General features: G+C 42.9%; 1 protein-coding gene across 5 annotated transcripts; it reads left to right on the forward strand.

The window, feature by feature from the left end:
* The first annotated feature begins 20,487 nt into the window (after nt 1–20,487).
* mbd1a (methyl-CpG binding domain protein 1a) lies at nt 20,488–60,393 on the forward strand. 5 transcript variants are annotated; one of them, XM_046344790.1, is made up of 22 exons: nt 20,544–20,608; nt 20,826–20,927; nt 22,683–23,066; nt 23,548–23,768; nt 25,240–25,426; nt 27,543–27,635; nt 28,063–28,780; nt 34,717–34,754; nt 37,560–37,650; nt 38,668–38,729; nt 39,589–39,714; nt 39,834–39,878; nt 40,121–40,174; nt 44,086–44,157; nt 44,271–44,423; nt 48,361–48,765; nt 50,036–50,116; nt 53,278–53,382; nt 53,777–54,079; nt 55,995–56,213; nt 58,381–58,551; nt 59,374–60,393. In XM_046344790.1, the coding sequence occupies exons 3-22, from the start codon at nt 22,893–22,895 to the stop codon at nt 59,614–59,616; spliced, it is 3,561 nt and encodes a 1,186-aa protein (XP_046200746.1). In that variant the 5' UTR covers nt 20,544–20,608; nt 20,826–20,927; nt 22,683–22,892; the 3' UTR covers nt 59,617–60,393. The 5 variants fall into 5 exon arrangements, with proteins under 5 accessions (XP_046200747.1, XP_046200746.1, XP_046200750.1 ...); XM_046344794.1 differs by having other exon boundaries at nt 40,121–40,123; XM_046344793.1 differs by having other exon boundaries at nt 39,837–39,878.
* The last annotated feature ends 4,832 nt before the right edge of the window (nt 60,394–65,225 follow it).

The following is a 65,225-nucleotide window of genomic DNA, read 5'->3' on the forward strand; positions in this document are numbered from 1 at the left end:
TGGACGAGGACTTGAGTCGGAGGCGAAAGACATATTGATTATCCTGGACCAGGCCCAAATCCTCGACACCCGTAGAAAGAAAAAAGGGCACTGTAAAGGCCGGCGTGGGGATCCTGATGAGACTACAGCGGCGAATGAATAAATCGCCTCTACCCTCTGTTCTATTGGTGAATGGAGAATAAACTGGACGAGCTCCATTCGAGAATATCCTACACTCTTATAAAAAAAGGGTTCTTTGGGTGTCCCCATAGGAGAACCCTTTTAAGACCCCCTTTTAGGTTCCAGGTATAACCATTTTTGGTTCCAGGTAGAACGCCCTGTGGAAAGGGTTCTACCTGGAACAAAAAAAGGGGTTCTTGAAAGGGTTCTCCTATGGGGACACCCAAAGAACCCTTTAAGGTTCTAGATGGCACGTTTTTTTTTCTACGAGTGTATCACTGGAGCATTGAGAACTGCAATACACTTCTCAGAGTCATGGTTGAACAAGGTTAATACATCTAGCTGGTTTTTCTATCGGCGGGACAGAATAGGAGAGTCCGGTTAGATCAGGGGTGGCGGTTTGTTAACAACAGCTGGTGCACCATCTCTAATATTAAGGAAGTGTCGAGGTTCTGCTCGCCTGAGGTAGAATACCTCATGATAAGCTGTAGACCACACGATTTACCAAGAGAGTTTTCATCCATATATTTCCTAGCTGTCTATTTACCACCACAAATCGATGCTGTCACTAAGACGGCACTCAACTGAGTCGAATAAGGACTTAAGCAAACAAGAAAATGTTTATCCAGAAGCGGTCTTGATTTTAAATCTGTTATATCTAATTTCTACCAGCATGTCACCTGTGCAACTAGATGTGAAAAAAACTCTAGGTCACCTTTACTTCACACACAGAAATGTGTACAGAGCTCTCCCTCTCCCTCCATTTGGTAAATCTGACCATAACTCTATCCTCCTGATTTCTGCTTACAAGCAAAAAGTAAAACTGGAAGAACTCGTGACTCGCTCAATACAGAAGTTAAGAAGCCGATGCTAAATTACAGGACTGTTTCGCTAGCACAGACTGTAATATGTTCCGGGATTCCTCCGATGGCATTGAGGAGTATACCATATATCATTGGCTTCATCAATAAGTGCATCGACGACGTACGTCATATCGCAACCAGAAGGTACGTACATATCCCAACAAGAAACCCTGGATTACAGGCAACATCCTGTAATCCATGAGATTACTCTCTCCCTTACTATGTAAGCGTATTGAGCATCCTGAAAATTGCTATATCAATCAATCAATCAACATCAAAGTGATTTAAAAACATGCACATTTTTGATACCATTCTAAAGTGTTGTTTATAATATTGTTTCATCTCTGAGGCAGAAAGGGGTACTTGAAGGTTGGTGCACCTTTTGTGAGTGCGAGACAGAGCAGCAAACTTTGGTCCGTTTTGGACTATGGTCAGCTTCACCACAACGACCGCAGACAGCCGACTCACTCTGCCTGACGAGACTCTTGTCAGCCCTCCAACTAGAGTGCGGGGTCTGGCCACGCCCATTCAAGAGGCCTTTTGCCCGTATCAGGTATGTCAGAAATATGGAACGTACAACGTAGTGATATTTGTAGTTTTGCTTTGAGAGAGCATCTCAAAAGCATTAGCAGCGTGGTGTTCATAGTCAAACATACTATCATACTCATGTCATTTTTGTATATGTTTTTAGCTCAGTGATCTTTATGGCATTTTGATAGAAGGATGTTTTGAAGAAATCAAACACTGTCAGTTCCAGCAACACTATTTGGCACCTGGACTATCAGATGGAACCAAACGTCCCAGTTGGCCCAAAGGTTTCATTTATTACCATATGTATTATTTAGAATGATAGATATCATAGTTAAACAATTTCAGATCGTTTTGCATATGCCCTTTTTTGGACTTCCCCAAAAGAAGTCATCCAGTTTCCAGGCTCCCCAACATGGGGAGAGTTTCCAGGCTCCCCAACATGGGGAGAGTTTCCAGGCTCCCCAACATGGGGAGAGTTTCCAGACTTCCCCAACATGGGGAGAGTTTCCAGACTTCCCCAACATGGGGAGAGTTTCCAGGCTCCCCAACATGGGGAGAGTTTCCAGGCTCCCCAACATGGGGAGAGTTTCCAGGCTCCCTAACATGGGGAGAGTTTCCAGACTTCCCCAACATGGGGAGAGTTTCCAGACTCCCCAACATGGGGAGAGTTTCCAGGCTCCCCAACATGGGGAGAGTTTCCAGGCTCCCCAACATGGGGAGAGTTTCCAGGCTCCCCAACATGGGGAGAGTTTCCAGGCTCCCCAACATGGGGAGAGTTTCCAGGCTCACCAACATGGGGAGAGTTTCCAGACTCCCCAACATGGGGAGAGTTTCCAGGCTCCCCAACATGGGGAGAGTTTCCAGGCTCCCCAACATGGGGAGAGTTTCCAGGCTCCCCAACATGGGGAGAGTTTCCAGGCTCCCCAACATGGGGAGAGTTTCCAGGCTCCCCAACATGGGGAGAGCTTCCAGGCTCCCCAACATGGGGAGAGTTTCCAGACTCCCCAACATGGGAAGAGTTTCGACTCCCCAACATGGGAAGAGTTTCCAGGCTCACCAACATGGGGAGAGTTTCCAGGCTCCCCAACATGGGGAGAGTTCCAGACTCCCCAACATGGGGAGAGTTTCCAGACTCCCCAACATGGGAAGAGTTTCGACTCCCCAACATGGGAAGAGTTTCCAGGCTCACCAACATGGGGAGAGACAATTTCATTCAAATAGGAAAGAAGATTCCTGAAGAGGAGTTACCAAAATATAAGTATTATAACTTTAAATAAGTTTGTTTTTTGCTCAACATTTTCAACCACTGCAGAAAAATCCTCATGTCTTTGTCTGTACCGGTCTTAACAAAAGCTTATGTTGCTCCCTAGGGACATTCTGGATTTCAAACTGGAAGTGCTCTTCGTTTTGGATTGACAGGCAGGCATGAGACTCCAGCAAGGAAAAGGCTTAATGAAACAGGTTTTTGGGGGGATTGACAGGAAACCAGAGAGCAGTAACGGTGCATGTGTAAAATCAACTACACATTCGTTTGTTTCATCACAAAACCAGAGAGCAAACATCCGTCCGGGGAAGTCCACAAAGCAATTACTGCATGTAAACAAAGCGTTATATCACCTGCAACACGGTCAAGCAAGTTCATGTTTTCAACAGTTTACTAAACAACTAGTGATTTAGAACCACTGAGTTACAGCCAAGTCAACGCAAACACAGAAACACTGCCTCCGCTAATTCCTCAACCCTTTCAGCTTAACCTCCTGGAGTCGATTTCCTCGCCCCCTGAGGAAATCTACTTAACATAATAATACAAATCCCCCAGAAAGACATGTCAGTTTAAGCTACAGATGTCTGTTTGTTTGCATTTGATGAGTCTCAATCCAGCACATCTGCCTCTGTCACACTTCCGCATCTGCTGTGCAAGGTGACAGAGCTAGAGCGGTGTTTATCAGACCAGGAGACATCTCATCTGCTGTGCAAGGTGACAGAGCTAGAGCGGTGTTTATCAGACCAGGAGACATCTCATCTGCTGTGCAAGGTGACAGAGCTGGAGCGGTGTTTATCAGACCAGGAGACATCTCATCTGCTGTGCAAGGTGACAGAGCTAGAGCGGTGTTTATCAGACCAGGAGACATCCCATCTGAGGTGAAAGGTGACAGAGCTAGAGCGGTGTTTATCAGACCAGGAGACATCTCATCTGAGGTGAAAGGTGACAGAGCTGGAGCGGTGTTTATCAGACCAGGAGACATCCCATCTGCTGTGCAAGGTGACAGAGCTAGAGCGGTGTTTATCAGACCAGGAGACATCCCATCTGAGGTGAAAGGTGACAGAGCTGGAGCGGTGTTTATCAGACCAGGAGACATCCCATCTGAGGTGAAAGGTGACAGAGCTAGAGAGGTGTTTGGATGAGTCTCAATCCACCACATCTGCCTTTGTAGCCCCTTCTCATCTAGGGTGCAAGGTGACAGAGCTAGAGAGGTGTTTGGATGAGTCTCAATCCACTACATCTGCCTTTGTAGCCCCTTCTCATCTAGGGTGCAAGGTGACAGAGCTAGAGAGGTGTTTGGATGAGTCTCAATCCACTACATCTGCCTTTGTAGCCCCTTCTCATCTAGGGTGCAAGGTGACAGAGCTAGAGAGGTGTTTGGATGAGTCTCAATCCACCACATCTGCCTTTGTAGCCCCTTCTCATCTAGGGTGCAAGGTGACAGAGCTAGAGAGGTGTTTGGATGAGTCTCAATCCACTACATCTGCCTTTGTAGCCCCTTCTCATCTAGGGTGCAAGGTGACAGAGCTAGAGAGGTGTTTATCAGACCAGGAGACATCTCAAAAATCAGACTTCTCACTAAATTGTCTGCAGCGTCCCGAACGGCTTGGCCTACACACTAATATGTACATGTCAGTTGTTTTGTTCTAGGGCGCCCACAGGCCTCAGAAGACTGGTCCGAAGGACCCCCAGGTACCAGAGGGAGAAAATGAATGCAAGTTTATATGGAGACTATTTATATGGGGTAAAATACATGTAAAAACAATAACAAATGTTTCCTGATCTTTGTTCTGTCTCTCAGATACAGGAAAGACACTTCAGAACAAACCTCCTTTTGATTTGTTATTCCATGTAGTGAATCTGTTAGAATATAGAGGGTGTCTCCTGGGGGGGAATTGTCATGCCCTCTTCACAACTGTCTTGGTGTGTTTGGACCGTGATAGTTTGTTGTTGATGTGGACACCAAGGAACTTGAACCTGCTCAACTGCAGCCCTGTCGATGAGAACGGGCGCGTGCTCGGCCCTCCTTTTTCCTGAAGTCCACGATAATTTAGGCTGGGTGTGCCAAATACAGGTGTGCCAAGCTTTTAGAGTCATACCCATTGTGCTGACACAGCTCAATCATTTGAACTTTTTGCTATTTTTATAAAAGGACATAAAATTAAAACTGAAGTTTCAACTGAAGGGGCTAATCCCATTTTTTTCCCTCTGGTGGAGCTGGGCCCACCTGGACCTCTCCACCTACAAGGACAGACAGACAGACAGACAGACAGACAGACAGACAGACAGACAGACAGACAGACAGACAGACAGACAGACAGACAGACAGACAGACAGACAGACAGACAGACAGACAGACAGACAGACAGACAGACAGACAGACAGACAGACAGACAGACAGACAGACAGACAGACAGACAGACAGACAGACAGACAGACAGACAGACATCCCAGGTCTACATTAGAGTATGTTAGTTGTATTTGTAAGTGTTTTATAAGGATTTGTACAGTTAAATAACTTGCCTAGTTAAAAAAAAACTTCATCAATGACTGTTGTAGGAGTGGCGCCACCTGTATGAGGACAGCGGTACTGCATTACAGTGTTGCGTTGTGCTCTGTTTTATCTGAATGTTCTCTCTCTCTGAGACCTAGTTATCTGTTCTCTCTCTCTGAGACCTAGTTATCTGTTCTCTCTCTCTGAGACCTAGTTATCTGTTCTCTCTCTCTGAGACCTAGTTATCTGTTCTCTCTCTCTCTGAGACCTAGTTATCTGTTCTCTCTCTCTGAGACCTAGTTATCTGTTCTCTCTCTCTGAGACCTAGTTATCTGTTCTCTCTCTCTGAGACCTAGTTATCTGTTCTCTCTCTCTGAGACCTAGTTATCTGTTCTCTCTCTCTGAGACCTAGTTATCTGTTCTCTCTCTCTGAGACCTAGTTATCTGTTCTCTCTCTCTGAGACCTAGTTATCTGTTCTCTCTCTCTGAGACCTAGTTATCTGTTCTCTCTCTCTGAGACCTAGTTATCTGTTCTCTCTCTCTGAGACCTAGTTATCTGTTCTCTCTCTCTGAGAACTAGTTATCTGTTCTCTCTCTGAGAACTGAGACCTAGTTATCTGTTCTCTCTCTCTGAGACCTAGTTATCTGTTCTCTATCTCTGAGACCTAGTTATCTGTTCTCTCTCTCTGAGACCTAGTTATCTGTTCTCTCTCTGAGACCTAGTTATCTGTTCTCTCTCTCTGAGACCTTGTTATCTGTTCTCTCTCTCTGAGACCTAGTTATCTGTTCTCTCTCTCTCTGAGAACTAGTTATCTGTTCTCTATCTCTGAGACCTAGTTATCTGTTCTCTCTCTCTGAGACCTTGTTATCTGTTCTCTCTCTCTGAGACCTAGTTATCTGTTCTCTCTCTCTCTGAGACCTAGTTATCTGTTCTCTCTCTCTCAGAGACCTAGTTATCTGTTCTCTATCTCTCTGAGAACTAGTTATCTGTTCTCTATCTCTGAGACCTTGTTATCTGTTCTCTCTCTCTGAGACCTAGTTATCTGTTCTCTATCTCTCTGAGAACTAGTTATCTGTTCTCTATCTCTGAGACCTAGTTATCTGTTCTCTATCTCTCTGAGACCTAGTTATCTGTTCTCTCTCTGAGACCTTGTTATCTGTTCTCTCTCTCTGAGACCTAGTTATCTGTTCTCTCTCTCTGAGACCTAGTTATCTGTTCTCTCTCTCTGAGACCTAGTTATCTGTTCTCTCTCTCTCTGAGAACTAGTTATCTGTTCTCTCTCTCTCTGAGACCTAGTTATCTGTTCTCTCTCTCTCTGAGACCTAGTTATCTGTTCTCTCTCTGAGACCTAGTTATCTGTTCTCTCTCTCTCTGAGACCTAGTTATCTGTTCTCTCTCTCTGAGACCTAGTTATCTGTTCTCTCTCTCTCTGAGACCTAGTTATCTGTTCTCTCTCTCTGAGACCTAGTTATCTGTTCTCTCTCTCTGAGAACTAGTTATCTGTTCTCTCTCTCTGAGACCTAGTTATCTGTTCTCTATCTCTCTGAGACCTAGTTATCTGTTCTCTCTCTCTCTGAGAACTAGTTATCTGTTCTCTCTCTGAGAACTAGTTATCTGTTCTCTCTCTCTGAGACCTAGTTATCTGTTCTCTCTCTCTGAGAACTAGTTATCTGTTCTCTCTCTGAGAACTAGTTATCTGTTCTCTATCTCTCTGAGACCTAGTTATCTGTTCTCTCTCTCTCTGAGACCTAGTTATCTGTTCTCTCTCTCTGAGAACTAGTTATCTGTTCTCTCTCTCTGAGACCTAGTTATCTGTTCTCTCTCTCTGAGAACTAGTTATCTGTTCTCTCTCTGAGAACTAGTTATCTGTTCTCTATCTCTCTGAGACCTAGTTATCTGTTCTCTCTCTCTCTGAGAACTAGTTATCTGTTCTCTCTCTCTCTGAGAACTAGTTATCTGTTCTCTCTCTCTGAGACCTAGTTATCTGTTCTCTCTCTCTCTGAGACCTAGTTATCTGTTCTCTCTCTGAGAACTAGTTATCTGTTCTCTCTCTCTCTGAGACCTAGTTATCTGTTCTCTCTCTGAGAACTAGTTATCTGTTCTCTATCTCTCTGAGACCTAGTTATCTGTTCTCTCTCTCTGAGACCTAGTTATCTGTTCTCTCTCTGAGAACTAGTTATCTGTTCTCTCTCTCTCTGAGACCTAGTTATCTGTTCTCTCTCTCTGAGACCTAGTTATCTGTTCTCTCTCTCTCTGAGACCTAGTTATCTGTTCTCTCTCTGAGAACTAGTTATCTGTTCTCTCTCTCTCTGAGACCTAGTTATCTGTTCTCTCTCTGAGAACTAGTTATCTGTTCTCTATCTCTCTGAGACCTAGTTATCTGTTCTCTCTCTCTCTGAGAACTAGTTATCTGTTCTCTCTCTGAGAACTAGTTATCTGTTCTCTCTCTGAGAACTAGTTATCTGTTCTCTCTCTCTCTGAGACCTAGTTATCTGTTCTCTCTCTCTGAGACCTAGTTATCTGTTCTCTCTCTCTCTGAGAACTAGTTATCTGTTCTCTCTCTCTGAGACCTAGTTATCTGTTCTCTCTCTCTGAGACCTAGTTATCTGTTCTCTATCTCTGAGAACTAGTTATCTGTTCTCTCTCTCTCTGAGACCTAGTTATCTGTTCTCTCTCTCTGAGACCTAGTTATCTGTTCTCTCTCTCTCTGAGACCTAGTTATCTGTTCTCTCTCTCTGAGACCTAGTTATCTGTTCTCTCTCTGAGACCTAGTTATCTGTTCTCTCTCTCAGAGACCTAGTTATCTGTTCTCTCTCTCTGAGAACTAGTTATCTGTTCTCTCTCTCTCTGAGACCTAGTTATCTGTTCTCTCTCTGAGAACTAGTTATCTGTTCTCTATCTCTCTGAGAACTAGTTATCTGTTCTCTCTCTCTCTCTGAGAACTAGTTATCTGTTCTCTCTCTCTCTCTGAGACCTAGTTATCTGTTCTCTCTCTCTGAGACCTAGTTATCTGTTCTCTCTCTCTGAGAACTAGTTATCTGTTCTCTCTCTCTGAGACCTAGTTATCTGTTCTCTATCTCTCTGAGACCTAGTTATCTGTTCTCTCTCTCTCTGAGAACTAGTTATCTGTTCTCTCTCTGAGAACTAGTTATCTGTTCTCTCTCTCTGAGACCTAGTTATCTGTTCTCTCTCTCTGAGAACTAGTTATCTGTTCTCTCTCTGAGAACTAGTTATCTGTTCTCTATCTCTCTGAGACCTAGTTATCTGTTCTCTCTCTCTCTGAGACCTAGTTATCTGTTCTCTCTCTCTGAGAACTAGTTATCTGTTCTCTCTCTCTGAGACCTAGTTATCTGTTCTCTCTCTCTGAGAACTAGTTATCTGTTCTCTCTCTGAGAACTAGTTATCTGTTCTCTATCTCTCTGAGACCTAGTTATCTGTTCTCTCTCTCTCTGAGAACTAGTTATCTGTTCTCTCTCTCTCTGAGAACTAGTTATCTGTTCTCTCTCTCTGAGACCTAGTTATCTGTTCTCTCTCTCTCTGAGACCTAGTTATCTGTTCTCTCTCTGAGAACTAGTTATCTGTTCTCTCTCTCTCTGAGACCTAGTTATCTGTTCTCTCTCTGAGAACTAGTTATCTGTTCTCTATCTCTCTGAGACCTAGTTATCTGTTCTCTCTCTCTGAGACCTAGTTATCTGTTCTCTCTCTGAGAACTAGTTATCTGTTCTCTCTCTCTCTGAGACCTAGTTATCTGTTCTCTCTCTCTGAGACCTAGTTATCTGTTCTCTCTCTCTCTGAGACCTAGTTATCTGTTCTCTCTCTGAGAACTAGTTATCTGTTCTCTCTCTCTCTGAGACCTAGTTATCTGTTCTCTCTCTGAGAACTAGTTATCTGTTCTCTATCTCTCTGAGACCTAGTTATCTGTTCTCTATCTCTCTGAGAACTAGTTATCTGTTCTCTCTCTGAGAACTAGTTATCTGTTCTCTCTCTGAGAACTAGTTATCTGTTCTCTCTCTCTCTGAGACCTAGTTATCTGTTCTCTCTCTCTGAGACCTAGTTATCTGTTCTCTCTCTCTCTGAGAACTAGTTATCTGTTCTCTCTCTCTGAGACCTAGTTATCTGTTCTCTCTCTCTGAGACCTAGTTATCTGTTCTCTATCTCTGAGAACTAGTTATCTGTTCTCTCTCTCTCTGAGACCTAGTTATCTGTTCTCTCTCTCTGAGACCTAGTTATCTGTTCTCTCTCTCTCTGAGACCTAGTTATCTGTTCTCTCTCTCTGAGACCTAGTTATCTGTTCTCTCTCTGAGACCTAGTTATCTGTTCTCTCTCTCAGAGACCTAGTTATCTGTTCTCTCTCTCTGAGAACTAGTTATCTGTTCTCTCTCTCTCTGAGACCTAGTTATCTGTTCTCTCTCTGAGAACTAGTTATCTGTTCTCTATCTCTCTGAGAACTAGTTATCTGTTCTCTCTCTCTCTCTGAGAACTAGTTATCTGTTCTCTCTCTCTCTGAGAACTAGTTATCTGTTCTCTCTCTCTGAGAACTAGTTATCTGTTCTCTCTCTCTCTGAGACCTAGTTATCTGTTCTCTCTCTCTGAGACCTAGTTATCTGTTCTCTCTCTCTCTGAGACCTAGTTATCTGTTCTCTCTCTCTCTGAGAACTAGTTATCTGTTCTCTATCTCTGAGACCTTGTTATCTGTTCTCTATCTCTGAGACCTTGTTATCTGTTCTCTATCTCTGAGACCTTGTTATCTGTTCTCTATCTCTGAGACCTTGTTATCTGTTCTCTCTCTCTGAGACCTAGTTATCTGTTCTCTCTCTCTGAGACCTAGTTATCTGTTCTCTCTCTGAGAACTAGTTATCTGTTCTCTCTCTCTGAGACCTAGTTATCTGTTCTCTCTCTCTGAGACCTAGTTATCTGTTCTCTATCTCTGAGACCTTGTTATCTGTTCTCTCTCTCTGAGACCTAGTTATCTGTTCTCTCTCTCTCTGAGAACTAGTTATCTGTTCTCTATCTCTGAGACCTTGTTATCTGTTCTCTATCTCTGAGACCTTGTTATCTGTTCTCTCTCTCTGAGACCTAGTTATCTGTTCTCTCTCTCTCTGAGAACTAGTTATCTGTTCTCTCTCTCTGAGACCTAGTTATCTGTTCTCTCTCTCTGAGAACTAGTTATCTGTTCTCTCTCTCTCTGAGACCTAGTTATCTGTTCTCTCTCTGAGAACTAGTTATCTGTTCTCTCTCTCTCTGAGACCTAGTTATCTGTTCTCTCTCTGAGAACTAGTTATCTGTTCTCTATCTCTCTGAGACCTAGTTATCTGTTCTCTCTCTCTGAGACCTAGTTATCTGTTCTCTCTCTGAGCACTAGTTATCTGTTCTCTCTCTCTCTGAGACCTAGTTATCTGTTCTCTCTCTCTGAGACCTAGTTATCTGTTCTCTCTCTCTCTGAGACCTAGTTATCTGTTCTCTCTCTGAGAACTAGTTATCTGTTCTCTCTCTCTCTGAGACCTAGTTATCTGTTCTCTCTCTGAGAACTAGTTATCTGTTCTCTATCTCTCTGAGACCTAGTTATCTGTTCTCTCTCTCTCTGAGAACTAGTTATCTGTTCTCTCTCTGAGAACTAGTTATCTGTTCTCTCTCTGAGAACTAGTTATCTGTTCTCTCTCTCTCTGAGACCTAGTTATCTGTTCTCTCTCTCTGAGACCTAGTTATCTGTTCTCTCTCTCTGAGACCTAGTTATCTGTTCTCTATCTCTGAGAACTAGTTATCTGTTCTCTCTCTCTCTGAGACCTAGTTATCTGTTCTCTCTCTCTGAGACCTAGTTATCTGTTCTCTCTCTCTCTGAGACCTAGTTATCTGTTCTCTCTCTCTGAGACCTAGTTATCTGTTCTCTCTCTGAGACCTAGTTATCTGTTCTCTCTCTCAGAGACCTAGTTATCTGTTCTCTCTCTCTGAGAACTAGTTATCTGTTCTCTCTCTCTCTGAGACCTAGTTATCTGTTCTCTCTCTGAGAACTAGTTATCTGTTCTCTATCTCTCTGAGAACTAGTTATCTGTTCTCTCTCTCTCTGAGAACTAGTTATCTGTTCTCTCTCTCTCTGAGAACTAGTTATCTGTTCTCTCTCTCTCTGAGACCTAGTTATCTGTTCTCTCTCTCTGAGACCTAGTTATCTGTTCTCTCTCTCTCTGAGACCTAGTTATCTGTTCTCTCTCTCTGAGAACTAGTTATCTGTTCTCTATCTCTGAGACCTTGTTATCTGTTCTCTATCTCTGAGACCTTGTTATCTGTTCTCTATCTCTGAGACCTTGTTATCTGTTCTCTATCTCTGAGACCTTGTTATCTGTTCTCTCTCTCTGAGACCTAGTTATCTGTTCTCTCTCTCTGAGACCTAGTTATCTGTTCTCTCTCTGAGAACTAGTTATCTGTTCTCTCTCTCTGAGACCTAGTTATCTGTTCTCTCTCTCTGAGACCTAGTTATCTGTTCTCTATCTCTGAGACCTTGTTATCTGTTCTCTCTCTCTGAGACCTAGTTATCTGTTCTCTCTCTGAGAACTAGTTATCTGTTCTCTCTCTGAGAACTAGTTATCTGTTCTCTCTCTCTCTGAGACCTAGTTATCTGTTCTCTCTCTCTGAGACCTAGTTATCTGTTCTCTCTCTCTGAGACCTAGTTATCTGTTCTCTATCTCTGAGAACTAGTTATCTGTTCTCTCTCTCTCTGAGACCTAGTTATCTGTTCTCTCTCTCTGAGACCTAGTTATCTGTTCTCTCTCTCTCTGAGACCTAGTTATCTGTTCTCTCTCTCTGAGACCTAGTTATCTGTTCTCTCTCTGAGACCTAGTTATCTGTTCTCTCTCTCTGAGACCTAGTTATCTGTTCTCTCTCTCTGAGAACTAGTTATCTGTTCTCTCTCTCTCTGAGACCTAGTTATCTGTTCTCTCTCTGAGAACTAGTTATCTGTTCTCTATCTCTCTGAGAACTAGTTATCTGTTCTCTCTCTCTCTGAGAACTAGTTATCTGTTCTCTCTCTCTCTGAGAACTAGTTATCTGTTCTCTCTCTCTCTGAGACCTAGTTATCTGTTCTCTCTCTCTGAGACCTAGTTATCTGTTCTCTCTCTCTCTGAGACCTAGTTATCTGTTCTCTCTCTCTCTGAGAACTAGTTATCTGTTCTCTATCTCTGAGACCTTGTTATCTGTTCTCTATCTCTGAGACCTTGTTATCTGTTCTCTATCTCTGAGACCTTGTTATCTGTTCTCTATCTCTGAGACCTTGTTATCTGTTCTCTCTCTCTCTGAGACCTAGTTATCTGTTCTCTCTCTCTGAGACCTAGTTATCTGTTCTCTCTCTGAGAACTAGTTATCTGTTCTCTCTCTCTGAGACCTAGTTATCTGTTCTCTCTCTCTGAGACCTAGTTATCTGTTCTCTATCTCTGAGACCTTGTTATCTGTTCTCTCTCTCTGAGACCTAGTTATCTGTTCTCTCTCTCTCTGAGAACTAGTTATCTGTTCTCTATCTCTGAGACCTTGTTATCTGTTCTCTATCTCTGAGACCTTGTTATCTGTTCTCTCTCTCTGAGACCTAGTTATCTGTTCTCTCTCTCTGAGAACTAGTTATCTGTTCTCTCTCTCTGAGAACTAGTTATCTGTTCTCTCTCTCTGAGACCTAGTTATCTGTTCTCTCTCTCTGAGACCTAGTTATCTGTTCTCTCTCTCTCTGAGAACTAGTTATCTGTTCTCTCTCTCTGAGAACTAGTTATCTGTTCTCTCTCTCTGAGAACTAGTTATCTGTTCTCTCTCTCTGAGAACTAGTTATCTGTTCTCTCTCTCTGAGACCTAGTTATCTGTTCTCTCTCTGAGAACTAGTTATCTGTTCTCTCTCTGAGACCTAGTTATCTGTTCTCTCTCTGAGAACTAGTTATCTGTTCTCTCTCTCTGAGACCTAGTTATCTGTTCTCTCTCTCTCTGAGAACTAGTTATCTGTTCTCTATCTCTGAGACCTTGTTATCTGTTCTCTCTCTCTGAGACCTTGTTATCTGTTCTCTCTCTCTCTGAGACCTAGTTATCTGTTCTCTCTCTCTGAGACCTTGTTATCTGTTCTCTCTCTCTGAGACCTTGTTATCTGTTCTCTCTCTCTCTGAGACCTAGTTATCTGTTCTCTCTCTCTGAGACCTAGTTATCTGTTCTCTCTCTCTGAGACCTTGTTATCTGTTCTCTCTCTCTCTGAGACCTAGTTATCTGTTCTCTCTCTGAGACCTAGTTATCTGTTCTCTCTCTCTGAGACCTAGTTATCTGTTCTCTCTCTCTCTGAGAACTAGTTATCTGTTCTCTCTCTGAGACCTAGTTATCTGTTCTCTCTCTCTGAGACCTAGTTATCTGTTCTCTCTCTCTCTGAGAACTAGTTATCTGTTCTCTATCTCTGAGACCTTGTTATCTGTTCTCTCTCTCTGAGACCTAGTTATCTGTTCTCTCTCTCTGAGACCTTGTTATCTGTTCTCTCTCTCTGAGAACTAGTTATCTGTTCTCTCTCTCTCTGAGACCTAGTTATCTGTTCTCTCTCTCTGAGACCTAGTTATCTGTTCTCTCTCTCTCTGAGACCTAGTTATCTGTTCTCTCTCTCTCAGAGACCTAGTTATCTGTTCTCTCTCTCTGAGACCTAGTTATCTGTTCTCTCTCTCTGAGAACTAGTTATCTGTTCTCTCTCTCTGAGACCTAGTTATCTGTTCTCTCTCTCTCTGAGACCTAGTTATCTGTTCTCTCTCTCTGAGAACTAGTTATCTGTTCTCTCTCTCTGAGAACTAGTTATCTGTTCTCTCTCTCTGAGAACTAGTTATCTGTTCTCTCTCTCTCTGAGACCTAGTTATCTGTTCTCTCTCTCTGAGACCTAGTTATCTGTTCTCTCTCTCTGAGACCTTGTTATCTGTTCTCTCTCTCTGAGAACTAGTTATCTGTTCTCTCTCTCTCTGAGACCTAGTTATCTGTTCTCTCTCTCTCTGAGACCTAGTTATCTGTTCTCTCTCTCTCTGAGACCTAGTTATCTGTTCTCTCTCTCTGAGAACCTAGTTATCTGTTCTCTCTCTCTGAGACCTAGTTATCTGTTCTCTCTCTCTGAGACCTAGTTATCTGTTCTCTCTCTCTCTGAGACCTAGTTATCTGTTCTCTCTCTCTGAGACCTAGTTATCTGTTCTCTCTCTCTGAGAACTAGTTATCTGTTCTCTCTCTCTGAGAACTAGTTATCTGTTCTCTCTCTCTGAGACCTAGTTATCTGTTCTCTCTCTCTCTGAGACCTAGTTATCTGTTCTCTCTCTCTGAGAACTAGTTATCTGTTCTCTCTCTCTGAGAACTAGTTATCTGTTCTCTCTCTCTGAGATCTGTTCTCTCTCTCTGAGAACTAGTTATCTGTTCTCTCTCTGAGAACTAGTTATCTGTTCTCTCTCTGAGACCTAGTTATCTGTTCTCTCTCTGAGAACTAGTTATCTGTTCTCTCTCTCTGAGACCTAGTTATCTGTTCTCTCTCTGAGAACTAGTTATCTGTTCTCTCTCTCTGAGAACTAGTTATCTGTTCTCTCTCTCTGAGAACTAGTTATCTGTTCTCTCTCTCTGAGACCTAGTTATCTGTTCTCTCTCTGAGAACTAGTTATCTGTTCTCTATCTCTGAGACCTAGTTATCTGTTCTCTCTCTCTGAGACCTAGTTATCTGTTCTCTCTCTGAGAACTAGTTATCTGTTCTCTCTCTCTGAGACCTAGTTATCTGTTCTCTCTCTCTGAGACCTAGTTATCTGTTCTCTCTCTCTGAGACCTAGTTATCTGTTCTCTCTCTCTCTGAGACCTAGTTATCTGTTCTCTCTCTCTCTGAGACCTAGTTATCTGTTCTCTCTCTCTCTGAGACCTAGTTATCTGTTCTCTCTCTCTCTGAGACCTAGTTATCTGTTCTCTCTCTCTCTGAGACCTAGTTATCTGTTCTCTCTCTCTGAGACCTAGTTATCTGTTCTCTCTCTCTCTGAGACCTAGTTATCTGTTCTCTCTCTCTGAGACCTAGTTATCTGTTCTCTCTCTCTGAGAACTAGTTATCTGTTCTCTCTCTCTGAGAACTAGTTATCTGTTCTCTCTCTCTGAGACCTAGTTATCTGTTCTCTCTCTCTGAGACCTAGTTATCTGTTCTCTCTCTGAGACCTAGTTATCTGTTCTCTCTCTCTGAGACCTAGTTATCTGTTCTCTCTCTCTCTGAGAACTAGTTATCTGTTCTCTATCTCTGAGACCTTGTTATCTGTTCTCTATCTCTGAGACCTTGTTATCTGTTCTCTCTCTCTGAGACCTAGTTATCTGTTCTCTCTCTCTCTGAGAACTAGTTATCTGTTCTCTCTCTCTGAGAACTAGTTATCTGTTCTCTCTCTCTGAGACCTAGTTATCTGTTCTCTCTCTCTGAGACCTAGTTATCTGTTCTCTCTCTCTCTGAGAACTAGTTATCTGTTCTCTCTCTCTGAGAACTAGTTATCTGTTCTCTCTCTCTGAGAACTAGTTATCTGTTCTCTCTCTCTGAGAACTAGTTATCTGTTCTCTCTCTCTGAGACCTAGTTATCTGTTCTCTCTCTGAGAACTAGTTATCTGTTCTCTCTCTGAGACCTAGTTATCTGTTCTCTCTCTGAGAACTAGTTATCTGTTCTCTCTCTCTGAGACCTAGTTATCTGTTCTCTCTCTCTCTGAGAACTAGTTATCTGTTCTCTATCTCTGAGACCTTGTTATCTGTTCTCTCTCTCTGAGACCTTGTTATCTGTTCTCTCTCTCTCTGAGACCTAGTTATCTGTTCTCTCTCTCTGAGACCTAGTTATCTGTTCTCTCTCTGAGACCTAGTTATCTGTTCTCTCTCTCTGAGACCTAGTTATCTGTTCTCTCTCTCTGAGACCTAGTTATCTGTTCTCTCTCTCTGAGACCTAGTTATCTGTTCTCTCTCTCTGAGACCTAGTTATCTGTTCTCTCTCTGAGACCTAGTTATCTGTTCTCTCTCTCTGAGACCTAGTTATCTGTTCTCTCTCTCTCTGAGAACTAGTTATCTGTTCTCTCTCTCTGAGACCTAGTTATCTGTTCTCTCTCTCTGAGACCTAGTTATCTGTTCTCTCTCTCTCTGAGAACTAGTTATCTGTTCTCTCTCTCTGAGACCTTGTTATCTGTTCTCTCTCTCTGAGACCTAGTTATCTGTTCTCTCTCTCTGAGACCTAGTTATCTGTTCTCTCTCTCTGAGAACTAGTTATCTGTTCTCTCTCTCTGAGACCTAGTTATCTGTTCTCTCTCTCTGAGACCTAGTTATCTGTTCTCTCTCTCTGAGACCTAGTTATCTGTTCTCTCTCTCTGAGACCTAGTTATCTGTTCTCTCTCTCTGAGACCTAGTTATCTGTTCTCTCTCTCTGAGAACTAGTTATCTGTTCTCTCTCTCTGAGAACTAGTTATCTGTTCTCTCTCTCTGAGACCTAGTTATCTGTTCTCTCTCTGAGAACTAGTTATCTGTTCTCTCTCTCTGAGAACTAGTTATCTGTTCTCTCTCTCTGAGAACTAGTTATCTGTTCTCTCTCTCTGAGACCTAGTTATCTGTTCTCTCTCTCTGAGACCTAGTTATCTGTTCTCTATCTCTGAGACCTAGTTATCTGTTCTCTCTCTCTGAGACCTAGTTATCTGTTCTCTCTCTCTGAGACCTAGTTATCTGTTCTCTCTCTCTGAGACCTAGTTATCTGTTCTCTCTCTCTGAGACCTAGTTATCTGTTCTCTCTCTCTGAGACCTAGTTATCTGTTCTCTCTCTCTGAGACCTAGTTATCTGTTCTCTCTCTGAGAACTAGTTATCTGTTCTCTCTCTCTGAGACCTAGTTATCTGTTCTCTCTCTCTGAGACCTAGTTATCTGTTCTCTCTCTCTGAGACCTAGTTATCTGTTCTCTCTCTCTGAGAACTAGTTATCTGTTCTCTCTCTCTGAGACCTAGTTATCTGTTCTCTCTCTCTGAGACCTAGTTATCTGTTCTCTCTCTCTGAGACCTAGTTATCTGTTCTCTCTCTCTGAGACCTAGTTATCTGTTCTCTCTCTCTGAGACCTAGTTATCTGTTCTCTCTCTCTGAGACCTAGTTATCTGTTCTCTCTCTCTCTGAGACCTAGTTATCTGTTCTCTCTCTCTCTGAGACCTAGTTATCTGTTCTCTCTCTCTGAGACCTAGTTATCTGTTCTCTCTCTCTGAGACCTAGTTATCTGTTCTCTCTCTCTCTGAGACCTAGTTATCTGTTCTCTCTCTCTGAGACCTAGTTATCTGTTCTCTCTCTCTCTGAGACCTTGTTATCTGTTCTCTCTCTCTCTGAGACCTAGTTATCTGTTCTCTCTCTCTGAGACCTAGTTATCTGTTCTCTCTCTCTCTGAGACCTAGTTATCTGTTCTCTCTCTGAGACCTAGTTATCTGTTCTCTCTCTCTGAGACCTAGTTATCTGTTCTCTCTCTCTCTGAGACCTAGTTATCTGTTCTCTCTCTGAGACCTAGTTATCTGTTCTCTCTCTCTGAGACCTAGTTATCTGTTCTCTCTCTCTCTGAGACCTAGTTATCTGTTCTCTCTCCCTCTGAGACCTTGTTATCTGTTCTCTCTCTCTGAGACCTAGTTATCTGTTCTCTCTCTGAGACCTAGTTATCTGTTCTCTCTCTCTGAGACCTAGTTATCTGTTCTCTCTCTCTGAGACCTAGTTATCTGTTCTCTCTCTCTGAGAACTAGTTATCTGTTCTCTCTCTGAGAACTAGTTACAGTGCCTTGAGAAAGTATTCGGCCCCCTTGAACTTTGCGACCTTTTGCCACATTCACGTTTACAGACGGATTATTTCACTTATATCCAGTGGGTCAGAAGTTTACATACAATAAGTTGAAAATTCCAGAAAATTATGTCATGGCTTTAGAAGCTTCTGATAGGCTAATTGACATCATTTGAGTCAATTGGAGGTGTACCTGTGGATGTATTTCAAGGATTATCCTTCAAACTCAGTGCCTCTTTGCTTGACATCATGGGAAAATCAAAAGAAATCAGCCAAGACCTCAGAAAATAGATTGTAGACCACAAGTCTGGTTCATTTTCCAAATGCCTGAAGGTACCACGTTTATCTTTACAAACAATAATATGCAAGTATGAACACCATGGGACCACACAGCAGTCATACCGATCAGGAAGGAGACGCTTTCTGTCTCCTAGAGATTAATGTACTTTGTTGCGAAAAGTGCAAATCAATCCCAGAACAACAGCAAAGGACCTTGTGAAGATGCTGGAGGAAACAGGTATATAAGTATCTATATCCACAGTAAAACAAGTCCTATATCGACATAACCTGAAAGGCCGCTCAGCAAGGAAGAAGCCACTGCTCCAAAACTGTCATAAAAAAAGCCAGACTACGGTTTGCAACTGCACATGGGGACAAAGGTCGTACTTTTGGGAGAAGTGTCCTCTGGTCTGATGAAACCAAAATAGAACTGTTTGGCCATAATGACCATCATTATGTTTGGAAGAAAAAGGGGGAGGCTTGCAAGCCGAAGAACCCCATCCCAACTGTGAAGCACAGGGGTGGCAGCATCATGTTGTGGAGGTGCTTTGCTGCTGGAGGGACTGGTGCGCTTCACAAAATAGATGGCTTCACGAGGGAGGGAAATTATGTGGATATGTTGAAGCAACATCTCAAGACATCAGTCAGGAAGTTAAAGCTTGGTCGCAAATGGTCTTCCAATTGGACAATGACCCCAAGCATACTTCCAAAGTTGTGGAAAAATGGCTGAAGGACAACAAAGTCAAGGTATTGGAGTGGCCATCACAAAGCCCTGACCTCAATCCTATAGAACATTTGTGGGCAGAACTGAAAAAGCATGTGCGAGCAAGGAGGCCTTACAAACCTGACGCAGTTACACCAGCTCTGTCAGGAGGAATGGGCCAAAATTCACCCAACTTATTGTGGGAAGCTTGTGGAAGGCTAACTGAAATGTTTGACCCAAGTTAAACAATTTAAAGGCAATGCTACCAAATACTAATTGAGTGTATGTAAACTTCTGACCCACTGGGAATGTGATGAAAGAAATAAAAGCTGAAATAAATCCTTCTCTCTACTATTTTTGTGACATTTCACATTCTTAAAATAAAGTGGTGATCCTAACTGACCTAAGACAGGGAAATTGTACTTGGATTTAAATGTCAGGAATTGTGAAAAAGTGAGTAAATGTATTTGGCGAAGGTGTCGGTAAACTTCTGACGACTTCGACTGTACACAGGGATTCATGGCGTGGGCAAAGCAACTAGAGGACCTACATGTGTATGTTTCCTATTTTCACACAAACTGTCGAAGAGCGTTTTCACGTGTTGTCTGACATCATGTTACTGATGGTGTTTCGTGTGTTTTAATGGTATTTTATTGCCCGAAGTCAACATTACATCTTTTTCTTCTTAACCAAGTATTGGAATGGAGTTTAGGAATTATGTGACAAATTAAAACCTGCCAATGAGACATTTGAATGGATATCCTATTAATTTTACAGCATAAATGGTTGGGTGTGATGGCCTACTTCCAGATATTGGTTCATCCATATTTGTTTTAGAACAGACCTCTTTTTCAAGATCTAAAATCAGTTTGTTCCTCGTCAGTTTTGGCCGTCTTTTCTGATAGCTACATTGAGGGAAAATGTACGGGACTATGACGGCGATATGGGGTTGTCTCGCCTAGCTATCTTACGATGAATGCACAAACTGTAAATTCCTCTGGATAACAGCGTCTGCTAAATGACTCAAATCGATTATCATACCAGATAATAATAATCAAATAAATGGTATAGGTCCGATTCCATTCATGAGCGCCACCCCTCCCCCAATACATATATACTATTCAACAGAGACCGCATTTTCTAACGTTCTCACCGACCCTCAAAGGGATTGCGTAGAAGGGAAAGGGTAGCAATGTTTGATCATGGGGTCGGCTAATTAGTCTTATCAGGGCATTAGTCTTATTGAGTCGAAACATGTTCGTGATCCTCTGCCATCATTCTTCACTAAAGGTAACAACATTTATAATATTAAGAGACATTAAGTCCCATGATGCACTGGTCATAGTGCACATAACTCGGTCACCATTGAAAGTTGGACTCGATACAAATTGGCCGATACTTTATTTTTTTAATGATCTTGCCGATCGCCGTCCCTTCCCGCTCGTTCTGCACATGCCCAGTTCAACACATTTAGTCCCCTGAAGAAAAAAAAGGAAACGAGAACAGGAAGACGATCGAACGTGATTTCGGCCGCGATGGAAGAAGCTTTACTCTGTGAGTATTTTCAACCAATTCCTGTCCATTTTAGAGGGTTTGTTTACATTTGTTGCAACGTTGCAAATTAGTAACAAAGATTGGCGCTACATCGCTGACCCCCCCCCCCCAAAAAAAAAATCACGAATGGAGTTTTTTTTCGAAACAGAATCATTATAACATGAGAATTAGAAGAAATAAATCTGTGCAGCGCGTAATATTCTCCTGCAATGATCAGTTTTTCAGTAGTAGCGCCGAGGGGAAAACACACGGAGCCGTGGACGGAGAACGGAGAGAGGGGGAGTGAGCAGCAGAGGAGGGTCCTACACAACGAGGAAGGGTATATTCATTACGTTGATTCTGCTTGCAAAACGTTTTCTATGTGGAACAGAAACGTTACTTCAAACGTTCTTGAGTTCCGTTTTGTTCTTAAAAAAAATAAGTTGTAGTTCAATCGTGTCTCTTAAAAAAAAACGTATGGAAGAGGTTGAAGAAACCCAGCACCTTCAGAGACAGCAACTTCGCAGACTATTATTCGGATTTGAATGGCAAACGCGTGGAAACCATACCATTTCAAAGTGAACCACAACTTCCGTTTAAGTACCCAACAGTTTTTACGTTACGTCGAAAAATCGGGTTTCACAAACGTAAACGTTATGCAACAGAATATGTGTAATGAATACATCCCCTGTTGTTGGGAGTCACATGGATCCGACGACCAGGCTGAATCATGGCGGATGCAACATGAAAGTGTTTTTTTTGTTTGTTGCTACAGTGTTTCGATGCGCGCCTACCCATGTTAATGACTTGCAACAACCAAGCCATGTTTCCAGTTGTTGTTTTAAGAGTTTGGTAGATAACAGCTTTGTGGGTCACTAAGCTATGTATCAAACGTGTTGGTAATGTTCATCAAAACAACACTACAATCAGATGAAGTTGTAGTGATTTCATTGCTGCAGTTCGAAACAGCTGTCCGTACCTACTAGCCAACTACAGTGTGTGTTGAGTTTGTCAAGGCAAAATACTGTAACAAGAACTAACAAGAACTTGGCAGATGGCCCATTCATCAACTACAGATTGATAAGGAGATCTGACACCAGTCAGTCTTAAATAGCCCACCAGATAATATTATTACAATAACCCAAACACATTTTCATGATGATATTGAGGTTTTTCTCAGTTCTATTTATATTTTTGACATCTTAGCAGACACTTTTCCAGAGGGACCAAGTGCATTCCTATGCACTCCTGTATACAAGGGGCTGCCCTTCATTGTGATTTGAGCACAGTGCTGCAGTCATTGATTCAGTGTTTCCCCTATACCCCACCTTACTAGCACTGTGTTTAAAGCTTGATGATGTGGGGTTCCTTGTGAGTTTTGTAGTTTAATTAGTCAATATGACTAATTGATTAATTTAAGCCGCCAGGTGATTGGTTGGATTTAAAACACGGGCAGGGTTTAAACTTCCAAGAGCAACCCCAAAGGCCTGTAAATATTCTAACTTTGCAGGTGTAGGCTTAATAATTTAGGTATTACATTTCCCACGCCCCCTGGTAATTATTTTCTAATAAGCTTGTTTATAAATGATCCATTAGGTGTTTTTTCCACTCATGTTCTGTTATCTTGGAAAGTGGTGTCAGCATTACGTTATTATGCTGCTGCATCTCTGCAGACACGTGTTTTTTAGTTTTGTTCTGCCGGCCCACCCTCGATCAGTGCGCTGTGATCACCATGGCAACCACATATTTTCTTTCTTTCTTCTTCTTCTTCTCCGGTACTAAACATATCACCAAGGCACCAGCGTGTAGCCTTGGAAACCCACATGGGTGAACGCCAAGCTCCGGATTGATGGTTTCAATCGAGCCAATGTCCATGGTTTCTTGTTGTTTCTATGTTACGTATGCCTTGCATGTTAGTTCACAGTAAATCACATGTTTGGTCCTAGCAATCGTTGTCAATGGTTGAGAGTTTTGAATTAACATTTTGAATGTAGGTTATATATTGATAATTTCAGAACTGTCCATTTGTTACCTCGTTCTTTCTATATTATAACAAATAATGATACCGACTGACATTTTTTTCCTTTTATTTCAGAGTTTCCCAAACATCAGCTGACCCCACCCAAACCTCTTACCACCACAAATGCCAGGATGAAGAGACTAGAGACTTTGTGTATAGACCTTCATATGTCGTAAGGCTCCAGGCGAGAACAGAGGAGCACCTGTGTTTGCTGTGAGTCAGTAACGTTACTGAACATGGATGATAAACAGTGAGTAGGCTTAACTAGATTACATTCGACCCGACATGGACAGGAAGCGCCCTAAACTGCTCATCCTAAGGAGAGACACAGTAGAGGGTAGGATGGTGGCACGACACATTGCTCTGGAGGAGGACACACCCCTGAGCCACGCGGCCAATCAGGCTCCGGACCTCGGAGAGGGAGCCAATCAGGGAGACCAGGCCGGGGCTGAAGAAGAGGTGAGTGAGGGGTGTTTTCAGTGATCTGAAAGACGGTTTTGAACATTGCAGAAAGAAAACAGACAGAGCTCACTCCAGTCCTTATTTTATCCAACAGACAATTGTAATTTTAAAGAAAAGTATTATATATTAACATATGCCATTTAGCAGACACTTTTATCCTAAGCAATTTACAGTCATTTACATAGGAATTACGTTGTATACATTTTATACTCTTGGCACCATAATTTCAGTTTATTCAGCTATAGCAGGTCTTTAAAAAAAAAAAAAGTAAAAAAAATGTCATCAAATTATTCCACGTACCTGCAACAAGCCGATTTTTATATATATTTTTTAAGCTATGCTAGCATTTTTTCCGATTTTGAGAGAATCATATTTGTTCTAAACCCCATTTCTATCTGAATGTTCTGTGGCATTACATCCTCCTGAACAGTGACTAGAGTTGACACCATTTCTATCTGAATGTTCTGTAACGCGACAGACCCGTGGTGAAGAGGCGCTGATCCAGCTGGAGAGCGACATGCTCCCTCTAGGAGCAGAGGTCCAGATGCATACGGTCTCCAGTGAACGACTAGTTTTGGCCCAGGGGACAAGGGAAGGAGGGAGGTGTCTGGATGGGCCGCCTGGGGCCTGGTCTGAGCCCCTGGGGGAGGACGACATTGACGATGGGGAAGAGATGGAGGAGCGTGATAATGAACAGAGGTATGGAATTTAATTTCTTCACTCACACTTGATCTTCCTGGTAACTGATTTAGCCGATAGTGGCTAGTTGTAATGACTGAATTCTGGTTGTTTCCCCCACTAAATTCTCTGGCTTTTAGAGTGTCTACTATATGACTGAAATGTAAAATGGTTTTCATTATTTATTATATTATTACATTAGTTAGTGTCTGCATTCTGCAACTTTCTTTTGGTTTTTAAGAACAGTTGTCTCATTAACCGAGCATACCATGTGAAAAGGGATGAATGTCTCATTAACCGAGCATACCATGTGCAAAGGGATGAATGTCTCATTAACCGAGCATACCATGTGCAAAGGGATGAATGTCTCATTAACCGAGCATACCATGTGTAAAGGGATGAATGTCTCATTAACCGAGCATACCATGTGCAAAGGGATGAATGTCTCATTAACCGAGCATACCATGTGCAAAGGGATGAATGTCTCATTAACCGAGCATACCATGTGTAAAGGGATTAATGTCTCATTAACCGAGCATACCATGTGTAAAGGGATGAATGTCTCATTAACCGAGCATACCATGTGTAAAGGGATGAATGTCTCATTAACCGAGCATACCATGTGAAAAGGGATGAATGTCTCATTAACCGAGCATACCATGTGCAAAGGGATGAATGTCTCATTAACCGAGCATACCATGTGCAAAGGGATGAATGTCTCATTAACCGAGCATACCATGTGTAAAGGGATGAATGTCTCATTAACCGAGCATACCATGTGCAAAGGGATGAATGTCTCATTAACCGAGCATACCATGTGCAAAGGGATGAATGTCTCATTAACCGAGCATACCATGTGTAAAGGGATTAATGTCTCATTAACCGAATACCATGTGGGGATGAATGTCTCATTAACCGAGCATACCATGTGAAAAGGGATGAATGTCTCATTAACCGAGCATACCATGTGAAAAGGGATGAATGTCTCATTAACCGAGCATACCATGTGTAAAGGGATGAATGTCTCATTAACCGAGCATACCATGTGTAAAGGGATGAATGTCTCATTAACCGAGCATACCATGTGTAAAGGGATGAATGTCTCATTAACCGAGCATACCATGTGCAACCTGACAGCTTGTTACTTTTTCTGTTCAAATAAAAAGGGATGGATGTCTCTTAGCCCTGTGATATTTTTTAATTGTATCTTTATTTAACCAGGCAAGTCAGTTAAGAACAAATTCTTATTTTCAATGACGGCCTAGGAACAGTGGGTTAACTGCCTGTTGAGGGGTAGAATGACAGGTTAGTACCTTGTCAGCTCGGGGGTTTGAACTTGCAACCTTCCGGTTACTAGTCCAACGCTTTAACCAATAGGTTACCCTGCCGCCCCAGGTGTACTGGTACATCAAGCTGTCTCACTACAGAAACAGGAGATAGACTAGTGTTATGTGGGTTGTTCTGGCTCAGACGTACGTTATCCTTTGTCCAGACCGGCTCCTAAGCGCAGGTGGAGGTGGAAGGTTCCGGTACAGGCTGACGACGACTGGGAAGATTGCTCCTCTTTAGGACCGGGCTGGAAACGCAGAGTGGTGTTCCGACGCTCAACCACCCTGCCCGCTAAGAGGAAGTGGGACACGTACTACTGCAGTCCTTGTGGGGACCGCATGAGGAGCAAGGTGAACACACCTAAATACTTCTACAGAGAGACAGGGTAGCGGTCCGGGAATGAATTAACGTTTGAAGTGGATTTAACAGGTGACCTCAATAAAGGGATCATAGCTTTCACCTGGATTCACCTGGTCAGTCTATGTCGTAGAAAGAGAAGGTGTTCATCATGTGGTAAAGAGTCCTGAACGCTGATTGGCTGAAAGCCGTGGTATATCAGATCGTATACCACGTGTATGACAAAAACCATGTCTTTTACTTTTTTTTTTTTACTGTTCTACTTGGTAACCAGTTTATAACAGCAATAAGGCACCTCAGGGGGTCTGTGATATATGGCCAATATACCACGGCTAAGTGCTGTTCTTATCGCACGACTCAACGCAGAGTGCATGGACGCTACCATTAGCCGTGGTATATTGGCCATATACCACAAACCCCCAAGGTGCCTAATTGCTATTACAAACTGTCTACCAATTTTAATAAATGTTTTTTTTTTCATACCCTAGCTAGAAACACAGGCATTTAGCTAGGTATTACTGTTGGAGCTAGAAACACAGGCATTTAGCTAGGTATTACTGTACTTTGGAGCTAGAAACACAGACATTTATCTAGGTATTACTGTACTGTTGGAGCTAGAAACACAAACATTTAGCTAGGTATTACTGTACTGTTGGAGCTAGAAACACAAGCATTTAGCTAGGTATTACTGTACTGTTGGAGCTAGAAACACAAGCATTTAGCTAGGTATTACTGTACTGTTGGAGCTAGAAACACAAGCATTTAGCTAGGTATTACTGTACTGTTGGAGCTAGAAACACAAGCATTTAGCTAGGTGTTACTGTACTGTTGGAGCTAGGAACACAGGTATTTAGCTAGGTATTACTGTACTGTTGGAGCTAGAAACACAAGCATTTAGCTAGGTGTTACTGTACTGTTGGAGCTAGAAACACAGGTATTTAGCTAGGTATTACTGTTGGAGCTAGAAACACAGGCATTTAGCTAGGTATTACTGTTGGAGCTAGAAACACAGGCATTTAGCTAGGTATTACTGTACTGTTGGAGTTATAAACACAAGCATGGTATGGAGATATGGTATGGAAATACTGGTATGGTGATACTGGTATGGAGATACTGGTATGGCCCATGATACTAAGGAGTGGGTGATACTGGTATGGAGATACTGGTATGGAGATACTGGTATGGTGATACTGGTATGGACTGTGATACTGGTATGGACTGTGATACTGGTATGGACCGTGATACTGGTATGGACCGTGATACTGGTATGGCCCTTGATACTGGTATGGAGATACTGGTATGGCCCTTGATACTGGTATGGCCCATGATACTAAGGAGTGGGGAGATACTGGTATGGAGATGCTGGTATGGGGATGCTGGTATGGTGATACTGGTATGGCCCATGATACTAAGGAGTGGGGTGATACTGGTATGGTGATACTGGTATGGCCCATGATACTAAGGAGTGGGGTGATACTGGTATGGTGATACTGGTATGGAGATACTGGTATGGTGATACTGGTATGGCCCATGATACTAAGGAGTGGGGTGATGCTGGTATGGAGATGCTGGTATGGAGATGCTGGTATGGTGATACTGGTATGGCCCATGATACTAAGGAGTGGGGTTATGCTGGAGATGCTGGTATGGAGATGCTGGTATGGAGATGCTGGTATGGAGATGCTGGTATGGAGATGCCGGTATGGAGATGCCGGTATGGAGATGCCGGTATGGAGATACTGGTATGGTGATACTGGTATGTCCCATGATACTGGTATGGAGATACTGGTATGTCCAATGATACTAAGGAGTGGGGTGATACTGGTATGGTGATACTGGTATGGTGATACTGGTATGTAGATACTGGTATGGCCCATGATACTAAGGAGCGGGGTGATACTGGTATGGCGGATTGATACTGGTATGGAGATACTGGTATGGCCCATGATACTGGTATGGAGATACTGGTATGTCCCATGATACTAAGGAGTGGGGTGATACTGGTATTGTAGGCTGCATGTGTATGATCTGTATGTGATGTTTTACATTGATGCTAAATAACGTTGTTTTGCCTTGGATGGTCAATAAAGTTATATTCTATATTCTAAGGTTGAACTGACCAAATACCTCCGTGATGGCATGGACCTCTCTCATTTTGACTTCCAGTCAGGACTCTTCTTGGATGAGAAGAGCAGGTTGAAGGTAAAAACACTTCCTTACTTCCTGGTGCCATTATTATTCCTGGTGCCATTATTATTCCCGGGGGCCTTACTTCCTGGTGCCATTATTATTCCTGGTGCCATTATTATTCCTGGTGCCATTATTATTCCTGGTGCCATTATTATTCCTGGTGCCATTATTATTCCCGGGGGCCTTACTTCCTGGTGCCATTATTATTCCTGGTGCCATTATTATTCCTGGTGCCATTATTATTCCTGGTGCCATTATTATTCCTGGTGCAATGGGTCTTATTCATTAGTGAATAAGGAAGAACCGCCCCCGTTTTCAGCCCGCTTGCTTCTGATTGGTTCCTAGTGATCGACCCTGGTTTCCACCTCCGATATTGCTGTGTATGTACACAGTAGTTATGTAAAAAATATATATATTTAGGTTTATTTCCTCACCACAGCATTTGAACCACTTGGAGGAAGTTCACTCCTCTAGTACGAGCACCTCCAGGGCTGGTACCCCTATGACCGACACCCCCAGGACAGGCACTCCAGACCTGGACCGGAACCACACCCCCGATGGCTTCCCTGGAACTCCCCAGCGCACACCACAGAGTCAGGCCAGCTTCCCACACATCACACAGTCCCCCACTGCTGTTATCCACAACAGCCTCCCCACCACCCCTAAGCCATCCCTGGCTAGTGGCTCCCCCTCTCTCCGTCTGGAGCAGATCTCCCCACAGAGACTCGGTGCCGTGGCCTCTTCAAGCCGAGACGCGGTAATCCCTCATCTGTCTCAGTCTCTCCTGCCTCTCAGCCCGACCAACAACCAGCTCCTTCAGTCAGGACTACAACCACCTAGCCCAACCAAGAATCCGCTCTCTCAATTAGGACTACAAACCCCAGAGAGGCACAGGAAGGTAGTAGTGATCCATAGGCCGGATGTGGATCTGGACCCAATCACCTCCCCTCCCCCTCAGCACCGTTCCCTGGTAACCCAGTGGACCCAACAGTGGAGTGGATCTAATATTGTGCTGAATGGACACAGAGAAATGGACACCGAGAAACCAACGTGTACAGGTAGACGTGGACAGGCAGAGTCAGTGGAAGTAACGTCCCGTAGGCCAGGCTCCTACGGTGAGAGGATTCAGCAGATGAAAACAGCCAATGACAAAGATGGTGAGTCCTTTTCTTATTATTTTTTTCTCTCCATTCTTTTGTATTCAACAAGCCAGGAACACTGGCTTATCTTTCTCAGAGGGCTAGACTACAAAACAGGATCAAGGAGTTAGCCAGCCAGCTTCCCTGAATATTCTGAACAGAGTGGCTGCAGATCAGACTTTTCCCAGATCCCCCACCCCCCTCCAAAAAAGCCCCTCCAAAAAACTTTTCCCAGCCCACCCCCTCCAAAAAAACCCCTAAAGATTGGCTGCAGACAGAGTTTTCCCAGGATTCTGCAGAATGGCTGCAGACTTTTCCCAGATCCCTCACCCCCCTCCAAAAAAACCCCTAAAGATTCTGAACAGAATGGCTGCAGATCAGACTTTTCCCAGATCCCTCACCCTCTCCAAAAAAACCCCTAAAGATTCTGAACAGAATGGCTGCAGATCAGACTTTTCCCAGATCCCTCACCACTCAAAAAAAAAGATTCTGAACAGAATGGCTGCAGATCAGACTTTTCCCAGATCCCTCACCACTCAAAAAAAACCTAAAGATTCCGAAGCTTCTGCACACGTGTTGCTTCTGTACTTTAGGCTACTCTGGTGAATGGTGCTCGTTTTAATAAAGTTATATAGAAGCTGAGATCACATAATGATAGGCTTCTACATAACAGAGTGAATATAATAACTAGGCAAGTCAATGACGGCCTGGGAACAGTGGGTTAACTGCCTGTTCAGGGGCAGAACGACAGATTTGTACCTTGTCAGCTCGGGGGGTTGAACTCTCAACCTTCCGGTTACTAGTCCAACGCTCTAACCACTAGGCTACGCTGCCGCCTTCTGTTGACTATTTGAGTGTTTTGTTTAATATCCTACTGATTCTGTGATCACCAAGCCTCATGCAACCGGAAACAGTCGGATAAAACAATTTCTCAAATCCGTCTGTTTTTACAACTTTGCTGCGCTCTATTATCAAGGCTTTACAAATGTTTTTCATTAGAACAGACTCACTGGTATTACTTATTCAGTGTTTACACTGTTCCAAACAGTCAGATACATTATATTGTAGTCTTAACAGCACCTGTTTGTCGTGCAACAGTGTCTCTTGCACTTTTGACAATGATTTGACATGAGGCCTAATTCACATAATATTTTCTAAAATACTTATATCCACTAATACATAATCACACACACCCCCCCCCCTTTTTTTGATGATTTAATTAACTATATCCTGTTATCCCGTTTGGAGTGCATACAAACGAGATTTGGAGTCGTTGAACAGGAGAAACAGAATGTATTACATTTGAATGAACCGAATGATGAGGATGAAGAAGAAGGTGAATGAATTTAGAACGATAGTGTAAGAATTGCTCTTCTCTCCTGTGTGCGCACCTACTCAGTTTGCTGAGGCAATAGATAATCTTTCGGCGAGACGACAGAATAAGTTAAAATATGGTCGTGAGAGGAAGCCCAGTGGGAGAAGATGGAGCGAGATGGATTTTGGCCGACATTCTGCTAATTTTCTCATTTATGAAATCAAAACAGTTTTCTGTTTTCAAAACTAGAATCTGTTACGAACAGCGTGCACTAAGTTTTGTAGACTTTGCTAACGTTGAAAAACAATGGTGTTCATAAGGAGTGAAGGGACTTATTGAGTTACTGCCACTTCAGAGTAGGCGTTCCCTAATGGAAATATGGAAATGCATGATAGAACGGACCAATAGCCTGTCGCCAGCTCGTGTTTGGCTCTGCCCACTATAATTAATTTTCTCCCATTGGAAATGACAGGCTGTGGTCTATCTTGGGTTAATTATGCAAATGTAAAAAAATTTTTTTTTAAATAACACACCTCTAGCTTGTTAGGGCTAGTGGTTCCGCTAGCGGGCATCTGCTGAAAAGGCAGAGCAGGAAATTCAAATATTTTTTTTAAATATTTAACTTTCATACATTCACAAGTTCAATACACCAAATTAAAGCTTAACTTCTTGTTAATCTACCCATCATGTCTGATTACAAAAAGGTTTTACTGCGAAAGCACACCATATGATTATGTTAGGTCAGAGCCTAGTCTCAAAAAACACACAGCCATTTTCCAGCCAAAGAGAGGGGTCACAAAAAGCAGAAATAGAGAGAAAATTAATCACTAACCTTTGATGATCTTCATCAAATGACACTCATAGGACTTCATGTTACACAATACATGTATGTTCGATAAAGTTCATATTTATATTCAAAAACCTCAGTTTACATTGGCGCTTTATGATCAGTAATGTTGTGCCTCGAAAACATCCGACAATTTTGTCTGGCTTGCCATTCCAAATAAAATTGAATATTTATTTGTTCAAATAGCAGGTTGCTAGGTGTAGACAAAACCATAAGCAAATAGGTAAACTGTGATATGACTAAAGAGTTAATCAGGGTGATTTTTCCACATATAGATAGGTATTTTCCTTTCCCTGATAGCAAGATCTATTTTTGCTAACTTTATATAAAAATGTATTGGAGTGAGAATTTCTTTCGGGATATGTATACCGAGTATGTCCACTTCCCCATCAGACCATTTTATCGGTAAACTACACGGTAATGTAAAAATTTGATTTTTTGTTGGTTTGTGATCCAATACGTAATATAGTACACTTGGTTTTAATCCAGAGAGGTTAGCAAAAGTATCTAGATCCTCTAAGAGGCTGTTGATTTAAATGAAGACATGAATCATCAGCGTACAATGAAACACTTGTGTTTAAAAGCCACGGATTTCTAATCTCTTAATATTATTGTTGGATCTCATTTTAACAGCTAACATTTCGATGGCAACAATAAATAGATATACCGATAGTGGACAACCTTGTTTATTCCTCTTAACAGTTTAAAACTTTCTGAGATTTAGCCGTTATTTACTATTTTACACCTAAGGTGTACATAATTTTAGCCCATTTTATAAGAGATACCCCAACATTGAAACATTGAAATATTATTTATTTAAGTATATATATATATATATATATAGTGCCTTGCGAAAGTATTCGGCCCCCTTGAACTTTGCGACCTTTTGCCACATTTCAGGCTTCAAACATAAAGATATAAAACTGTATTTTTTTGTGAAGAATCAACAACAAGTGGGACACAATCATGAAGTGGAGCGACACTTATTGGATATTTCAAACTTTTTTAACAAATCAAAAACTGAAAAATTGGGCGTGCAAAATTATTCAGCCCCCTTAAGTTAATACTTTGTAGCGCCACCTTTTGCTGCGATTACAGCTGTAAGTCGCTTGGGGTATGTCTCTATCAGTTTTGCACATCGAGAGACTGAATTTTTTTCCCATTCCTCCTTGCAAAACAGCTCGAGCTCAGTGAGGTTGGATGGAGAGCATTTGTGAACAGCAGTTTTCAGTTCTTTCCACAGATTCTCGATTGGATTCAGGTCTGGACTTTGACTTGGCCATTCTAACACCTGGATAGGTTTATTTTTGAACCATTCCATTGTAGATTTTGCTTTATGTTTTGGATCATTGTCTTGTTGGAAGACAAATCTCCGTCCCAGTCTCAGTTCTTTTGCAGACTCCATCAGGTTTTCTTCCAGAATGGTCCTGTATTTGGCTCCATCCATCTTCCCATCAATTTTAACCATCTTCCCTGTCCCTGCTGAAGAAAAGCAGGCCCAAACCATGATGCTGCCACCACCATGTTTGACAGTGGGGATGGTGTGTTCAGGGTGATGAGCTGTGTTGCTTTTACGCCAAACATAACGTTTTGCATTGTTGCCAAAAAGTTCAATTTTGGTTTCATCTGACCAGAGCACCTTCTTCCACATGTTTGGTGTGTCTCCCAGGTGGCTTGTGGCAAACTTTAAACGACACTTTTTATGGATATCTTTAAGAAATGGCTTTCTTCTTGCCACTTCCATAAAGGCCAGATTTGTGCAATATACGACTGATTGTTGTCCTATGGACAGAGTCTCCCACCTCAGCTGTAGATCTCTGCAGTTCATTCAGAGTGATCATGGGCCTCTTGGCTGCATCTGTGATCAGTCTTCTCCTTGTATGAGCTGAAAGTTTAAAGGGGCGGCCAGGTCTTGGTAGATTTGCAGTGGTCTGATACTCCTTCCATTTCAATATTATCGCTTGCACAGTGCTCCTTGGGATGTTTAAAGCTTGGGAAATATTTTTGTATCCAAATCCGGCTTTAAACTTCTTCACAACAGTATCTCGGACCTGCCTGGTGTGTTCCTTGTTCTTCATGATGCTATCTGCGCTTTTAACGGACCTCTGAGACTATCACAGTGCAGGTGCATTTATACGGAGACTTGATTACACACAGGTGGATTGTATTTATCATCATTAGTCATTTAGGTCAACATTGGATCATTCAGAGATCCTCACTGAACTTCTGGAGAGAGTTTGCTGCACTGAAAGTAAAGGGGCTGAATAATTTTGCACGCCCAATTTTTCAGTTTTTGATTTGTTAAAAAAGTTTGAAATATCCAATAAATGTCGTTCCACTTCATGATTGTGTCCCACTTGTTGTTGATTCGTCACAAAAAAATAGTTTTATATCTTTATGTTTGAAGCCTGAAATGTGGCAAAAGGTCGCAAAGTTCAAGGGGCCGAATACTTTCGCAAGGCACTGTATATATGCCATCAAAAATAAATGTATATATTTAAAAAAATCCTGTATATCTTATTTTCCATAATTAGCTATTACTATTTGTGGTAATGTAGGCAATTTATGCCTACATTACCACAAATTATGGCAAATTATGGTCCTTCTCTAGCTCAGTTGGTAGAGCATGGCGCTTGTAACGCCAGTGTAGTGGGTTCGATCCCCGGGACCACCCATACGTAGAATGTATGGACACATGACTGTAAGTCGCTTTGGATAAAAGCGTCCGCTAAATGGCATTTATTATTATTATGCAAAGGATTTTACCTTTCGCCATGACCAAAGTTACATCATTGCAAGCAATTATTATATTAGCAAACAATTATTGTGAGTTAGTGGAGCTAACATGATACAGTCCAGACTCCCAGGCTAGCAGTGAGTTAGTGGAGCTAACATGATACAGCCCAGACTCCCAGGCTAGCAGTAACTTAGTGGAGCTAACATGATGCAGCCCAGACTCTCAATAGAGGCTAGCAGTGAGTTAGTGGAGCAGACCGGCGGATCTATAGTAAGGGGTCTGCTGCACTGATACGCAGCCTTGATCCCTGAGACACATTTTGACAGAAGTACCAAAAGTAACCAATTCTAGTACCCGTTTTACATGTTCTAGTATCAACAAAGTACTGACGTTTCGGTATACCGTGCAACACTAGCGTGTGCACATGCTGCTCCAGAGACAGTGCTGTTCTTCCTTCAGACAAGCATGCATTAAAACTTTGTTCATTTGCACAATGTCTCTCGTTCACATTGGCTTGTAAATATCCAACCTCACAAAAAAATATATTCTACCTATAGATGTATAACTTTATGAGCTGGATTGCCTGTCTTTGCAATTCGTTTATTTGCCTTTGCATATTTAGCTAGCAGCTGCTATGGAAATTCACTAGCACTTGTACAATTTATTTTTTATTCTGGTAAAGATAAAAAACACAAATGCAGATGCTTCGGGACCTTTAGTCCGGGAAACATAGGTCTTAAAGTCGGATCCACTATTCTGAAATAACCTTAATGAATCAAAAAATCACCAAAGTTAGCTGGTGCACTTTGTAGTGTACCCCCAGGGATGCTGGGATTCCTGACCACGGTGTGTGTGTGTGGAGCACTTGAAGGTGTGGCAGTTATATCTAGAAGACGACAGTCAACTGTAAATCGTTGTCGCTTGTTGGTTCAGATGAGTCTCGAGGAAAAGAGTCACTTTGAGTGGCTGTAGTTTGTATTATATTATATACAGTCCTCGGGGCATCTTTCTGTCTGTTTGGTTGAAGTATTTGTGTTTTTTTTTGTGTTCTCCAGCTGAGAAGAAACAGTCCCCAAGTATTGTATTCAGAAAGGTAAGACCGACCTAACATGATCCATCTCTGCCCGCCGAACTGTCTTTCACTCTGCATGCGTTGGCTACTCCTGTTCTGCTAGTCTGATTGGATAAAGCATCCTTTTAATTCTGTAGCTGTTTACTATCGTCTGTAGTATTGTCCCTGTTCTATGTTAATGTAAGGTGAAGTTGCACCTAAGACACTGATCCTGAGTCAGTTTTGCATTTACTCCACTAATGGTTTTGTGGAGAGGAAGCTGATCCTGGATCACCCTACAATGTCCTATGTTGGTCCTGATGCACATTTCTTTTAGTTGCAGCAGAGTCAGGGTCTGTCAGTTGGTCCAGTTGTTATACTGCCACCTGTCTGGCAGGGTCTGTCAGTTGGCCCAGTCGTTATACTGCCACCTGTCTGGCAGGGTCTGTCAGTTGGTCCAGTCGTTATACTGCCACCTGTCTGGCAGGGTCTGTCAGTTGGTCCAGTCGTTATACGGCCACCGGTCTGGCAGGGTCTGTCACTTGGCCCAGTCGTTATACGGCCACCTGTCTGGCAGGGCCTGTCAGTTGGCCCAGTCGTTATACGGCCACCTGTCTGGCAGGGTCTGTCAGTTGGCCCAGTCGTTATAAATCAATTAAAAGTAACCAATGAGAATAACATAACGAGGATATATACAGGGGGCCCCGTTACAGAGTCAGTTGTAATCAATGCACAGGTTAAAGCTGTGGGTTAAACTGCCACCTGTCTGGCTAGTCTCTTATTAACCTTTAGTGAGTGCAAACCTCATGGTTTTTACCTTTTTTAAATGTATAAATCAAAGTGATTCATTTAGGCCACCGGTCTGGCATAGGGTTGCTGCTCAACTTTCCCAGGTTTTCTGTTATACTGCCACCTCCTGATTTTACTGGCAGGGTCTGTAATCACATTCTGGTTCAGTCATTAGTAGATGGCACCCTATTCCGGTCTGGCACTGGAGCCTGGTCAGTTGCACACTATACGGTTCAGTGCCATTTGGAACTCAAACATAGTGTGACCGGTTGTGCAGGGTCTGTCCCTCCCTTCCCCCTGTAGTGTGCTGTAGTGACCTGTTGGCAGGGCCTGTCAGTTCCCCCCTGTAGTGTGCTGTAGTGACTGTGCCACCTGTCTGGCAGGGTCTGTCAGTTGGCCCAGTCGTTATAAATCAATTAAAAGTAACACAATAAGAATAACATAACGAGGATATATACAGGGGGCCCCGTTACAGAGTCAGTTGTAATCAATGCACAGGTTAAAGCTGTGGGTTAAAGCTGTTCATTTCTTTCTACCAACTAGTCTCTTATTAACCTTTACAAACATGAGTGCAAACCTCATGGTTTTTACCTTTTTTTTAACGTATAAATCAAAGTGATTCATTTAGGCCGATGGTAACTTCCCTTCCTTATGTGCTGTAGTGACTGTGGTGCTGGTTGCAACAAATGCTGCTAACTTTCCCAGGTTTTCTGGAAATCCCTCCATTCCTGTAGTGTGCTGTAGTGACTGTGTTGTTGGTTTTATTTCCTTCCTGATTTGTAGTGACTGTGTTGTGGGAATGTAATCACCCGTATTCTGCAACCCTACCCTAGAAGTACTTAGTAGATGGCACCCTGTCCCTCCCTTCCTATAGTGTGCTGTAGTGACACTGTGAGCCTGGTTCCTCTAGTGTGCTGTAGTGACTGTGTTGTGCTGGTTGCTATGTCCCTTTCCTCTAGTGTGCTGTGTGACTGTGTTGTGCTGGTCGGTCTGTCCCTCCCTTCCCTTTCTGTAGTGTGCTGTAGTGACTGTGTTGTGCTGGTTGCTATGTCCCTCCCTCCCCTTCCTGTAGTGTGCTGTAGTGACTGTGTTGTGCTGGTTGCTATGTCCCTTCCCTTCCTCTAGTGTGCTGTAGTGACTGTGTTGTGCTGGTTGCTATGTCCCTCCCTTCCTGTAGTGTGCTGTAGTGACTGTGTTGTGCTGGTTGCTATGTCCCTCCCTTGCTGTAGTGACTGTGTTGTGCTGGTTGCTATGTCCCTTCCCTTCCTCTAGTGTGCTGTAGTGACTGTTGTGCTGGTTGCTATGTCCCTTCCCTTCCTCTAGTGTGCTGTAGTGACTGTGTTGTGCTGGTTGCTATGTCCCTTCCCTTCCTGTAGTGTGCTGTAGTGACTGTGTTGTGCTGGTTGCTATGTCCCTTCCCTTCCTGTAGTGTGCTGTAGTGACTGTGTTGTGCTGGTTGCTATGTCCCTCCATTCCCGTAGTGTGCTGTAGTGACTGTGTTGTGCTGGTTGGTCTGTCCCTCCCTTCCTGTAGTGTGCTGTAGTGACTGTGTTGTGCTGGTTGGTCTGTCCCTCCCTTCCTGTAGTGTGCTGTAGTGACTGTGTTGTGCTGGTTGCTATGTCCCTCCCTTCCCGTAGTGTGCTGTAGTGACTGTGTTGTGCTGGTTGCTATGTCCCTTCCCTTCCTGTAGTGTGCTGTAGTGACTGTGTTGTGCTGGTTGCTCTGTCCCCCTTCCTTCCTCTAGTGTGCTGTAGTGACTGTGTTGTGCTGGTTGCTATGTCCCTTCCCTTCCTCTAGTGTGCTGTAGTGACTGTGTTGTGCTGGTTGCTATGTCCCTCCCTTCCATTCCCGTAGTGTGCTGTAGTGACTGTGTTGTGCTGTGCTGTCTGTCCTTCCCTTCCTGTAGTGTGCTGTAGTGACTGTGTTGTGCTGGTTGCTCTGTCCCTTCCCTTCCATTCCCGTAGTGTGCTGTAGTGACTGTGTTGTGCTGGTTGCTATGTCCCTCCCTTCCCGTAGTGTGCTGTAGTGACTGTGTTGTGCTGGTCGGTCTGTCCTCAGGTGGGAGGGGATAAATGGGTTCTAGGGGGGAAACAACTGGAGTTCAAAGAAGAGGAATTCGGCAACAGTGGCAGGACTCCACTTTACGCTACTTTACGCTAAGGTACGCTTTTTAACCTGACTCCACTTTACGCTACGCTAAGGTACGCTTTTTGAACCTGACTCCACTTTACGCTAAGGTACGCTTTTAACCTGACTCCACCAGACTTACGCTAAGGTGACGCTTTTTTAACCTGACTCCACTTTACGCTAAGGTACGCTTTTTAACCTGCCTCCTTTACGCTACTTTACGCTAAGGTACGCTTTTTAACCTGACTCCACCCTACGCTAAGGTACGCTTTTTAACCTGACTCCACCCTACGCTAAGGTACGCTTTTTAACCTGACTCCACCCTTTACGCTAAGGTACGCTTTTTAACCTGACTCCACCCTATGCTAAGGTACGCTTTTTAACCTGACTCCACTTTACGCTAAGGTACGCTTTTTAACCTGACTCCACTTTACACTAAGGTACGCTTTTTAACCTGACTCCACTTTACGCTAAGGTACGCTTTTTAACCTGACTCCACTTTACGCTAAGGTACGCTTTTTAACCAGACTCCACTTTACGCTAACCAGACTCCACTTTACGCTAAGGTACGCTTTTTAACCAGACTCCACTTTACGCTAAGGTACGCTTTTTAACCTGACTCCACTTTACGCTAAGGTACGCTTTTTAACCTGACTCCACTTTACGCTAAGGTACGCTTTTTAACCTGACTCCACTTTACACTAAGGTACGCTTTTTAACCTGACTCCACTTTATGCTAAGGTGGTTTTTAATCTATACCATATTTTAAGTGTGCGCATCCCAAATGGCACCCTATTGCCTATTTATTGCACTACTTCTGATCAGGGCCCATAGGGTTCTGGTAGAAAGTAGTGCACTTATATAGGGAAAGTGTTGCCATTGGGGAGGCATACTAAATGAATGAAATTGACAGCACTCCAAAAATATACTTTTTAACATTTTTTATAAGTATTAATTCCACATGGAATTAGCATGTTTTTTATGATGTGTTTTTTGATAAGGTACTCCTCATCTGCTCTTGGTTTGCGCTTTGTTTTTCAGATGAAGCGTAAGCGAGTCGGACACAAATCAACCAAGGTCACCAGGAGACCGAGTATATCGGTAAGATGCAGGGTTGGACCATTTCATTTCAAATCCAGTCAATTTAGGAAGTACACTTAAATTACCATTTTTAACTAACAAAGCTTTTCAAAGAGGAACAATTGTAATTTGGTTTTCTTTCTTGAAGGGTAGGGTAGCATAAACAACCACCTGGACATTAGGGATTTGCATAGACATCAAAAGTCCTAATGCAAAGTTACACCTCAAAGTTACACCTCAACAGTCTACACACAATACCCCATAATGACAAAGAAAAATGTTTTTTACAATTTTGTTTCTAATTTAATTAAAATAAATGAAATAATACATTTACATAAGTATTTAGACCCTTTACGCAGTACTTTGTTGAAGCACCTTTGGCAGCGATTACAGCCTCAAGTCTTCTTGGGTATGACACGACAAGCTTGGCACACCTGTATTTGGGGAGATTCTCTCAAGCTGTCAGGTTTGATGGGGAGCGTTGCTGAACAGCTATTTTCAGATCTCTCCAGAGATGTTCGATTGGGTTCAAGTCCGGGCTCTGGCTGAGTCAATCACGCGTTGTCTTGGCTGTTTGCTTAGGGTCATTGTCCTATATAACATAACATAACAAAATATCAAGGGGTCTGATAAAAAGAAAATATATATATATATGTATGTGTGTGTGTATATATGTGTGTGTATATATGTGTATATATGTGTATATATATATATATATATATTATGTATGTAACACTATTTTGGAAGACATCCTGCATTCAGGATGGAATTAGCAGGAAATCCATGAATCCTCCAATTGGGATTAGGGGAAAGTTAACACAATTTTGCGACCTTTATATAGGCCACAGATAAGGTCAAGATTGTTCTGTTGTCCCCACAGAGAAAAGCCAAGATGAAAGAATCTGTGAAAGAACTGGAAGAAGAGGAGGAAGAGGACGAAGAGGAGGAGGAGGAGGAGGAAGAAGTAGAAGAAAAGCCACAGAAGAAGATGAGGACTCCTCAACAGGTATTTGTTGATTGACTGAATTGATGGTAATTGATTGGTTTTGGTTGTCACGGTCCTTGCGTACAAAAAGCATTTGGATGATTTGTCAATTGAATTTCTCATGATGTGTAATCTTCCAGAAGGTTAAAGAGGAAGAAAAACAAGAGTTGAAACCACAGAGAAAGGTTTGTATTTATGCATTTATTTTAATATGGGTGTTTGTCAATTTTGTTTTGTATTTAAATGCCACTTTAAACATGTACTTGACACTGCAACAAAATATCCCCATGGAGACAATAAAGTCAGTTGGTGTACGGGTGGGTCGAATCCTTAGATTTATGAATTTAGCGTAAGAGGGGTGTAAACACTATGTACTCGGCAAATAAAAAAAATTGCATAGTCTAGCAAACCCATGTCTTTTTTACAGAAGGTACGGGTGAAAGAGAAGGAGGAGGAAGTAGAGTGGAAGCCAGAGAAAATTGTAAGTTTTTTTTTAAATATTGAACATATTTATTTAACCAGGAAGTCCCATTGAGTTCAGAAGACTTCTTTCTAATGGGAGATGTTGTCTGTCGTCACCTATATAATGGGTATGCCACTCAATTATATAAATAATGACATGCAGAGGACCTGGAGTAGAGCCTTGAGGGACACCACCCACATGGATACAGTGCATTATTATTAGGTGTGTGACAAGGGCTGTGCCCCAACTGGCACCATATTCCCTATATAGTGCACTATATACAGTGCCTTCAGAAAGTATTCATACCCCTTGACTTATTCCTCATGTTTTGGTGTTAGTCTGAATTTAAAAATGGATTCAATATTTTTTTTTCACCCATCTACACACAATATCCCATAATGACAAAAGTAATACTTTTGGGGGAAATGTTTGCGAATGTATTTTTAAAATGAAATGCAGAAATGTGTCATTTACAGAAGTATTCACACCCTTGAGTCAATACATGTTAGAATCAGCTTTTGCAGCGATTACAGCTTTGGGTCTTTCTTGGTAAATCTTAAAGAGCTATCCACACCTGGATTATACAATATTTGGCCATTTATTATTTTCAAAATTCTTCAAGCAAATTGTTTGTTGGTCAAATTGTTTGCTGGTCATTGCTAGGCAACCATCTTCATGTCTTGCCATAGATTTTCAAGCAGATTTAAGCCAAATACTATAACTCGGCCACCCAGGAACATTCACTGTCTCCTTGGTAAGCATCTCCAGTGTATATTTGGCCTTGTGTTGTAGGTTGTTGTCCTGCTGAAAGGTGAATTCATCTCCCAGTGTCTGGTGGGAAGCAGACTGAACCAGGGTTTACTCTAGGATTCTGCCTGTGCTCCATTCCGTTTTGATTTTTTAAATCCTTTATCCTTAACTCTCCAGTCCTTAAATTTGAGCATTTTTAACCTAACTAGGCATGTGAGTTAAGAACAAATTCTTATTTACAATGATGGCCTACCCTGGCCAAACCCAGAAGACGCTGGGCCAATTGTGCGCCGCCCTATGGGACTCCCAATCACGGCCGGATGTGAACCAGGGACTGTAGTGACGCCTCTTGCACTGAGATGCAGTGCCTTAGAACGCTGCGCCACTCGGGAGCCCTTAACGATTACAAGAATACTCATAACATGATGCAGCCACCACTACGCTTGAAAATATGGAGAGTGGGACTCAGTAATGTATTGGATTTTCCCCAAACATGATACTTTATATTCAGGAAAAAAGGTCAATTGCTTTGCCACATTTTTTGCAGTTTTACTGTAGTGCCTTGTTGCAAACAGGATGCATGTTTTGGAATATTTTTATTCTGTACAGGCTTCTTTAGTTTCACTGTGTCATGTAGGTTAGTATTGTAGAGTCACTATATAATGTTTATCCATCCTCAGTTTTCTCCTATCACAGCCTTTAAACTGAGCGATATTCAATGTCTGCTGTTTTAATTTTGTACCCATCTACCAATAAGTATCCCTTTGCAAGGCATTGGTAAACTTCCCTGAATCTGTGTTTAAAATTCACTGCTCGACTGAGGGACCTTACAATTATCTGTATGTGTGGGGTACAGAGATGGTAGTCATTCCTCATGTTACCTGAATGCATAGTGCCAACTGTAAAGTTTGGTGGAGGAGGAATAATGGTCTGGGGCTGTTTTTCATGGTTCAGGCCCCTTCGTTCCAGTGAAGGGAAATCTTAACGCTACAGCATACAATGACATTCTAGATGATTCTGTGCTTCCAACTTTGTGGCAACAGTTTGGGGGAAGGTCCGTTCCTGTTTCAGCATGACAATGCACAAAGCGAGGTCCATACAGAAATGCTTTGTTGAGATCGGTGTGGAAGGATATATTATTTGTATTATTATTATATATAGTTTTATTTGACCCCTTATCTCCAATTTCGTGGTATCCATTTAGTAGCTAGTCTTGTCTCATCGCTGCAACTCCAGTACGGACTCGGGAGAGGCGAAGATCAAGAGCCATGCGTCCTCCGAAACACGACCCAACCAAGCTTCTTGACACAATGCCCGCTTAACCCGGAAGCAATTGTGCACCGCCCCATGGGTCTCCCGATCGCAGCCGACTGCGACAGAGTTTGGACTCGGAACCAGGATCTCTAGTGGCACAGCTAGCAATATCGATGCAGTGCCTTAGACCACTGCACCACTCGGGAGGACCCCGTGGATGAACTTGACTGACCTGCACAGAGCCCTGACCTCAACCCCCATCGAACACCTTTGGGATGAATTGGAACGCCGACAGCGAGCCAGACCTAATCGCCCAACATCATATAATATAGCCCGACCTCACTAATGCTCTTGTGGCTTCCAATGGAAGCGAGTTCCAACAGCAATGTTCCAACATCTAGTGGAAAGCCTTCCCAGAAGAGTGGAGGCTATTATAGCAGTAATGTTCCAACATCTAGTGGAAAGCCTTCCCAGAAGAGTGGAGGCTGTTATAGCAGCAATGTTCCAACATCTAGTGGAAAGCCTTCCCAGAAGAGTGGAGGCTGTTATGGCAGCAATGTTCCAACATCTAGTGGAAAGCCTTCCCAGAAGAGTGGAGGCTGTTATAGCAGCAATGTTCCAACATCTAGTGGAAAGCCTTCCCAGAAGAGTGGAGGCTGGTGTAGCAGCGAAGGGGGGGGACCAACTCCATATTAATGCCCATGATTTTGGAACGAGATGTTCGACAAGCAGGTGTCCACATTGTGTCACGTGGTGTGTGTATACAGTGATTTCGGAAAGTATTCAGACCCCTTCCCTTCCACATTTTGTGACGTTAATCTTATTCTAAAATGGATTAAACTATACAACAAAAATGATCATCCATCTACACACAATACCCCATAATGACAAAAAGCGAAAACAGGTGTTTAGAAATGTATTTTTTTAAATACCGTATTTACATACGTTTTCAGGCCCTTCTCAATGAGACTCGAAATTGAGCTCGGGTGCATCCTGTTTCCATTGATCATCCTTGAGATGTTTCTACAACTTGATTGGAGTCCACCTGTGGTAAATTCAATTGATTGGACATGATTTGGAAAGGCACACACCTGTCTATATAAGGTCCCCACAGTGCATGTCAGAGTAAAAACCAAAAGCTTTGAGTTCGAAAGAATTGCCCGTTGGGCTCAGAGACAGGATTGTGTCGAGGCACAGATCTGGGGAAGGGTACCAAAAAATGTCTGCAGAATTGAAGGTCCCCAAGTGGTCTCCATAATTCTTAAATGGAAGAAGTTTGGAATCACCAAGACTCTTTCTAGGGCTGCCCCCCCCTGGGCAAACTGGCCCCCCTGAGCAAACTGCCCCCTGAGCAAACTGGCCCCCCGAACAAACTGACCAATCTGTGAAGGACTTTGGTACTGGTCGTGGAAAAAATAACTTCACTGGATTTTGGAATTCTAAAATAGATTCTAGAACAGCCAAACCCTTCTTTGTGAGTCATTGGAAAGCCTCCCTGGTCTTTTGTTGTTGAATCTGTGTTTGAAATGCACTGCTTGACTGAGGGATCCTACAGATGTATGTGTGGGGTACAGAGATGTCATTCAAAAATCATGTTAAACACTATTATTGCACACGGAGTGAGTCCATGCATCTTATTATGTGACTTGTTAAGCACATTTTTACTCCTGAACTAATTTAGGCTTAACATAACAAAGGGATTGAATATTTGTGTGTGTGTGTGTGTGTGTGTGTGTGTGTGTGTGTGTGTGTGTGTGTAGGCCAGTGACCACAAAATCTAAATGTAATCCGTTTTTAATTCGGACTGCAATCACAAAACGTGTAAAAAGTCCCTGTAGGGAATCGGGTGCTACTTGGGATGCATCCAAGGTAACTCCCTAGATGTTTTTTTGACTGACATTTCTCTTCCTGTTGTCATCCTACAGGTGTATAACCACAGCGAGGGAAGTGACTCTGAAGAGCCCCCGCATGAACCCACTAACATCTCACGTATAACGGTGAGTCAGTCTGAGTCCCAGATGGCATTCTTACCCTTCTCTCTGTTTTTTCCCCCCTGCTCACTCGCCCAGGTACGACAACTTCTTCATGTGTTTCTCCCTTTCTCTCTCAGGGTAAATTGAAGAAGCGTACTCAGGGCTGTGGTCAGTGTGCTCCCTGTCGGCGTACAGATTGTGGTAAATGTGTCTACTGCCTGGACAAACCCAAGAACGGAGGGGCCAACAAAAAGAAACAGAAGTGCAAGTACCGCCGCTGTCTTAATATGGTACATATGGTTCTGGTGTATGGTTCTGTATGGTACATATGGTTCTGGTGTATGGTTCTGTATGGTACATATGGTTCTGGTGTATGGTTCTGTATGGTACATATGGTTCTGGTGTATGGTTATGTATGGTACATATGGTTCTGGTGTATGGTTCTGTATGGTACATATGGTTCTGGTGTATGGTTCTGTATGGTACATATGGTTCTGGTGTATGGTTCTGTATGGTACATATGGTTCTGGTGTATGGTTCTGTATGGTACATATGGTTCTGGTGTATGGTTCTATATGTTACATATGGTTCTGTATGGTACATATGGTTCTGGTGTATGGTTCTGTATGGTACATATGGTTCTGTATGGTACATATGGTTCTGGTGTATGGTTCTGTATGGTACATATGGTTCTGGTGTATGGTTCTATATGGTACATATGGTTCTTTATGGTACATGTGGTTCTATATGGTGCATATGGTTATTTACGGTACATATGGTTCTTTATGGTACATATGGTTCTGTATGGTACATATGGTTCTGTATGGTACATATGGTTCTGGTGTATGGTTCTGTATGGTACATATGGTTCTGGTGTATGGTTCTATATGGTACATATGGTTATGGTGTATGGTTCTTTATGGTACATATGGTTCTGTATGGTACATATGGTTATGGTACGTGTGGTTCTGGTGTATTTGATCTTGTTTTGGTACATATGGTTATGGTATATGGTTATGGTATATGGTACAGTTGTAGTTGGAAGTTTACATACACTTTAGCCAAATACATTTAAACTCAGTTTGTCACAATTCCTGACATTTAATCCTAGTAAAAATTCCCTGTATTAGGTCAGTTAGGATCACCACTTTATTTATTATTGAAAAAAATGTTTTACCCCCTTTTCGTGGTATCCAATTGTTAGTAGTTACTATCTTGTCTCATCGCGACAACTCCCGTACGGGCTCGGGAGAGACGAAGGTCAAAAGCCAGGCTTCTTAACACAGTGCGCATCCAACCCGGAAGCCAGCCGCACCAATGTGTCGGAGGAAACACCGTGCACCTGGCGACCTTGGTTAGCGTGCACTGCGCCTGGCCCGCCACAGGAGCGAGATGAGACAAAGATATCCCTACCGGCCAAACCTCCCTAACGGACCTCCTGGTCGCGGCCGGCTGCGACAGAGCCTGGGTGCGAACCCAGAGTCTCTGGTGGCACAGCTAGCGCTGCGATGCAGTGCCCTTAGACCACTGCGCCACCCGGGAGGCCCCACCACTTTATTTTAAGAATGTGAAATGTCAGAATAATATTAGAGAGAATTATTTATTTCAGCAATTATTTATTTCATCACATTCTCAGTGGGTCAGAAGTTTACATTTACTCAATTAGTATTTAGTAGCATTGCCTTTACATTGTTTAACTTGGGTCAAATGTTTTGGGTAGCCTTCCACAAGCTTCCCACAATAAATTGGGTGAATTTGGGCCCATTCCCCTGACAGAGCTGGTGTAACTGAGTCAGTTTTGTAGGCCTCCTTGCTCGCACACACTTTTTCAGTTCTGTCCACAAATGTTCCATAGGATTGAGGTCAGGACTTTGATGGCCACCTTGACTTTGTTGACCTCAAGCCATTTTTCCACAACTTTGAAAGTATGCTTGGGGTCATTGTCCATTTGCCCAACCAAGCTTTAACTTCCTGACTGATGTCTTGAGATGTTGCTTCAATATATCCACATAATTTTCCCGCCTCATGATGCCATCTATTTTGTGAAGTGCACCAGTCCCTCCTGCAGCAAAGCACCCCACAACATGATGCTGCCGCCCTGTGATTCACGGTTGGGATGGTGTTCTTCGGCTTGCAAGCATCCCCCTTTTTCCTCCAAAAATAACGATGGTCATTATGGCCAAACAGTTCGATTTTTGTTTCATCAGACCAGAGTACATTTCTCCAAAAAGTACGATCTTTGTCCCCATGTGCAGTTGCAAACTGTAGTCTGGCTTTTTTATGGTGGTTTTGGAGCTGTGGCTTCTTCCTTGCTGAGCGGCCTTTCAGGTTATGTCGATATAGGACTCGTGTTACTGTGGATATAGATACTTTTGTACCCGTTTCCTCCAGCAGGTCCTGTGTAGCTCAGTTGGTAGAGCATGGCGCTTGTAACGCCAGGGTAGTGGGTTCGATCCCCGGGACCACCCATACGTAGAATGTATGCACACATGACTGTAAGTCGCTTTGGATAAAAGTGTCTGCTAAATGGCTTATATTATTATTATTATTATTATATATCTTCAGAGGGTCTTTTTTGCTGTTGTTCTGGGATTGATTTGCACTTTTCACACCAAAGTACGTTCATCTCTCGGAGACAGAACGCGTCTCCTTCCTGAGTGGTATGACGGCTGCGTGGTCCCATGGTGTTTATACTTGTGTACTATTGTTTGTACAGATGAACGTGGTACCTTCAGGTATTTGGAAATTGCTTGTGGAGGTCTACAAAACCCATTTCTGGGGTATTGGCTGATTTCTTTAGATTTTCCCATGATGTCAAGCAAAGAGGCACTGATTTTGAAGGTAGGCCTTGAAATACATCCACAAATACACCTCCAATTGACTCAAATGATGTCAATTAGCCTATCAGAAGCTTCTAAAGCATGACATAATTTTCTGGAATTTTCCAAGCTGTTTAAAGGCACAGTCAACTTAGTGTATGTAAACTTCTGACCCACTGGAATTGTGATATAATCGGTCTGTAAACAATTCTTGGAAAAATGACTTGTGGAATGCACAAAGTAGATGTCCTACTTTGACAAGACATTTGTGGAGTGGTTGAAAAACGAGTTTTAATGGCTCCAACCTAAGTGTATGTAAACTTCCGACTTCAACTGTATATGGTTCTTTATGGTTATTTTTGGTTTATGGTTCTTTATGGTATTTGGTTATTTATGGTTTTGGTTCTTTATGGTTTATCGTTCTTTATGGTTTATCGTTCTTTATGGTTTATGGTATTTGGTTCTTTATGGTTTATCGTTCTTTATGGTTTATGGTATTTGGTTCTTTTTGGTTCTTTTGGTTTATGGTATTTGGTTCTTTATGGTTTATTGTTCTTTATGGTTTATGGTATTTGGTTCTTTATGGTTTATCGTTCTTTATGGTTTATGGTATTTGGTTCTTTTTGGTTCTTTTTGGTTTATGGTATTTGGTTCTTTATGGTTCTTTTTGGTTTATGGTATTTGGTTCTTTATGGTATTTGGTTCTTTATGGTTCTTTTTGGTTTATGGTATTTGGTTCTTTATGGTATTTGGTTCTTTATGGTATTTGGTTCTTTATGGTATTTGGTTCTTTATGGTATTTGATTCTTTATGGTATTTGGTTCTTTATGGTTCTTTTTGGTTTATGGTATTTGGTTCTTTATGGTATTTGATTCTTTATGGTATATGGTTCTTTATGGTTTTGTATGGTATTTGGTTAATGGTTCTTTATGGTATTTGATTCTTTATGGTATTTGGTTCATGGTTCTTTATGGTATTTGATTCTTTATGGTATTTGGTTCATGGTTCTTTATGGTATTTGATTCTTTATGGTATTTGGTTCATGGTTCTTTATGGTATTTGATTCTTTATGGTATTTGATTCATGGTTCTTTTTGGTTAGGGTATGTGGTGGTTAAGAGAATGTGTTTTCAACTTGTTAAATTTTGTTAAGTTTATTTCACTAAATCTCGTGACATTGTTTTTCATAGATGATTTAAATTGTATTACACACACACACACACACACACACACACACACACACACACACACACACACACACACACAGACACAGACACAGACACAGACACAGACACACAGACACACAGACACACAGACACACACACAGACACAAACTCTTAATGCCTCTTATAGACATTATGCTGTCAGTAGTATGTATGTATTTGTAATTAAAAGCCTTCTCCCTCCAGCCCACCAAAAGGGACTTAATGGGAAGCTTTTTTAAGAAACACCTGACAGAAGACCCAGGTGGCCAGAGCGTTCCCATTGGACTAGGAAGTGTACTTCCAGGAACTGTAGTAGGACGTGGAGCAGGATATGTACTATTAGGAAGGACACTTTCAAAATGGCGTATGGTAAAACCAGGAAGTGAATCAACAGTGGGGACAGGGATGGGACGTGGTCGGCCCCAGAAACACTTCACCAAACGGAGGAGACGAGTATGGAGCCAGGTCTCCTCGAGTGATACGACAGAGACGGACGAGACTGAGGAGGAAGAGGAACCAGTCTACACCGTTACCACCCAGTCGTTGGAGCACAGCCCTGGGGGAGAGGATGGAGAGGGATGGGCGGAACTACAGGAACAAATACCTCAGGTAAGCTCTGACGGTCTCTGTGGTTGAGTCCCAATAACCTATCCTTTCTCCTGAAGTGTGCACTTTCTTTCATGGATTTGAAAGGAAATGGCCGGTAATATGGACACCCCAAGCCCATGCCCTATACCTATCCAATAATTTTACATTTTGGGTAGTAGTGAACGAGTGCACACTTCAGGAGGAAGGAGAGCTCATTGTGACACACCCCTATATCTTTGTTCTATCCTAAACGAGGCACGTTAAATTGGCTTACAAGCCCCATCTGGCTCATGGGCCGTCAGTTAGGGACCTCTGTTGTAGATCAGGGGTTTTCAAACCTCTCGTTGGGGATCCCCAGCCGTTCCATGTGGCCCCACAGGAGATCTCTGGGTTGGGCCCCGGAGGAGGGCTCTCTCGGTTGGACCCTGGAGGAACTTTTCTTAATCTTGATTTAAAAAAAAAAAAATGTAACTTGTAAATGTGACAGGTGGAATGCACATATAATTAAGACTTGGGAGCATCAGGTCAGGTAATACATTAAATGGCACGTGGTGACATGTGTATCGCTGTGTCCAGTCCAGTGTGCTCAGGCTGCTGTTACATTAGGATCATTTGAGGAACAAAGGGGAGAACCATTAGCACAGGCAGATCTGATATTAGGCTTAGCTGTACCATAGCCTCTGCCATAGAAACAAATGGAGCGATGCTTTGTGTCCACAGTTGCATCTTTTTTACAGAAAACTATCTCCAACGTTTCATAACTAAACCTCTATTTTACTGAAGCTTTGTTTTTTTTTGTTTTTTTGCGGAACACTCTTAAAGGTGTACACACGTAATTATCATGAGTAAGGAACTATCCAACTATTAAAATAGTTCAAATAACTCCCATTTAATATAAATAAATAATATTAATATATACATAAATAAAAATATTTTTATTTATTTATTTTTTAAAAAATATATATATATATATATATATATATTATATATATAATTTAAAAAATAAATAAATAAAAATATTTTTATTTATGTATATATTAATATATATTTATTTATTTATATATATATATATATCCATTTTGTGACATTTAAAAAAGAAATATATATACATAAATATATATATTTATATTTATGTATATTTATTTTTTAGATGTCACAAAATGGATGGTTTGCAGTATGGATCAGATGAGATGGAGGTCATTACCTCTAAATGAATTAATAAGGACATTTTAGTTGTGCTGCAGACTTGGTTATCCAACACAATATGATGTTTATCTTCCTCTGCTTCTAGATGTCTCCATCCTATATGCCTGTAAACCCCTGTAGTGGTGTATCTGGATCAGAGGAACCCTACCCCAGCAGCTGTGTTCAGGTACGGACCAACAAATGTACAGTTGAAGTCGGAAGTTTTACATACACTTAGGTTGGAGTCATTAAAACTCGTTTTTTTCAACCACTCCACACATTTCTTGTAAATTAACAAACTATAGTTTTGGCAAGTCAGTTAGGATATCTACTTTATGCATGACACAAGTCATTTGTCTAACAATTGTTTAGAGACATTATTTCACTTATAATTCACTGTATCACAATTCCAGTGGGTCAGAAGTTTACATACACTAAGTTGACTGTGCCTTTAAACAGCTTGGAAAATGATTTCATGGCTTTAGAAGTTTCTGATAGGCTAATTGAGCTCATTTGAATCAATTGGAGGTGTATATGTGGATGTATTTCAAGGCCTACCTTCAAACTCAGTGCCTCTGCTTGACATCATGGGGAAATCAAAAGAAATCAGCCAAGACCTCAGGAAAAACAAATTGTTGACCTCCAAGTCTGGTTCATCCTTGGGAGCAATTTCCAAATGCCTGAAGGTACCACGTTCATCTGTACAAACAATAGTACGCAAGTATAAACACCATGGGACCACGCAGTCGTCATACCGATCAGGAAGGCGACGCTTTCTGTCTCCTAGAGATGAATGTACTTGTGCGAAAAGTGCAAATCAATCCCAGAACAACAGGCTACCCGAAACGTTTGACCCAAGTTAAACAATTTAAATGCAATGCTACCAAATACTAATTGAGTGTATGTAAACTTCTGACCCACTGGGAATGTGATGAAAGAAATAAAAGCTGAAATAAATCATTCTCTCTACTATTATTCTGACATTTCACATTCTTAAAATAAAGTGGTGATCCTAACTGACCTAAGACGGGGAATTTTTACTCGGATTTAATGTCAGGAATTGTGGAAAAACTGAGTTTAAATGTATTTGGCTAAGGTGTATGTAAACTTCCGACTTCAACTCTACGTATGCATACATATGTGTGTACATACACTGTGCATTTGGAAAGGATTTTGACCCCTTGACCTTTCAAACATTTTGCTCGGTAACAGCTTTATTCTAAAATGTATTCAATCGCCCCCCCCCTCATGACATCACAATACACGCAATACCCCATAATGACATCACAATAACCCCTAATGACATCACAATACCCCCTAATGACATCACAATAACCCATAATGACATCACAATACCCCGTAATGACAAGACAAAAACGGGTTTAAAAAAAACTGAAATATCACATTTACATAAGTATCAAATCAAATGTATGAAGGGCTTTATATATACATCAGCTGATATCTCAAAGTGCTGTACAGAAACCCAGCCTAAAACCCCAAACAGCAAGCAATGCAGGTGTAGAAGCACGGTGGCTAGGAAAAACTCCCTAGAAAGGCCAAAACCGAGGAAGAAACCTAGAGAGGAACCAGGCTATGAGGGGTGGCCAGTCCTCTTCTGTCTGTGCCAGGTGGAGATTATAACAGAACATGGCCAAGATGTTCAAATGTTCATAAATGACCAGCATGGTCGAATAATAATAAGGCAGAACAGTTGAAACTGGAGCAGCAGCACGGCCAGGTGGAATGGGGACAGCAAGGAGTCATCATGTCAGGTAGTCCTGGGGCACGGTCCTAGGGCTCAGGTCCTCTGAGAAAGATGGAGATTATAACAGAACAAATAATAATAATCACAGTAGTTGTCGAGGGTGCAGCAATTCAGCAGTGCCTCTTTGCTTGACTTCATGGGAAAATCAGGAGTAAATGTCAGTTGGATTTTCATAGCCGATCATTCAGAGTATTTCTACCACTCCTGCTGTCTCTAGAGAGTTGAAAAAAGCAGGTCTGGGACAGGTAGCATGTCCGGTGAACAGGTCAGGATTCCCTAGCCTCAGGCAGAACAGTTGAAACTGGAGCAGCAGCACGGACAGGTGGACTGGGCACAGCAAGGAGTCATGCCAGGTAGTCCTGAGGCATGGTCCTAGGGCTCAGGTCCTCTGAGAAAGAGATAGTTAGAGATAGCATACTTAAATTCACACAGGACACCGGATAAGACAGGAGAAGTACTCCAGATATAACAAACTGACCCTAGCCCCCCGACACACAAACTACTACAGCATAAATACTGGAGGCTGAGACAGGAGGTGTCAGGAGACACTGTGGCCCCATCCGATGATACCCCCGGACAGGGCCAAACAGGAAGGATATAACCCCACCCACTTTGCCAAAGCACAGCCCCCACACCACTAGAGGGATATCTTCAACCACCAACTTACCATCCTGAGACAAGGCCGAGTATAGCCCACAAAGATCGCCGCCACAGCACAACCCAAGGGGGGGGCGCCAAGTATTCAGACCCTTTACTCAGTACTTTGTTGAAGCACCTTTGGCAGCGATTACAGCCTGGAGTCTTCTTGGGTTTGACGCGACAAAGTTGGCCAACAGTTTGGACACACCTATCCATTCCAGGCTTTTTCTTCATTTAAAAAAAACTATTTTCTACATTGTAGAATAATACTGAAAACATTACAACTATGAAATAACACATATGGAATCATGTAATAACCAAAAAAAAGTGTTAAACAAAATCTAAATATATTTTATATCGGCGATTCTTCAAGGTAGCCACCCTTTTGCCCTGACAGCTTTGCACGTATCCCTAATTGCTCATTTAATTCGCTCTTGATAAGAGCATCTGCTTAAATGTAAAGGTAGCAACTGCTTGTAGAACACTTTCTTATTTTATTTTTTCCCCCACCTGTGATCGAGAACCTCTCCATCACTCCCTCTTTTAGTTTTGGATGTCATGGTTGGCTATCGCTGGTACTCCATGTAATTCCAGGCAGGGCAGGTCTGATGGAAACGCCAGCAACTGGGATTTAGACAGCCACAAAGCCCGGGACATTCCGCAGGCCCGCAAGGGCTCAACGTGTTGCGGGCTGTGTTCCAGCTGTCAAGGAAACCCTCGCTAGCTTGATATTGAGTTCACAGCTAAGCTAGCTGAGCTACCAAACAGCTCTTCAAACTAGTAACCAAACTTTTTTCAATAGAACACTTTTTTTGCAGAGACTTTCAACACAACAAACTCCCTCGTTCCGCGTTCAGCATGCATTACACCAATTTCAATTGATCATAATGCTGAATGTATGCATCTATAGTGTAATTGTATTAAAATCCCTGCCCTATCCCCAGCCCTACCCGCAGAGCTGTTACCAGGGCGACCATGGCAACCTCCAGTTCATCAAGATGAACGGCAACCAAATTACCATCACCCCTGGTCCCAGCCTCGCTTCTCAGGTAGTGAGTCACACACACACATCATCATCACCGTATTCACAAATTCTCGAGCTGGTGCTGAATGGGACTTTTCACTGGAAATCTATTACATTGTCCCAGCTTGGTGCGTAAAACCAAGCTAGTCCATCAATTTTTAGTAAAACCAAGCTAATCCATCAATTTTTAGTAAAACCAAGCTAGTCCATTGATTTAGTGAAACCAAGCTAATCCATCAATTTTTAGTAAAACCAAGCTAGTCCATCAATTTTTAGTAAAACCAAGCTCGTCCATCAATTTTTAATAAAACCAAGCTAGTCCATCAATTTTAGTAAAAACCACCTAGTCCATCGATTTTAGTAAAACCAGCTGATCAATGTTTTTATTTCTAATGCTCTCCTTCTCGATTTCTCCCAAGGCCTCCGCAGTCCTGGAACCTGCAGTTGAACCCCCGACAGTTAACTACATGACATGTGCTGTGCAGCAACTAGGTCCACCTCTGCACCAGGCCCTTACTGAGCCCTCGTCACCGTACAGTATGAGCAGGACGGAGACGGCCTACACCGAGGAGGAACAGCTAGTAGAGCTGTACGCCGAGATACCTCGAACAGTCATCCACCTCGGACCACCTGACCTGCCAGAGGTCACGGGGTCAAAGGTCATGCCTGGGTTGACCACCGAGGTCATCCGTGATGACACTCTTGATGATGTCACTCCAGAGGTGAGCTTTCCGTCAGTCCCTCTCTTTTAATCTCTCTCCCTTAGAGTAAAAAACAATCTAGCATGGACAGGATTGGATTGGTTCTCTCTCTCTATAGATCATGGACATGATTGGATTGGTTCTCTCTCTATAGATCATGGACATGATTGGATTGGTTCTCTCTCCATAGATCATGGACATGATTGGTTCTCTCTCTCTATAGATCATAGATCATGGACATGATTGGTTGTCTCTCTCTATAGATCCACCTTCCGGAGACACCTGAAACCCCACCTCTTTAAGGAATACCTAGGATAGGATAAGTAATCCCTCTCACCCCCCCCCCCCCCCCCTTAAGATTTAGATGCACTATTGTAAAGTGACTGTTCCACTAGATGTCATAAGGTGAATGCACCAATTTGTAAGTCGCTCTGGATAAGAGCGTCTGCTAAATGACTTAAATGTAATGTAAATGTAATGTTGTCTCTCTCTATAGATCATGGACATGATTGGATTGGTTCTCTCTCCATAGATCATGGACATGATTGGTTCTCTCTCTCCATAGATCATGGACATGATTGGTTCTCTCTCTCCATAGATCATGGACATGATTGGTTCTCTCTCTCCATAGATCATGGACATGATTGGTTCTCTCTCTCCATAGATCATGGACATGATTGGTTCTCTCTCTCCATAGATCATGGACATGATTGGTTCTCTCTCTCCATAGATCATGGACATGATTGGTTCTCTCTCTCCATAGATCATGGACATGATTGGTTCTCTCTCTCCATAGATCATGGACATGATTGGTTCTCTCTCTCTCCATAGATCATGGACATGATTGGTTCTCTCTCTCCATAGATCATGGACATGATTGGTTCTCTCTCTCCATAGATCATGGACATGATTGGTTCTCTCTCTCCATAGATCATGGACATGATTGGTTCTCTCTCTCCATAGATCATGGACATGATTGGTTCTCTCTCTCCATAGATCATGGACATGATTGGTTCTCTCTCTCTATAGATCATGGACATGATTGGTTCTCTCTCTCTATAGATCATGGACATGATTGGTTCTCTCTCCATAGATCATGGACATGATTGGATTGGTTCTCTCTCCATAGATCATGGACATGATTGGATTGGTTCTCTCTCTCCATAGATCATGGACATGATTGGATTGGTTCTCTCTCTCTATAGATCATGGACATGATTGGTTCTCTCTCTCCATAGATCATGGACATGATTGGTTCTCTCTCCATAGATCATGGACATGATTGGATTGGTTCTCTCTCTCTCCATAGATCATGGACATGATTGGATTGGTTGTCTCTCTCTATAGATCATGGACATGATTGGTTCTCTCTCTCTATAGATCATGGACATGATTGGATTGGTTCTCTCTCTCTATAGATCATGATTGGATTGGTTCTCTCTCTCTATAGATCATGGGCATGATTGGATTGGTTCTCTCTCTATAGATCATGGACATGATTGGTTCTCTCTCCATATATCATGGACATGATTGGATTGGTTCTCTCTCTCTATAGATCATGGACATGATTGGTTCTCTCTCCATAGATCATGGGCATGATTGGTTCTCTCTCCATATATCATGGACATGATTGGATTGGTTCTCTCTCTCTATAGATCATGGACATGATTGGTTCTCTCTCCATAGATCATGGGCATGATTGGTTCTCTCTCCATATATCATGGACATGATTGGATTGGTTCTCTCTCTATATAGATCATGGGCATGATTGGATTGGTTCTCTCTACAGGGCAAACTAAATTAACCTCGGATCAAGTGTTTGGGAGTATTTTGACATGTGTATTTAACCCAGTTTTTGATCTCTCCTCACATTCATCTCTGTCATTACTCTCTCTCTCTCTTTCAATCCTCCCCTCTACCCCCACCGTCCCTCTAGATCACAGAGACCTTCAGTCTGGCCGACGGCAGCGAGTCGTGTCGTGACGAGAGGGAGGCAGCTCTGTTTGGGTTCCTGAGGGCCCTGCGCCGCACGGTGCTACCAGCCCACTGGGTAGGGGTCATGGCCAGGGGACCTCTAATACAACTCCTCCAGTGCTCTAAACTCTCTACCATGGCTGACACAGTTCTCCAGATCCAACCTGGCTTCTGCTTCCAGGTAGGGAAAAAGACTTCCAGGTAGGGGGAAAAAGACTTCCAGGTAGGGGGAAAAAGACTTCCAGGTAGGGGGAAAAAGACTTCCAGGTAGGGGGAAAAAGACTTCCAGGTAGGGGAAAAAGACTTCCAGGTAGGGAAAAAGACTTCCAGGTAGGGGGGAAAAGACTTCCAGGTAGGGGGAAAAAGACTTCCAGGTAGGGGGAAAAAGACTTCCAGGTAGGGGGGGAAAAAGACTTCCAGGTAGGGGGGAAAAAGACTTCCAGGTAGGGGGAAAAAGACTTCCAGGTAGGGGGAAAGAGACTTCCAGGTAGAGGGGGAAAGAGACTTCCGGGTGGGGGGAAAAATACTTCCAGGCAGGGAAAAAGAGACTTCCAGGTAGGGAAAAAGACTTCCAGGCAGGGAAAAGACTTCCAGGCAGGGAAAAAGAGACTTCCAGGTAGAGGGGGAAAGACACTTCCAGGTAGAGGGGGGAAGAGACTTCCAAGTAGGGGGGAAAGAGACTTCCAGGTGGGGGAAGAGACCTCCGGGTAGGGGGAAAGAGACTTCCAGGTAGAGGGGGGAGAGACTTCCAAGTAGGGGGAAAGAGACTTTCAGGCAGGTGGAAAGAGACTTTCAGGCAGGTGGAAAGAGACTTTCAGGCAGGTGGAAAGAGACTTCCAGGCAGGTGGAAAGAGACATCCAGGTAGGGGGGACAAGAGACTTCCAGGTAGGGGGGGACTTCCAGGTGGGGGGAAAGAGACTTTCAGGCAGGTGGAAAGAGACTTCCAGGTAGGGGGAACAAGAGACATCCAGGTAGGGGGGACAAGAGACCTCCAGGTAGGGGGGAGACTTCCAGGTAGGGGGAGTGAGAGACTTCCAGGTAGGGGGAGGGAGAGACTTCCAGGTAGGGGGAGGGAGAGAGTTCCAGGTAGGGGGAAAGAGACTTCCAGGTAGGGGGAAAGAGACTTCCAGGTAGGGGGAAAGAGACTTCCAGGTAGGGGGAAAGAGACTTCCAGGTAGGGGGAAAGAGACTTCCAGGTAGGGGGAAAGAGACTTCCAGGTAGGGGGGCACTACCAGGTAGGGGGAAAGAGACTTCCAGGTAGGGGGGAGGGACACTACCAGGTAGGGGGAAAGAGACTTCCAGGTGGGGGGAAAGAGACTTCCAGGTAGAGGGGGAAAGAGACTTCCAGGTAGAGGGGGAAAGAGACTTCCGGGTGGGGGGAAAATACTTCCAGGCAGGGAAAAAAGAGACTTCCAGGTAGGGAAAAAGACTTCCAGGCAGGGAAAAAGAGACTTCCAGGTAGAGGGGGAAGAGACTTCCAAGTAGGGGGAAAGAGACTTCCAGGTGGGGGAAGAGACCTCCGGGTAGGGGGAAAGAGACTTCCAGGTAGAGGGGGGAAGAGACTTTCAAGTAGGGGGAAAGAGACTTCCAGGTGGGGGGAAAGAGACTTTCAGGCAGGTGGAAAGAGACTTCCAGGCAGGTGGAAAGAGACTTCCAGGCAGGTGGAAAGAGACATCCAGGTAGGGGGACAAGAGACTTCCAGGTAGGGGGAGACTTCCAGGTGGGGGGAAAGAGACTTCCAGGTGGGGGGAAAGAGACTTCCAGGTGGGGGGAAAGAGACTTCCAGGTAGGGGGACAAGAGACTTCCAGGTAGGTAGGACAAGAGACTTCCAGATAGGGGGGAGACTTCCAGGGGGGAGTGAGAGACTTCCAGGTAGGGGGAGGGAGAGACTTCCAGGTAGGGGGAAAGAGAGTTCCAGGTAGGGGGAAAGAGACTTCCAGGTAGGGGGAAAGAGACTTCCAGGTAGGGGGAAAGAGACTTCCAGGTAGGGGGAAAGAGACTTCCAGGTAGGGGGAAAGAGACTTCCAGGTAGGGGGAAAGAGACTTCCAGGTAGGGGGAAAGAGACTTCCAGGTAGGGGGGGGGGACACTACCAGGTAGGGGGAGACTTCCAGGTAGGGGGAAAGAGACTTCCAGGTGGGGGAAAGAGACTTCCAGGTAGGGGGGCACTACCAGGTAGGGGGAAAGAGACTTCCAGGTAGGGGGGGACACTACCAGGTAGGGGGGAGACTTCCAGGTAGGGGGAAAGAGACTTCCAGGTGGGGGGAAAGAGACTTCCAGGTAGGGGGGGGGGAAGACTTCCTGAAGGAGGAGTTGAGCTTGTTATTGTGCTTCGTCTTCAACCAGGTGACGGTACAGGGCCAGCCCCTGCTGCTGACCCACCCCCTGTATGAGGTCCACCCTCCCCGCCTCGGAACCATCACCCAGCTGGTGACTCTGCTGCTGGATCTGGAGACCCTGATGGTCTGCCCCGGCTTCCCCGTCAGGCTGCCCGCCCTGGGGGACAGGGGCATGGAGGTGAGAGCCAGAAAGACTCCTGCCCTATGGGTCGATATCCTGTTTCTGTAGTGAGACAGCTTGATGTACAAGGACACCCCCTGGACAGGACACTAGTCTATATCCCTGTTTCTGTAGTGAGACAGCTTGATGTACCAGGACAGGACACTAGTCTATATCCTGTTTCTGTAGTGAGACAGCTTGATGTACCAGGACACCCCCTGGACAGGACACTAGTCTATCTCCTGTTTCTGTAGTGAGACAACTTGATGTACCAGGACACTAGTCTATCTCCTGTTTCTGTAGTGAGACAGCTTGATGTACCAGGACACCCCCTGGACAGGACACTAGTCTATCTCCTGTTTCTGTAGTGAGACAACTTGATGTACCAGGACACTAGTCTATCTCCTGTTTCTGTAGTGAGACAGCTTGATGTACCAGGACACCCCCTGGACAGGACACTAGTCTATATCCTGTTTCTGTAGTGAGACAGCTTGATGTACCAGGACACCCCCTGGACAGGACACTAGTCTATCTCCTGTTTCTGTAGTGAGACAGCTTGATGTACCAGGACACCCCCTGGACAGGACACTAGTCCATCTCTCTCTGGCCCTAACCCCCTAATCCAGCTCCTTAATGCTGAGTGGCACAGGTCCCAGTTTGATCACCTTTTTCCAATACGTTCAATATTTAATAACTACAAATGCACTCCAAACTATATCTTCAGGTGTTTGTAAAAGCAGACTAAAGTCTCTAGAATGCATCTTTTAACATGTCATTGTGCAATACCTTTTATTTTATTTTATTTTTTATATATTTTACAATGTCCCGTTTTACCGGTAGGTGATGGAGCCGGTTCTTTGTGTGAGGGCGGCCATCTGTGAACTGCTGGTCCCTCTGGAGGAGGAGAGGTGTGAGAGGTGTCGAGACAACATCGTGGAGGAGGACCTGGAACTTATAGAGGAGGAGGACCTGGAACTTATAGAGGAGGAGGACCTGGAACTTATAGAGGAGGAGGACCTGGAACTTATAGAGGAGGAGGACCTGGAATTTGAGCTGGAGTTGGGGGAGGATGGGTGGGTGTGACTGGAGTGGGTTTGAACCCCCGGGACAAGACTGTGTTAGCCTGCTGAGCTAAATCCTAAACTTGTGTTGGCCCACGAAGCCATAACTCCAGGCAGGTTTACTTGTTATGCAAGTGTGGTTCACGGAACCAACTAAATACAGGGACCCAAGGCCAGGTTGCTCACCAGCTCGGTTCACCGTACAGGACTTTGTTTTTGGAGAACCAGGACGTGGATTGGTACGCCTCCAACCAACGCAGAAGTGCCTGCGTGTGATTGACATTTAAATTTGGTGCTTTTAGAAATAGAATGGCTAGAAAAGCATTCTATTCATTGTATTTCTATGACTATAATTTTGACTTTACTTATGGACATGACTGTCTTCCAGCACATCACTGGTAGTTTACCATTAGATCAGGCAGACCAGTACTGCATTTTACTTCTGTTGGCATTAAAACAAAATGAAAGTTCTCAACACGCGGCAACTGGGGATATCAACATGACTACTTGTCTTGGATTTCTGGACCGGCTGTTTTTTAAACATTTTTTAAAAAACATTTGTTGATCAGTCATCACTGTATTTCATAGACTACGTAACACGCACGTAGACTAGTAGCAATGTGTGTATGGAAGATTGGCTGCTTAACGTTAATTTATGATCTGCTAACGTTATACATACAATACCAGTCAACAGTTTGGACACATCTACTCATTCAAGGGGGTTTTCCTTTATTTGTGAAGTGTTTGTGAGCGTACCAAGTAATTAGGCGTCACTCTAAAGCGGGAAGGTGGAATAAACGAGTCAGGAGTAGGTTTTTCTGATTGAACACGGTTCTCTATTGAGGGTATTTTGTCAACAAAAACATTCTAACATAATCAATGAAAAATCTTCCAAGGAAAAAAACATCTTCTTCTCCAGATGAAACAAGAACACAATAGGATAATCTTTAAACTACAACAAACATAAATCACGGGTTTGTCACGTCTTCGTGGTTCTTTCAGCACAGCTTCTCTCTCTCGGTGGCCATCTTCCAGAGATAGTTTTCCCCTCTCTGCTGGTTCCATTCTCTCTTTTATAGGGGAAGGAGAGTATCTCATTAGTACCGTCAGCTGTGCTTAATTGACTCTGGTTACCTTGTCTCCCATGCTTTGTTGGGCTACTATCCATGAGCCCAGCCTGCCCTCTAGTGGTCCTTCCACATGTTCTACATTGTAGAATAATAGTGAAGACATCAAATCAATGAAATTACACATATGGAATCATGTAGTAACCAAAAAACTGTTTAACAAATCAAAATGTGTTTAATGTTTGATATTCGTCAAAGTAGCCACCCTTTGCCTTGATGACAGCTTTGCACGCAGACCACCCCTACCTTTTCACGACACAACTGATTGGCTAAAACGCATTAAGAAGGAAATAAATTCCACAAATTAACTTTTAACAAGGCACACCTGTTAATTGAAATGCATTCCAGGTGACTACCTCATCAAGCTGGTTGAGAGAATGCCAAGAGTGTGCAAAGCTGTCCTCAAGGCCAATGGTGGCTACTTTTGAAGAATATAAAATATATTTTAATTTGTTTAACATGTTTTTGGTTACTACATGATTCCATATGTGTTCATTTCATAGTTTTGATGTCTTCACTATTATTCTACAATGTAGAACATTTTATAAAATAAAGAAAACCCCTTTGAATGAGTAGCTATTAGTAGTAATTTTGTCCAAACGTTTGACTGGTATCAATGTGTGTATGGAAGAATGTCTGCTTAACGTTGGGACTACATACTCTGTTCATTTAAAAAAGACTTCCGATATCTTCCTGTTTGCAGGAACATTTTTTTTGCGCATTTGGAGCTAGCTAGTTTGGAGCTAGCTAGTTTGAAGCTAGCTAGTTTGGAGCTAGCTAGTTTGGAGCTAACTAGTTTGAAGCTAGCTAGTTTGGAGCTAACTAGTTTGGAGCTAGCTAGTTTGGAGCTAGCTAGTTTGGAGCTAGCTAGTTTGGAGCTAACTAGTTTGGATCTAACTAGTTTGGAGCTAACTAGTTTGGAGTTAGCTAGTTTGGAGCTAGCTAGTTTGGAGCTAACTAGTTTGGAGCTAACTAGTTTGAAGCTAGCTAGTTTGGAGCTAGCTAGTTTGTTCGTCTTTTCAAGAACTGTGAACTGACACAGTGACGTTACCAAGTAGAGGATACTGCTGCTTTATCCCTTTTCAGGTTAACTTTCACATTAACGACGGCATTATACTTGCTTTTCTGGTTCAAAGTTCAGTTATTTGAATATGTATGGTTCTATTTTCAGTGTTCTATTATTTCTGGTTCTATTTTCAGTGTTCTATTATTTCTGGTTCTATTTTCAGTGTTCTATTATTTCTGGTTCTATTTTCAGTGTTCTATTATTTCTGGTTCTATTTTCAGTGTTCTATTATTTCTGGTTCTATTTTCAGTGTTCTATTATTTCTGGTTCTATTTTTCAGTGTTCTATTATTTCTGGTTCTATTTTCAGTGTTCTATTATTTCTGGTTCTATTTTCAGTGTTCTATTATTTCTGGTTCTATTTTCAGTGTTCTATTATTTCTGGTTCTATTTTCAGTGTTCTATTATTTCTGGTTCTATTTTCAGTGTTCTATTATTTCTGGTTCTATTTTCAGTGTTCTATTATTTCTGGTTCTATATGTGAATTCAAATGCATTTATTGTAATACATTTAAAAAAAAAACATTTTACAGAACTAGACCATCACTATCTACTCTCCCCAACTGACTGAACAAAGTGCTCACAGGCTGGCTTCCCATTTGCTCCCAATCTTTCCCGAGACAGTTGTAGTGTTGGAATGAAGGTCTGTGTCGGTAAGAAATGGTTTTGATTATGTCAATACACTGGACTGGATTGTCAGTGAGAAGTGAGACATTGAGCACAATCAGAATCTAAGTGTAACTGTTCTCTTGGCTTTGTTAAAAAAAATGTTTTCAAAGATTTTATATGTTGTTCACGGGAACTACATTTCAACATTTTTGCTATGACAACATCTTGTCTTTTTTTATCCATTTGAATTTTATTTTACCTTTTTATTTAACTAGGCAAGTCAGTTAAAGAACAAATTCTTATTTTCAATGACTGCCTAGGAACAGTGAGTTATAACTGCCTGTTCAGGGGCAGAACGACAGATTTGTACCTTGTCATCTCGGGGACTTGCAACCTTTTGGTTACTAGTCCAATGCTCTAACCACTAGGCAGGGTAGAATTGAAGGTAACGGTCTGTGGAGATGCTCCAGAAACCTACTGTATCCTACTGGGAATGTCAGTTTGTTATGGTAAAGAAGTACTGGTTTACTTTTTATGGTGTGAGTATTTGTATCAAAACTTGTAAAAGTATTAAACGTGAACTTTTATGGTTGTTGATCTCTCTGCTTCCCCCTCATCATGATCTCTCTCCTTCCCCCTCATCATGATCTCTCTGCTTCCCCCTCATCATGATCTCTCTGCTTTCCCCTCATCATGATCTCTCTGCTTCCCCCTCATCATGATCTCTCTCCTTCCCCCTCATCATGATCTCTCTCCTTCCCCCTCATCATGATCTCTCTGCTTCCCCCTCATCATGATCTCTCTCCTTCCCCCTCATCATGATCTCTCTCCCTTCCCCTCATCATGATTCCCCCTCATCATGATCTCTCTGCTTTCCCCTCATCATGATCTCTCTGCTTTCCTTTCCCCTCATCATGATCTCTTTCCCCTGCTTTCCCCCCTCATCATGATCTCTCTCCTTCCCCTCATCATGATCTCTCTCCTTCCCCCTCATCATGATCTCTCTGCTTCCCCAGACATGATTCCTGCTTCCCCCTCATCATGATCTCTCTGCTCATGATCCCCCTTTCCCCCCTCATCATGATCTCTCTCCTTTCCCCTCATCATGATCTCTCTGCTTTCCCCTCATCATGATCTCTCTGCTTTCCTCTCATCATGATCTCTCTCCTTCCCCTCATCATGATCTCTCTGCTTTCCCCTCATCATGATCTCTCTCTTTCCCCTCATCATGATCTCTCTGCTTTCCTCTCATCATGATCTCTCTCCTTCCCCCTCATCATGACCTCTCTCCTTTCCCCAAAAGACTAGTAGTCATTTAGGCTGTGTTTACACAAACAGACCAATTCTAATCTTCTGTCCAATTCTTGGTCTTTTGACCAATCAGATCTTTTGCCAATAATTGTGCAAAAAGATCAGCATTGGGCTGCCGGTGTAAAAACATCTTTATATTCTGTGTGAAAGAGTGCTTGGTAGACGTTGTACACACCGTAGACTGGCTGCAACCAACCGTATGTTCAGGCTGTTCCTCAGCCTCCCTTGTAGTGCTCGTCTCTGCCACCAGATGGTGTCGCCGTCTCTTCTTAGCCAATGGAGCAGTGAACCGGCTTGACTGAGCACATTGAAAAGCAGTCCCTCAGCTTGGTGATGTTCAGTGCCTCAAGGTTCTCACGCCATCAGTTGCTTCTTATGTTCTTTGTTAACAAAAAATGTAAATCAATTTCATCTCAATGTGGTGATTTTGACAAATTTGTTTTAAAAAATATGTTATTTCCCGATCTGTTGAAAATGTTAGTCCGGTTGACCCCTGGACTGACCTCTACAGACATGTCATTTAGTCCTGTTGACCCTACATGTCTGTAGGGGTCACTCCAGGGGTCAACAGGACTAAATGACATGTCTGTTGACCCCTGGACTGACCCCTACAGACATGTCATTTAGTCCTGTTGACCCCTGGACTGACCCCTACAGACATGTCATTTAGTCCTGTTGACCCCTGGACTGACCCCTACAGACATGTCATTTAGTCCTGTTGACCCCTGGACTGACCCCTACAGACATGTCATTTAGTCCTGTTGACCCCTGGACTGACCCCTACAGACATGTCATTTAGTCCTGTTGAAGACGGATCCCTAAAAATGATGCGAATTCAAACATATATTACTAATATCACAGCAAATTATTATGCTATAATATCTGCTATTTAGCCATCTCTTTCATCTCCAAAGTACCTGACATACATCTTCCATATGGGTGGTCCCGGGAATTGAGCCCACTACCCTGGCGTTACAAGCACCAGGCTCTACCAACAGAGCTACAACAGACCACATTCCAGACCTTGCTGTCATTCCACTTCTTGTCACTGCCAAACACTATGACATATTTTGGATTTGATTTAGCCTTTAATTTACCAAGTCAGTTAAGAACAAATTCTTATTTACAATGACGGCCTTCCAAGAGGCAAAAGGCCTCCTACCAAGAGGCCTCCTGCAGGGACGGGGCCTGGGATTAAAAATGTAAACTCTCGCTCTCTCTCTCTCTGTTTCTCTCTCTCTCTGTTTCTCTCTCTCTCTGTTTCTCTCTCTCTCTGTTTCTCTCTCTCTCTGTTTCTCTCTCTCTCTGTTTCTCTCTCTCTGTTTTTCTCTCTCTGTTTTTCTCTCTCTGTTTCTGTCTCTCTCTGTTTCTCTCTCTCTGTTTCTCTCTCTCTGTTTCTCTCTCTCTGTTTCTCATTCTCTCCCTCTCTCTGTTTTTCTCTCTCTCTGTTTCTCTCTCTCTGTTTCTCTCTCTGTTTCTCTCTCTCTGTTTCTCATTCTCTCCCTCTCTGTTCCTCTCTC

The sequence above is a fragment of the Oncorhynchus gorbuscha genome, linkage group LG03 (genome assembly GCF_021184085.1).
Source record: "Oncorhynchus gorbuscha isolate QuinsamMale2020 ecotype Even-year linkage group LG03, OgorEven_v1.0, whole genome shotgun sequence".
NCBI lineage: Eukaryota > Metazoa > Chordata > Actinopteri > Salmoniformes > Salmonidae > Oncorhynchus > Oncorhynchus gorbuscha.

What these genes read in the sequence shown, in the direction of transcription:
- mbd1a (XM_046344791.1), top strand. Translation starts at nt 22,893, where the DNA reads ATGGACAGGAAGCGCCCTAAACTGCTCATCCTAAGGAGAGACACAGTA. An exon ending in GAGCGTGATAATGAACAGAG is followed by an intron (nt 23,769 to 25,239) that starts GTATGGAATTTA and finishes TCCTTTGTCCAG; the next exon opens with ACCGGCTCCTAAGCGCAGGT. An exon ending in ACCGCCGCTGTCTTAATATG is followed by an intron (nt 44,424 to 48,360) that starts GTACATATGGTT and finishes TTCTCCCTCCAG; the next exon opens with CCCACCAAAAGGGACTTAAT.